At 40.3% G+C, this 72,089-nt stretch overlaps 1 protein-coding gene and 1 pseudogene across 1 annotated transcript; both read left to right on the top strand.

Moving 5' to 3' along the window:
- Positions 1 to 38,353: 38,353 nt before the first annotated feature.
- Positions 38,354 to 41,490, top strand: LOC107762076 (UDP-galactose/UDP-glucose transporter 4-like; annotated as a pseudogene).
- A 1,549-nt stretch (positions 41,491 to 43,039) lies between these two features.
- On the top strand, positions 43,040 to 49,938 carry LOC107762078 (uncharacterized). Its single transcript, XM_016580397.2, has 3 exons — positions 43,040 to 43,292; positions 48,536 to 48,747; positions 49,238 to 49,938. Exons 1-3 carry the CDS (start codon positions 43,094 to 43,096, stop codon positions 49,598 to 49,600), a joined length of 774 nt encoding a protein of 257 aa, XP_016435883.1. The 5' UTR covers positions 43,040 to 43,093; the 3' UTR covers positions 49,601 to 49,938.
- The last annotated feature ends 22,151 nt before the right edge of the window (positions 49,939 to 72,089 follow it).

Raw genomic sequence — 72,089 nt, 5'->3', positions numbered from 1 at the left:
ACCGACACATTATAATAAATATTCTCTGTCACAATTAGTTTTTGGTCATGAACCAAATATTTCCCATCTACGAATTTTCGGATATGTTGTATATGTGTCAATAACACCACCACAACATAGTAAGATGTGACCATAAAGAAGGATAGGAATATATGTTGGGTTTGATTCACCCTCTATTATTCTATCTTGAACCATTGACAGGAGATTTATTTACTGCTCGATTTGCAGATTGTCGGTTTGATGAAACAAATTTTTCACAATTAGGGGGAGAGAAAAAGGAAATCAAAAGAGAAATTGTGTGGAAAATTTCATCATTATCTCACTTTGATCCCCGTACCCATATATGTAATCAGGAGGTCCAGAAGATCATCCATTTACAGAATATAGCAAATCAAATACCAGACACATTTATTGATTTGAAAAGGATAACTAAGTCACATATCCCAACAGAGAATGTGCCTATCCGAATTGATGTCCCAATATGACCATCTACTAGCATGAGAGATAGTGAACCTAAAGCACACCTGAAGCGTGGTAGGCCTTTGGGTTCTAAGGATCGAAATCCTCGAAAAAGAAAATCGACAAATGATCAAAACGATACTATGAAGGGATCTCCTGAAGAGACCCAAAATCTGATTACTTCTGAGATTCCTGAAGAAATCAATGAACCCGAAGCTTATGTAGTGAGGAACTTTTAATAAGTTCGATCGGTGATGGGATTAATTTAAATCGATCTAAAATAGTGGTGGATAATATTTTTTGCATATAATGTTGCACTTAATATTATGCAAGATAGTGAGGATCTTGAACCTCGATCTGTCGAAGAATGTCGACAAAGATCTGATTGGCCAAAATGGCAAGAGGCAATTCAATCAGAATTGAAGTCACTTGCTAAAAGAGAGGTCTTTGGACCAGTAGTCCAAACACCTGCTGGTATAAAACCAGTTGGTCATAAATGGGGTTTTGTGCGAAAAAGGAATGATAAAAATGAAGTTGAAAGATACAAAGCTCGCCTTGTTGCACAAGAATTCTTACAAACGACCTGGAGTCGATTTTGATGAAACATATTCACCTGTTATGGATGCCCATAACATTTCGATATCTCATCAGTTTAGCACTACATGAAAAGCTTGAAATACATCTAATGGATGTAGTTACAGCTTATCTGTATGGTACACTTGATTATGAAATTTATATGAAAATCCCTGAAGGATTTAAAATGCCTGAAGTAAAATCTCAGGAAATGTATTCAATCAAATTACAAAGATCTTTGTACGGTTTAAAGCAATCTGGGCGTATGTGGTATAATCGCCTTAGTGAATATTTGCTGAAAGAAGGTTACATAAATGATGTTATTTGTCCATGTATTTTTATAAAGAAAATGGCATCAGAATTTGTTATACTTGCTGTTTATGTTGATGACATAAATCTTGTTGGAACTCCAGAAGAGCTCCAAAAGGCAATTGAATATCTTAAGAAAGAATTTGAGATGAAAGATCTTGGAAAGACAAAACTTTATCTTGGTCTGCAAATTGAACATTTAGCAGACGAGATCTTTATCCATCAATCTGCCTATACAGAAAGGGTCTTAAAACGCTTTTACATGGACAAAGCGCACCCATTGAGTACACCAATGGTTGTTCGATCACTTGAAGTGAATAAGGATTTGTTCCAACCTTCAGAAGAGAACGAGGAACTCCTTGGTCCCGAAGTACCCTATCTCAGTGCAATTGGTGCACTAATGTATCTTGCTAATGCTACAAGGCATGACATAGCATTTTCTGTTAATTTACTAGCAATATATAGTTCTTCTCCTACACGGAGACATTGGAACGGGATAAAGCATATATTGCGATATTTAAAGAGAACTCTTGATATGAGTTTGTTTTATGCTAACAAAGATATTGCAGACCTTGTTGGTTATGCAGATGCAGGTTATTTATCTGATCCCCAAAAAGCTCGATTTCAAACCGGCTACGTATTTACATATGGAGGTACTATCATATCATGGTGCTCCACAAAGCAATCTATTGTTGCTACTTCTTCAAATCACGCTGAGATAATAGCTATTCATGAAGCAAGTAAGGAATGCGTATGGTTGAGATCAATAATTCATTTTATTCGAGAAAAATGTGGTTTGAAATGTGAGAAAAAACCCACAATTTTATACGAAGACAATGCTGCATGCATAGCCCAATTAAAGGGAGAATTTATAAAAGGAGATAGAACGAAGCACATTTCACCAAAATTATTCTACACACACGATCTTCAGAAAAGTGGTGACATTGATGTGCAACAAATCCGTTCAAGTGATAATCCAGCAGATTTATTCACTAAATCTTTGCCAAATTCAACTTTTGAGAAGATGGTATATAAGATCGGAATACGGAGACTCAAATATTTGAAACAAGGTTTTCATCAGGGGGAGTAAAATACGCGATGCACTCTTTTTCCCTTAAAGGTTTTTTCCCATGAGGTTTTCCTTATAAGGTTTTTAATGAGGCACCTAGCAATGCGTCTTACTAAATATGTGTGCTCTTTTTCCTTCACTGGAATTTTTTTCCCACGTGGTTTTTTCCTAGTAAGGTTTTAATGAGGCACATTATCTTTTAATGAACATCCAAGGGGGAGTGTTATAAATATATTATATTATGGATGTTCATTTAGTACTCTGTTGTAAATAAGCTTCCTGAAAAAGCTTTTCCATATGAGACTCCACCGTAAATATGTTTATCTATTTAATACTCTATTGGAAATAAGTTTCCTGAAGAAACTTATCACTTCGGTACCCGGTTATGGATAAATATTACCCCCGGTAGAAGATTATCTATACCGGGTATAATAAGCTTATCCTTTCAGTACCCAGTTATGAATAAACATTACCCCCGGTAGAAGATTATCCATATCGGGTATAATAAGCTTATCCTTTCAGTACTCCGTTATAGATAAACATTGCTCTCAGTAGAAGATTATCCATATCTGATACAGTAGCAGCTTACACAACAGCTTCCTTTCTTCTATAAATAGAAGAGATTTCAGTTCATTATGTACATCAATTTGAATTCGAATAGTATAATAGTTTCTCTCTATACTTGTCTTTACTTTACGGTCTTTATTTTATAACAAAAGATTATATAATTGACCCCAGTTTTTTATTGGGATAAAGCTTAATTATCGTTATTGTAAGGAAAACTCAACTGAAGCACAATAATTGAGGCGGCTAAGGTTCAAGTTGTGGCATCTGATCTAAGCATCAAATTGGAATTAAAGTTCAAGTCCGCAAACTTATTTGTCATTTTTTACGGTAGCAAATTAAGTCTCAAATTTCTAAATCCAGGTGGTTAGAATTAACATAAATAACTAAATAAGTATTAGTAGAATATAATCATCTTTGCATTCTGAAATATTTTGAATTATTAAAGTTGATAGTCTAATTAATGCCAACAACTTCCTCTCCATTTACAAATTGAAAATCATAGTGCTGGTATTCATCTCGTATTTAAGCTCGTTGTGCAATTCTTCTCAAGAAGAAAAAAAAAAAGTTCGTCACACTAAGAGCAAGGAACTTGTATGGGTCCAAATTTGACCGATCACGACCAACGACGAGTACGGCAAATGACTGGGTATCTTCGAGTCGACGTCCCAAGGGAGACGACCTTAGGGCAAAAGAAGAGATTGTACGACCCTTGTAATAGTGTAAGCCCATTAGGGGACATTAAGAATATCCCCTCGAATATTCCTTGTATTTTTCTTCTTACAATTTAGAGGTTTTTCTCTCTTAGTATAAAAGAGGGATAGGAACCTTGTAACAGGACATTCGGACCTGGGGGAGATTACAGTTCTTGAACGAAAAGAAATTTAACAACAATCTTCTCTTTATCTGTTATCCTCTCTAGATATTATTATACTCAGCTAAGATTTACCCCATCTTAGATTGATTTGTCCAAAAAGGTCTTCGTATCTTTTGAGTCAAACAATTTGGCGCCGTCTGTGAGGATTTCTACAGCTGAAATCGTAGTTTTCATCTAGATTCTTGAAAGTGATAATCACTTTTCTTCAAACTTCGTAAAAACCAACGATGGCGGGAAAGGGGGAAGCGAGGCTAAAGGCAGTAGCGGATGTCTCGAATAATCTCCTGAATTCCCTCAACGAAGCCAGTGGAGAAGACAATGAGAATGCAACACCAAGTGCTACACCGGAGGGGGAGATCTCACCTCTTCTACACGGGGATCTAACGATCTTGCGCGAAAGGGGAGCCTCAACATCCGCGATAGGAGGAGCGCCACCAACAGTCAAAAGTCTACTGGAAGAATGGTTAACGAGTGCCTTGAGTAACATGCTCGAGAAACCCACTCAAGGAGGCGTCGAAGACGCGCCACCTACAAAAATCGCAGCTGCCACCGATGAGCCAAGCGCTACACAAACAGGTAACACCCACACCGCTACTAATGCATGTGACGGTGCACTTACGACCATCTTAAAGAAAATGGAAGAGATGAAAAATGAGAACAAAACACTCCGCGACCACATGAAGGAACATCAGGAGAGGGTTGACAAAATACTAGGCGCTCCGAAGTTATTACCAAAATGCGATGTGGGCTGATTCGTCGAACAACCATACAGTGAAGGAGCAGCTCCCCATTCTATTCCAAATACCTTCAAAATGCCGCCATACTTGAAAATATACGACGGAACCACGGACCCGGAGGATTACTTAATCCATTATGTTACCGCAGTAAAGGGCAATGATCTATCAAAATAACAGGTACCGTCTGTGCTGCTAAAAAAGTTCGGTTAGACTTTGACCGGGGGGGGGAGGGAATTACTCCCAACTACCAGCACGATCGTATCGACGTTCAAAGAGATGGCAGATAAATTCGCCACCGCTCACGCGGAAGCGAAGAAGGCCGAGGCTAGGGTTAATGATATCTTCGCCGTAAGGCAAATGACAGGCGAGAGACTTCGGGATTTCCTAGCCCGATTCAACAAAGTAAGGATGAGTCTACCGAACGTGTCAGAAGGGATGGCAGTAGCAGCCTTTCAAAATGGGCTAAACAGGAACGGTTCAAAAGCAACCAAAAAAACTACTCAGCAGACTCATGAAGTACCCCCTACCATATGGGAAGAGATCCACAACGCCTATTGCGCAGAGGTAAGAGCAGACGAGGATGACCTCAACGGCTCGCTTCAACGATTAACATCAGTCCAGACCGAGGCAAGAAGAGATCGACGTAACGACGGGTGAAGGGATCAACTACCACGTTTCATTCGAGAAAGGCATCAGCCCTATGTCCGAACATCCAACCCACCCCCTCCGCGACATGTGAATATCGTGACCCGGCACACTGCAACCCTCCGAAATGAAAGAGGTATGCCTCCATTACTATCTGCTCATAACTTTTATGTTTCCCTTTCAGAGATAGTGTACACACTAGAAAAACTGGGCACGAAGGTGCAGTGGCCACAAAGTATGAGATCGGATCCAAGCACCAGGAGGTCGAACGTCCTATGTGAATTCCACCAAGAAAGAGGACACAAGACCGAAGATTGCATAGGCCTGCGATAAGAAGCAGTGAGGATGTTAAACTAGGGGTACCTGAAAGAACTGCTAAGCGATAAAGGACGGGCCAATTTCGCTCGAGGGCACGACCCATCTCAAGGACCTCCAAAGACACCATCACCAACTCGTACCATACAAATGATCATTGGTGGCGACACGGTAATCAACCATGTAAAGTTCACCACCACGCATAAACTTAAACGGACAGTCGCCCACGAACAGTATGACGACCCCGAAGATAGTATCATCTTCGATAAGTCAGATACCGACGGTTTGTCTTTCCCTCACTATGTTGATTTGGTTATAACTTTGCGCATCGCAGATACCGATGTAAAAAGAATAATGGTGGATGACGGAAGCGGCACGTGTATTGTTCACCCACGAGTTCTCATGCAAATAAGGCTCTAGGATAAAATAATACCGCGTTGCATAACACTAACGGGTTTTAATAATACAGTGCAGCGGACATTTGGAGAAATAGTAATACCTGTCTTGGCAGGAGGGGTTATTCTAGAGACGACATTCTATGTCATGAACCAGGAAACGACCTACAATGCCATCATAGGGCGGCCATGGATACACGCCATGCGAGCCGTCCCTTCAAGCTTCTATCAAGTAATCAAATTTCCCACCCCATGGGGGATATTCAGCATTCGAGGCGAGCTACGTACCGCCCAAGAATGTTACCGGATCGCCCAAGATTGCACACACACCAAGCAACTAAAAGGGGAAAGTGCAAAAGCATATCAATCAGCCATGCCGGGAACCAAACCCGACGCACAAGTAGAGGCCATCAAAGACCCAGACATCGTAGAAGCTTGCAAGGAAACAATAGAAGATCTCGACCCCGTCCAATTGGATAACACCGATAGCACCAAAAAGGCTTATGTTGGACACAACCACTCGAAGCCAGGTGAGTATCGTGAGTTTTTAACTAACAATGCCGATTTGTTTGCTTTTTCCCACTCAGATATGCCAGGAATCCCAAGGGATGTCACCACACACAAGCTGAATGTCGATCTACTTTATCTGCCGGTACGGCAAATGAGGAGAAAGTTCGATGCCGCAATCAATGAAGCAGTCAGCAAAGAGGTTGATAAATTACTCGCCAACGGTTCCACCAAAGAATCGAAATACCCCCAATGGGTCGCCAATGTGGTCATGGTAAAAAAAAAAGAACGTGAAATGGCGAATGTGTGTTGACTTCACCGATTTAAACAAAGCGTGTCCGAAAGATTCTTTTCCATTACCCCACACCGACCAGCTTATCGATGCAACAACAGGGCATGAACTACTGAGCTTCTTGGACGCCTACTCCGGTTATAACCAAATTCTAATGGCTAAAGAAGATCAAGAAAAGACCACTTTCATCACTCATCAAGGAACTTACTGCTATAAGGTGATGCCTTTCAGGCTTAAGAATGTAAGGGCCACGTATCAAAGGTTAGTCACAAAAATGTTTAAGGAACAACTCGGTAAGATAATGGAGGTTTACATCGACTACATGCTAGTGAAGTCGACAAAAAAAGAAGATCACATTGATCATCTGAAGGAAGCCTTCAATATATTAAGGTAGTACGGGATGAAACTGAATCCCGAAAAGTGCACCTTCGGCATAACTTCTGGAAAGTTCCTTGGTTTCCTAGTGTCACAAAGAGGAATCGAAGTCAACCCAGATCAAATCAGGGCCATCGATGCAATACCAGAGATACTGACCAGCAAAAAGCAGGTGCAAAAACTAACAGGGCGAATAGCTGCCCTATCAAGGTTCATTTCATGATCCTCGGATAGATGCCACAAATTCTTCAATATGCTAAGGAAATACCACGAGCTGCAATGGAACGACGAATGCGTCGACGCTATGAGAAAGCTGAAAACATATCTATCCTCGCCACCACTACTCGTCAAAACGGACCAGGGTAAATGTCTACTTGTGTATCTGGCAGTTTCCGAAGTTGCGGTAAGCGCCGTCTTGGTCCGTGAAAACAAAGGTACGCAATTTCCGGTTTACTATATCAGCAAAAATTTAATCAATGCCGAAACAAGGTACCCTCACCTTGAAAAACTGGCTCTGGCATTGGTCGTAGCTTCACAGAAGCTTAGACCGTACTTTCAATGTCACCCATAAAGGTGGTGACAACCTTCCCCCTAAGGGGTATCCTACACAAACCCGAACTATTGGGTAGATTAGCCAAGTGGGCCATATAACTAAGCGAGCACGACAAAATGTACCAGCCGCGAACTGCCATTAAGTCGTAGGTGCTCGCCGACTTCGTCGCTAATTTCAGCACGAAAATATTGCCCAAAGTAGAACAGGAAGCACTTCGCACTTCCACACATACTGACCTCTGGGTGCTCTACACCGACAGTGCCTCTAATGCCTCGGGATCGAGACTGGGACTCGTCCTCGAGGTCCCTACAGGCGAAGTAATTTGCCAGTCTATACGATGCCCCGATATGACTAACAACGAGTCCGAGTATGAAGTTGTGATTGTAGGTTTGAAGTTAGCCCTCAAATATGGCGCTCGACGACTCGTCCTCCATTGCGGCTCTCAACTCATGGTAAACCAAGTCACCGGGACTTTACAAATCAAAGAGTAGAGACTACAAAGGTACCAGTTGGAAATCCACAAACTATTGCCGGAATTCGACGAATGCCGCCTCGACCAAATACCTAGGGCGCAGAATATCAAAGCAGATGGCCTCGCCAAACTAGCTGCGGCCACCAAGAATATCAACAAGGAAAACGTGGTCACCCTCCTTCATTCCGTAATAGACCACGTCGACGTACATTCTATAAACTTGACTTGGGACTGGCATAACCGCTTCGCAGCCTATTTGCAGGATGGAACGCTCCCGCAAGATAAAAAAGAAGCCAAAAACTCCGGGTACAAGCAGCCCGATACAACCTAGTAAATGGTGATCTCTACAAAAGAACGTTTGGCGGCTCCCTAGACAAATGTCTTGGGCCACATCAAACAATTCGAGTACTAGAAGAAGTACACGAAGGGCACTGCGGCGCCTACACGGGAAACCGTGCCCTCGTCTGATGCCTCATCCGCGCCGGGTACTACTGGCCTACCAAGAAAAAAGAAGCCGCGGACTATGTCCGGAGATGCGAACAATGACAAAAGTACGCCCCTATGATACATCAAGCAGGGGAACTCCTTCATTCTGTCACTTTGCTATGGCCATTCATAAAGTGGGGAATAGACATAGTCGGCCCCCTTCCAGCAGGACGAGGTAAGGTATGCTTCCTTTTGGTTTTAACTGACTATTTTTCTAAATGGGTGGAAGCAGGTGCATATACTCAGATATGTGAGCAGGAGGTCATCGCATTCATATGGAAAAACATTATATGCCATTTTGGCATCCCCAAAGAGATCAGCTGCAACAATGGACCTCAGTTCGTCGAAAAAAGAACGACTGAGTTTTTTGAAAATGGCACATCAAACGAATACTCTCCATGCCATATCACCCCGTTGCCAATGGTCAAGACGAATCCTCCAATAAAGTAATACTAAGTATATTGAAAAAGAAGTTTGAGGATGCTAAAGGGCTATAGCTCGAACTACTACCGTAAGTATTATGGGCATACCGTACCATGCCAAAAACCAGTACAGGAGAAACGCCATATTCACTAGTCTACGGGACTGAGCAGTTATACCCGTCGAAGTCGGAGAACCCAGCTTGAGATACTCCAATGCGAGCGGAATAAGCAACGACTGTCACACCTCCTTTTTGCGCTCCCGCCCCCGAAGGGTTAAATGCGCGAGGGGAGTTTTTCCAATTTAAGTGACAATATTCGAAATGGGATTATTTATTTAATTCAGAGTCGCCACTTGGGAAAGGTTTGGCTTTTGGTGTCCCAAGTCACCGGTTTATCTTGAATCCCAAATCGAGGAAATTTTCGACTTTTCCAAATGAAGTCTGCGAACCAGAAATTCTAAGTAAGGAATTCTGTTGACCCGAGGGAAGGTGTTAGGCACCCTCGAATCCCGTGGTTCTAGCACGGTCGCTTAAATTGTTATAATGGCTAAATATCCGATTTAAATACATGTTATGACTTACGTGCTTTTATTAAGTTTAAACCGCTTTTATCATTATCACTTATTTTTATAGAATTGCAACGTCGTGAAAATGCATCTCGAACCACGTCACAATCAATGCGCCCGTGATCGTCAACACATTTTGACTTCGTTGAGATTTGGATTTGGGTCACATCAATGTGCACCCGAATTTAAGAATATGATTTAATTAAGCCGCGCCTAAAGAGTCTAACGCGTTATTATTTTTTGAGAAGGCCATGAGATTCACTAAACGGCCTAGCCTGAATTCTAAATATTATGATTAGTTGTTGAGGGCCCCGCAATTTGCATTTTTATTTGGCGAGGCTCGTCTCATTATTTTTAAAGAGGATATCCTAAAGTGACTACATTTCTATTATTTTTGTTTCCAGAAATAGAAGAAAGAAAGATGTATGCTAATTGAAGTATATGCTTTGGCCTAAACCGGATTCCTATCAATTTCTAATTACTTATAAAGTGAAAAGACGCCATACCTTACGAAAATGCTTTGGTTGAACAAAGAAATTACATGTGAGATTGATGAAATGCAATACTTAATCCGACAATATCCTTAAGTCGAATCTAAATCAAATTGCTTAAACAGGATTAACAGAGTTCTTTATTAAAAGATGTTACTGATAATGTTCAAAACTAGTCCTATAAACTGCCTAAAGAAATCGAAACTGGATGATTCAAGACTGTATTATATTTGGCTAGATTTAACAGCCATTTGCCCCTACCTATTCAAACATAACTGGAAGAAGAGTTTGAATTAACAATTCTACCAAATGATAGCTCATTCCATAAATTATATGACTACATCACGTGTACTGCCAACAACCATATCGCAGTTTTAGACTAGAATATTTTCAATTAAGTACAAACTTACTAATGTGTTTTCTATTGGACTACAAATAACAGAATTTATACAACTTTAACAATATTCGCAAAGCTGTAAAGTAAGGCAACAGATGATTAAAAATTCTTCAGATCTTTCAATTCATGCCTCTCATGGTTACATCAGTATGAAATGTGTACCTGGATGTTGAATACGACAGAAGAAAAGGAAGAAGATAGAGAAAATCAGCAGCAGCAGGAACAAAGTAACAGCAGCAAACAAAACAACACAGCAGAACAGGCTCGAGTGCAAGAATACAACTATAGCCGATAGAAAGAGTGGCCAAATGACAGCAGCACACAGTGGAGTAGAATCAGAACTCCAGGCAGACCAAAACCAATAGTAAACCAATGAAAACACTCGACTAGTAGACTCAATTGGAACTTCAAAGAATCAGAATTGATTGAACAGATTGAACAAATGAAACCCAAACAACAATAGGATGAAACAGTTTCTGATTGTTGACTGTATGCTTTCTATCTCTTAACCTCTCTCTATCTGTTCTGAAAATCCCAACCCCAGTCCAGTCTGAGTTCCCTATGTGTGTTCCCTAATATCAGATGTATTCCTCCTCTATCTCTATCTCCTATATGTTCTATATGTATGTATTTCAGCTCCCTCCTCTCCCTCTTATGTCTGTCTGTGTCTATTAATATCTCCCCCTCCAGCTCTCTATGTGCCTCCCTTTTATAAGCCTTAACATCAACCCTTTTACAGCCTGTTAGATTAATCAGATACCCCTCCCATGTGCTCCCCTTTTCAGTTCCACTTAGCTATTTAAGTATTAGAAACCCATCATATTCCCTGGCAGACTTGCCCTTTTGAAAGAGGTTTAATACTTCTTAACTAAAGCAGGGTAATGGGCAGCAGAATATTTCTGACAGCATGTGTTGTCGATTATTTTATTCAAAAGCCCTTATGCAGGGCACAGGCTGTGCACAAATGCACCTGTGGTGCACAAATGCACATGTTGTGCAGAAGGTGCACATGCCCTCCAATTCAGAAGTTAAACAAACATTCCTTTTTACATTTCTGATTCAAATTAACAACTATAAGTAAACAAACTCAGTTCCTAATCGATTCAAACAAATGTGTCCAGAAGCAAATCGATTTGTTATTGTTCAGGCAACTGAAACTAATTGACGACACATGTCGACTCGACTATATTAATCATAACATGCACAATCGTAGCCAAAAATAAGACATTTAACAGTATCGACACATGATTTGAATTATACTGACTAAACAAAGTGGTATTCGAGGAATCAATTAGTCAGTTCAAATTTGAAAATCAGCTAATTGCACAACACTTACATACACATTATCAGAACAAATAAAAAGACTCAATCAAACAACAGAGGTTCAGGCAAAGTGGACAGGGCACAATTGATGAAATTCAGGGACACAAACAAAACATGAACAGACCTTTACAACAATCAGATGAACCAAAACAAATAAATAAAAGAAATAACTCACCTTAAACCCCGAAAAAATCAAAATCTTACTTGGATTCGAACAGACCTTTCTTAAGGCTGAACGTACTTTAATCGAAGTGTTTCTCAGATGAGAAACACTTCGATTAAGGTCCATTAGACCTTAATCTCTTCAGCTTGAACGGATATGGACCAGTGATGAGGAACCACAAGGTTCCAAAAATCAGATCTGGGATTCATGCTTTCCTGATCAGATTCGGACCAAACCAAGCATGGTTTGGTCACGAGGGGGTCTGGGGAGTGTCTGGTGTGAAACTGGGGTTACACGGTGTAAGTCAAGTTCCGACTCGAATCTTCAAACGAAGATTCGAGAAAGTGGGAAGGGATTCGAGTTACGTGGTTAACAGATCCGTGTTCCGGATGGCAAGGGGGTTCTATGGTGTTAAGGGTGGGGTCACCGGCGTCCGTGCCGCCGGTTTTCATAGTGAAGGATACAGGGGCGGCTAGGGTTTTTGGAGGGGGAATGGGATGAGGACGAAGATGACCTAAAGCCGGGGTTCGGATAGGGGGGGCAGGGTAAGGTTATGAGTTTATATAGTTGGTGGGTAGGTGGATCCTAGCCGTTGGATGAGATGTGATGAAGGGCCAGGATCCTTCGACTAACAGGGAACGGCGTCGTTTCAAGGGTAAAGGGTTGGGGTCGGTCCGGGTGAGACGGGTCGGGTCTGTTAGTGGGTTTGGGGTGAGAGATCTTGGCCGTTGATCAATCTGAGATCAACGGCCCAGATCAGACTGGATCAAAACGGCGTCGTTTGGAACGCCTCCTGAGGTCAGCTGATCTGGACCGGGTTTACATGGGGTTTGGGCTGAATTTGTTTGGGCTTTGAATTTAAAATGAAAATCAGCCCAAACTGATTTTCAAACCCAATTTTGCACTCTCTCTTTTATTATTATATATTATTTTTTTATTTTATAACAAAACCTAAGTAAATCAAATTAAAATTAAATAAACACTTAATACAATTATTTGCACACATATATCAAAATATTTAAAACAGGTAAAATCAAACAAAACAAAAATCACGAACAAAGATGCCTATTTATGATTTTCTATTTTAACAACCGGATTACGGTTCAAATTACGCATGACACATACATTTTTTATACTTTGTTTTAATAAAATGGGCAAAAATCGTAAATAATTAACAAAGTGCCATGTAAAAATCCAAAAATTGTACAACAGGACCAATTGTTATTATTTTTTATTTCTTTTGGAGCGATTGTCGCGCGAAACAAAAATCACGTGCTCACAGCTGCCCCTCTTTGTTCGGAAACACGAAGAGTTTTCGTGCAAAGATAAAGTGAGCGTGTATGAGCGATTTTTGCCTATGGACTACTCCGTGTGAAGCATGTTTTTGAAAGATCTGACCGAATCTTGCTTCAAAGATTTCCTACATATCCTGGGCTAAACAGGAATCAGGTCAATGTAGTTCGGGAAGTTTTGGTAGCTGGGACTACCATGGGATTGCAATGCTTGCTGTTACTGCTGTTGCTGTTGTCACTGCTGCGTCACTGACCGCCTTATTACAACCAAAGGAAAATTGGAACTGAACTAACTACTTATATGCATGTCAACTGCGAGTTACAAGATTCCTATATATGATTCTTCTGCGACTTGATCTTGGGTCTTAGCTGATTGTGCTTGGAGACTTTGATCCGAATCTTGATGCTTGCGAGTTGCGGCGACTTGTTCAATCTTTGGGATACTGAGTGAAACGCGACTGGCAGAGTTCAGGACCTTAGTCAAATGTTGGAGCCGATCCGCCTTCCATTTACTCTGATATTCTCGGGATATCTTCTTTTTTGTCTTTTTTTTTCTTCTTTGATTCTGAGTTGAGACTCATCTCGTGGGTCATTTCGAATCGCGTGGCTCGAGGTTAGACCTGCGGGAGAAAACAAACAAACGAACGAAATTTTCTGCCCCAGTTTCACTAGGAAAATTTCGTGAATTATTCGCCAGGAAGTTCATAAAATTGATGAAGGAAGATAAAAATGTTCAGTTCAGGGTTGGAGCCCTAATACCGACTAGCTGGGGAGAAGTTCAGTTTTAGAGTTGAAACTCTAATACTGACCAACTGGGGAAAAGTTCAGCTTAGGGTTTAAAACCCTAATGCTGACTGAAGGAAAAGTTCAGTTTAGGGTTTAAAACCCTAATGCTAATTACAGGAAACAATTCAGTTTAGGGTTTAAAACCCTAATGCTGGCTGAAGGAAAAATTCAGTTTAGGGTTTAAAACCCTAATGCTGACTAAAGGGAAAAACTCAGTTTAGGGTTTAAAACCCTAATGCTGACTGCATGGAAAAGCTCAGTTTAGGGTTTAAAACCCTAACGCTGACTAAAGGAAAAATTCAGTTTAGGGCTTAAAACCCTAATGCTAACTGAATGGAAAAAGTTCAGTTTAGGGTTTAAAACCCTAATGCTGACTAAAGGAAAAATTCAGTTTAGGGTTTAAAACCCTAATGCTGACTGCATGGAAAACTCAGTTTAGGGTTTAAAACCCTAATGCTGGCTGAATGGAAAAATTCAGTTTAGGGTTTAAAACCCTAATGCTGATTGCATGGAAAAGCTCAGTTTAGGGTTTAAAACCCTAATGCTGGCTGAATGGAAAAATTCAGTTCAGGGTTTAAAACCCTAATGCTGATTGCATGGAAAAGCTCAGTTTAGGGTTTAAAACCCTAATGCTGGCTGAATGGAAAAAAGTTCAGTTTAGGGTTTAAAACCCTAATGCTGATTGCATGGAAAAGCTCAGTTTATGGTTTAAAACCCTAATGCTGGCTGAATGGAAAAAAGTTCAGTTTAGGGTTTAAAACCCTAATGCTGACTAAAGGAAAAATTCAGTTTAGGGTTTAAAACCCTAATGCTGACTGCATGGAAAAGCTCAGATTAGGGTTTAAAACCCTAATGCTGGCTGAATGAAAAAAAGTTCAGTTTAGGGTTTAAAACCCTAATGCTGACTAAAGGGAAAATTCAGTTTAGGGTTTAAAACCCTAATGCTGGCTGCATGGAAAAGCTCAGTTTAGGGTTTAAAACCCTAATACTGGCTGAATGGAAAAAAGTTCAGTTTAGGATTTAAAACCCTAATGCTGACTAAAGGAAAAATTCAGTTTAGGGTTTAAAACCCTAATGTTGATTGCATGAAAAAGCTTAGTTTAGGGTTTAAAACCCTAATGCTGGCTGAAGGGAAAAAATTCAGTTCAGGGTTTAAAACCCTTATGCTGACTAAAGGGAAAATTCAGTTCAGGGTTTAAAACCCTAATGCTGACTGCATGGAAAAGCTCAGTTTAGGGTTTAAAACCCTAATACTGGCTGAATGGAAAAAAGTTCATTTTAGGGTTTAAAACCCTAATGCTGACTAAAAGAAAAATTCAATTTAGGGTTTAAAACCCTAATGCTGATTGCATGGAAAAGCTCAGTTTAGGGTTTAAAACCCTAATGCTGGCTGAATGGAAAAAAGTTCAGTTTAGGGTTTAAAACCCTAATGCTGACTAAAGAAAAAATTCAGTTTAGGGTTTAAAACCCTAATGCTAATTGCATGGAAAAGCTCAGTTTAGGGTTTAAAACCCTAATGCTGGTTGAATGGAAAAAAGTTCAGTTTAGGGTTTAAAACCCTAATGCTGACTAAAGGAAAAATTTAGTTTAGGGTTTAAAACCCTAATGCTGATTGCATGGAAAAACTCATTTTAGGGTTTAAAACCCTAATGCTGGCTGAAGGGAAAAAAGTTCAGTTTAGGGTTTAAAACCCTAATGCTGACTAAAGGAAAAATTCAGTTTAGGGTTTAAAACCCTAATGCTGATTAAAGGAAAAATTCAGTTTAGGGTTTAAAACCCTAATGCTGATTGCATGGAAAAACTCAGTTTAGGGTTTAAAACCCTAATGCTGGCTGAAGGGAAAAAAGTTCAGTTTAGGGTTTAAAACCCTAATGCTGACTAGCTGGGGGCAAAATTCGAGAACAAACATCTTTTTTTTTTGTTTTGAATTTTCTTGTTTTAGTAAAAACAAAAGGGAGTTTCGCGGAAACTTACCTTTCGAGTGAGTTCCTTATTGCCAAGATATTTCTTGTACCCATGTACCTTCTTTTTTGGGCGACACCTGCTTCTTGCACGGTTGTCTTGGATTAAACCTGTTTCAACTTTTCAAACAAAGAACAATTGTTAGTTCGGAAATGACGGTCGGTTTGGTGACCTTGATCGTTCCCGGTTGCTTTGTTGCGTCTTCATTTCTGTTGCGAAGTCCCGCCATTGATTTGATTCATATGTCGAAACCCTTTAGACCGCTCAAGCTTGCATTTCCAAGTTCTGTGATGATTTGCCTCGTAAGGCCCTTTTTTTTTGTGTGTCCCGTTTTGCTTGGAGGTTCCCAACGGGGATTTTATTGGGGGTATTCTGTGGGGATTTGTACAAAAAGAAGTCCTATGGGGGAATATTTACAAAGTGTATTCTTTGTGTGGATCTGTGTACAATGGGGCATGCTGGGTAATTGTTTCGCAGTGGGCTTTCTAGGCTTGGTTGGGATAAGATCTTCGGGGAATTTTTACAAAGGGACTCGTTGGGGATGTGCTGGGGAAATTCCAACGGGGATTTTTTTTTATTCATATTGGGGAGACTCTGTGGGAGATTGTACAAGGAGAGACTCTGTGGGGATTTGTACAGAGGGAGACTCTATAGGGATTCGTCCGAAGGCGGACTTGCTGGGGAAGATTTCTCTCTTTCCTCTTTACTTTAAACACCATCAAACATCATGATTCATCAGGCTTGGGCAATCGTAACAATGAAATGAGGCGTTTTCCTTCATGAAACGGGATTCCGTGCAAACAAACCTGCCACCTGCCCTTTCCGGTGTATCCTGAACTTGGGGTTAAAACATAAAAGAGATTCGAAAAGAAACAAAGAAAGGAGAAAACAAATTTCAGGAAGGGAGTGTCCCTTTTGGGACGAGAAAGACTTATCTGAGGAAGATAACGCTGGCTTTAAATGACATGACATGCTCTTTGGACTGGACGCCTGACCTTCCATGAACTTGCGTTTCCCTGAACCAGAACGGATCTGTGATTCCAAACCGGTAGAACTTTGCCGAGACCTCCTTGGGGTGGAGTCATTCTTTTCGGCCAACAGCGCCCTTTGCGGGTTTTCGCCGGCTGACCTCTCTCATTTCTCTTCCTGTCATCGCTTGATAGTACTCTTTGTGAGTTTTTACTAAACAAGCTCTCTCATTTTGGTTTCTCTACTCTCGTCGCCTCGTGGTGCCCGAAGGTTTTCACCGACGAGACTCTCTCATTTTATCTCTCTCAATTCAGAGTGTGCCGGTTTCCATTTGTGACGCTTATTGGTTTCCCACTATCTTTGGTAATTGATCTGAAGGCTTGTGCTTGGTAAAGAGAGGTAGATGATACTAACTTCTCAACTGCTCGACGTGCCCCGGTTTCAATTTCAGGGCGAATGGGATTTTATTGTTGGTGTGACTGAACCTCAGGGAGAGGCTACCTACGTATCCTTTCGGAATCAAGTCAAACGTAGTTCAGGCCTCAATCAATGTTTTTTTTTTTTTGTAAGCGGCTCAAAGGTTTGTAGAGAGAATTGGGTAGTGTTTGGGAGTAGTGGGGAATAAGACCTTCGTCATTTTCAAATGTGTCAGGACCACTGGAGTATAATTCAGACGTAGTATCTCTTGACTGCATCCGCATTTACTGCTGTGTCGGGGTCATTTCCTTCGATATCACCTAAATACAATGCTCCTCTCGGCAATATCTTCCTTATGATGTATGGGCCTTTCCAATTTGGGGCAAACTTCCCTTTTGCTTCCTCATGATGCGGTAGAATACGCCTCAGTACCAGCTGACCTACTTCAAAATTCCTGGGTCGGACTTTCTTGTTGTAAGCACGGGCCATCCTTCGTTGGTATAACTGTCCGTGACAAACTGCAGCCATTCGCTTTTCATCAATCAAAGTCAATTGCTCTAACCGAGTCTTGACCCACTCGCTGTCTTCGATTTCCTCTTCGACAATGGTTCGAAGCGAAGGAATTTCTACCTCTGCTGGTATTACAGCCTCGGTCCCATAAACCAAAAGATAAGGAGTCGCTCCTACTGATGTGCGTACCGTAGTGCGATACCCCAACAATGCAAATGGTAACTGATCATGCCACTGTCGGGAACTTTGGATCGTTTTCCTCAAAATCTTCTTGATGTTTTTGTTCGCCGCTTCCACAGCACCATTGGCTTTCGGCCGATAAGGAGTAGAATTCCTATGCGTTATCTTGAATTGCTCGCATACATCTCCCATTAAGTGACTGTTCAAGTTTGCTGCGTTATCTGTAATGATAGTCGCAGGAATACCGAAACGACAGATAAGATTTGAGTGTACAAAATCCACTACAGCTTTTTTAGTGACCGACTTGAGAGTGACAGCTTCTACCCATTTTGTGAAGTAATCGATGGCAACCAGTATAAACCTGTGTCCATTCGAAGCCTTTGGTTCGATTGGTCCAATGACGTCCATGCCCCAGGCGACAAACGGCCAAGGTGCAGACATGGGATGCAGCTCCGTGGGAGGTGCATGAATCAAGTCACCGTGCACCTGACACTGATGACACTTCCGAACGAAGCTAAAGCAATCCTTTTCCATGGTCATCCAGTAATAACCTGCTCGAAGGACTTTCTTCGCTAAAACATACCCGTTCATGTGAGGTCCGCACACACCTGCGTGTACTTCGTGCATGATCTTTCTTGCTTCCTCGATATCGACACATCTTAGGAGATTGAGGTCCGGGGTCCTTTTATATAACAATTCACCGCTCAGAAAGAAACCACTTGCATGTCGCCTAATGGTCCTCTTTTGATCTCCAGTAGCGTGCTCGGGGTATTCTTGTGTCTTCAGGAACCTCTTGATGTCATGGTACCAAGGCTGCGTATTTGATCCCGCCTCGATTACATTGCAGTAACCGTGTCTTTACTTGATTTGGATTTCCAAAGGATCGACGTGGGCGTTGCCCGGGTAGGGCAGCATTGAAGCCAAAGTAGCAAGTGCATCTGCCAGTTCATTGTGACACCTCGGGATATACCTGAACTCTATTGATGTAAAGCGCTTGCTGAGGTCCTCTACATGCTGTAGGTACGGGATAAGTTTGACATCCCGAGTTTCCCATTCGCCTTGGGCTTGCCGGATAATCAGGTCAGAATCTCCCATAATCAGTAAGTCTTCGACATCCTGATCGATTTCCATATGCATGCCCATGATGCAGGCTTCATACTCAGCTGTATTATTTGTGCAAAAGAAACGAAGTCTAGCTGTGGCGGGATAATGCTGACCAGAAGGCGAGATCAAAATTGCCCCAATCCCTACACCCTTGGCATTCACGGCTCCATCAAAGAACATCTTCCAAATATGAGCTTCCTCCGAGACCACTTCTACGGTGTTTACTTCTTCATCTGGGAAGTAGGTATCCAATGGCTGGTATTCCTCATCGACCGGATTTTCGGCCAAATGATCTGCTAACGCCTGGGCTTTCATTGCCGTGCGAGTGACATAGACTATGTCGAATTCCGTAAGCAAGATTTGCCATTTAGCCAGTCTCCCAGTAGGCATTGGTTTTTGAAATATATACTTCAAAGGATCCAACCTGCTTATGAGGAACGTAGTGTGGGCTTGGAGATAATGTCTCAACTTTTGAGCAACCCATGTGAGAGCGCAGCATGTCCTTTCCAGCAGAGTGTATTTGGCCTCGTAGCCGGTGAATTTCTTGCTCAAGTAGTAGATTGCTTGCTCCTTCTTTCCGGTTACGTCGTGTTGCCCGAGGACGCAACCGAAAGAGTTCTCCAAGACTGTTAGATACAAGAAAAGTGGCCTTCCCGATTCTGGAGGGACCAAGACCGGGGGATTCGAAAGGTATTCTTTGACTTTATCAAAAGCTTCTTGACATTCAGTGGTCCATTTAATCGCTGCATCTTTCCTTAACAGCTTGAATATGGGCTCACACATGCTTGTTAGCTGGGCAATAAACCGACTGATGTAATTCAACCTACCCAACAGACTCATCACGTCTTTCTTTGTTCTCGGGGGAGGTAGATCTCTGATGGATTTTATCTTAGTTGGATCTAGCTCGATTCCTCTCCTGCTTACGATGAAGCCCAAAAGTTTGCCCGACGGAACTCCGAAAGCGCATTTGGCTGGGTTTAGCTTCAAGTCATACTTCCTTAATCTCTCGAAGAATTTCCTCAAGTCTTGGATGTGATTATCCTGCGTTCTGGACTTGAATATCACATCGTCCACGTACACCTCTATTTCCTGATGCATCATGTCATGGAAAATGGCAGTCATGGCCCTCATGTAAGTAGCCCCCGCATTCTTCAAAACCAAACGGCATGACCCGGTAACAGTAGGTGCCCCAAGGCGTGGTGAAGGCAGTTTTCTCGGCGTCCTCTTCATCCATCAATACCTGATGATACCCAGCGTAACAATCTACAAAAGACTGTATCTCGTGTTTGGCACAATTATCAACGAGGATGTGGATGTTGGGCAGCGGGAAATTATCTTTAGGACTTGCTCTGTTCAGATCTCGGTAATCTACACATACCCGAGTTTTCCCGTCCTTTTTTGGTACTGGAACCACATTCGCCAACCATGTTGTATATTGGACTACCCGAATCACTCCCGTTTTCAGTTGTTTGGTGATCTCCTCTTTAATCTTGTCACTGACCTCAGTTTTGAACTTTCGTTGCTTTTGTTGAACTGGAGGACAATCAGGATGAATCGGCAATTTATGAACCACTAGATCAACACCTAGTCCCGGCATGTCATCATATGACCAAGCAAACACGTCTTTAAATTCAAAAAGAAGTTGAATTATCGCCTCTTGCATTTTCTTGTCCGTGTGAATGCTCATCTTGATCTCCCGGATTTCTTCCGGGGTTCCTAAATTTACCGGTTCAGTGTCATTCAGATTTGGCTTAGGTTTATTCTCGAAATATTCCAACTCTCGGTTTATCTCCCTAAAAGCCTCTTTCGCATCATATTCTGGTTTTGGGTTCATTAATTCGCAGTTAAATAACTCATTGTGATCCGGGCGTGAAGTCCGCAAGCATGTCATATTTAAAGCCGCATTATTATAACTGAAAAGAAAGGCAAAAGGAAAAATAACAAAAATCAGAACAAAAGAAAGAATGGGAAAGCAACGATGATTTTTTTTTCATTTTCTTTGGAAAGTTGGAAGACAACAACGTTTACAACTTAGGAATTCAAAACAACAATTGAAAGGAAGAAAACGTTCAAGTTATGTCCTGGAGACAACTTGTGACGCAGGAAAGGTGGCAGAACAGGTCTACCCGGACTTCCGTCTAGTTGGGAATGGCGTGGCCTCCCAGTTTTGAAGTTTGGCATTCGGCCCCACGTACAGCATCTCAGCAGTGCTTATGCCTTCACCTGGTTGAACCATGTGGTCCTCGTAGAGCATCTCTCTCATCGCCCCACATATCTCCTCGATTTCCTCAGCTGTGAAGACCTCATCATCTTCTTCTTCGGCGTACCTTGGCCTGATGAAAGTTGCATATAAATCCGGCAGTGGTCGAGGTAACTTCCAACCCTCATTTTTCCTTTTCTTTGCCCACTCTTCGTCTGCTGGAGTAGGTTTGAAACCTAGTCCAAAAGGTTTCTTGGTGACTGGCAAGGTAATAGGTTCTGTTATTCCCTGAAGGGTTCGTCCAAGCCCCTTCCCTGGCCTAAATCCGTGCCGGATCATCTCTTTGGCCACCATAATCGAGGCGTTAGACAAGAAAGGCTGGGGGCAGGGTATTCCCTCTTCATGCTGCTCTGCCAGTACAATCTCAAAAGCTTGATAGACCGTATGTTCGCTCCCTTCTCTCGGTTCCAGATATGGGGTGGATGGGTCCCGATAAATAGCATGCTCATCTTCCCCATGGACCACGATCTCTCTGTCTTCGTACTCGAACTTCACCATCTGGTGAAGAGTGGAAGGGACGGCTCCTGCCGCATGGATCCAAGGTCTGCCAAGGAGAAAATTGTAGGATGTATCCATGTCGAGCACCTGGAAGGTTACTTGAAATTCGACTGGTCCTATGACCAACAACAGGTCTATTTCTCCCATGGTATCTCTCTTGATGTCGTCGAAAGCCCTTACGCAGACATTGTTGGGTCGTTGGCTTTTGTGGCACGCGTCCGATAACCACTGGCTCATTCAGCCGAGGTGGTTGAATCATCCCCCGGACCACATAGGCCCCTTTCGGCACGTACATAGGTTTTGTCTTTTTGATTGCGAAGTTCTGCATCTTCTCAGCTCGACCTCGTGGTATGTAAAGAACTCCATCCCCTACCGGTACCACTTTCTTATCCACCTTCTTTTCAAGTTCTTTCTTTATAGCCTTGGCCTCCTCCCCCTTTCCTGGTTTCTGGTCTGTTTCGGGCCTCTTCCCTGTGTCGACAATGGCAATTATGGCTTTCAGAGCAGGGTCAAATTCTTTGTCTTCGCAAATCATTCCGATCAGCGGCCCATTATTATGAGCAGGCAATGGATTGTTAGTCACATTTGGGATCTCTTCGTCCCTTAGCACTATTTTCCCTTGCTCTATCAAATTCTCGACCACTCTTTTCAACGACCAACAATCATTTGTATCATGTCCCTCGGCCCCTGAATGATAGGCACATCTGACTCCAGCTTTGTAAGAAGGTGACGTCGGGTTTTGCCTTGTTTGAGGGATTGGTTGCAAGAAACCCAATTGGACTAGCTTAGGGAACAAAGTAGAGTATTGCTCACCGATGGGCGTGAAAGTCCGTCGTCGAGGTGGCTCCTGAGGGCGAAAGTTATTCTGCGGGGGTTGTGGGTTATAGTGGTTGCGGTAAGGAGGCTGATTTCTGGGAGGTGGAGCTGGGCCTCGGTTGGCTTGTTGTGGTGGATGGGCATAAGGTTGGGCATTCATGACCATATAAGGTTGATGAGCATATGCCAAATTGGAGTGGGGGAAATAATGTTGTGGGGTTCTTTCCGGGAAACGGGGCCTGGGATGACGATACTCCCTTGCTTCCGAGGCTGCCATAGTTGTTTCTTCTTTCTTCTTCCCTCTGGTCATTCCTCCGGACCCGCTTTGGACGGCTTGGGAGGTTGCCCTTATGGCTGTTTGACTCAGAATCCTACCTGTTTTCAGACCATTTTCTACCATCTCTCCAATCTTGATCGCTTCCGCGAATGGCTTACCCATGGCTGACATCATGTTTTGGAAATAGTCAGATTCTTGAGCCTGGAGAAAAGTAGTGACCATTTCTACTTCATCCATGGGAGGCTTCACTCTTGACGCCTGTTCATGCCACTTAATAGCATATTCCCTGAAGCTTTCTGAAGGTTTCTTCTTCAAATTCGACAGCGAATTTCGGTCTGGCGCAATGTCAATGTTATACTGGAATTGTTTCACAAAATCTCTGGCGAGATCATCCCATATATGCCATCGGGACATTTCCTGGTCCATATACCATTCCGAGGCTATCCCTACTAGACTTTTCCCAAAATATGCCATTAGCAGTTCTTCTTTTCCGCCGGCTCCCCGCAATTGGTTGCAGTATTTCTTAAGATGTGCAATGGGGTCACCGTGCCTATCGTATTTCTCGAACTTCGGGGTCTTGAAACCCGCTGGTAGGTGCACGTGAGGGAACATGCACAGGTCGGCGTAAGAGACGCTCTTCTGTCCGCTCAATCCTTGCATATTCTTCAAACTTTGTTCAAGGCTTTTCATTCTCTTGGCAATCTCATTTTGTTCTGCAATTCTGGGGTTCTGATCCTGCCCGGCTGCAAGTTCGCACTGAGGCGGTAGAGGATTAGTGCTAGTAGCGAACCTAGTTGGTTCCATTGAGAACGATGGTGCTTGGAATGTAAAAGAGGATGAGTCAAAGCTTGGCTTGTACGTGGTAGGCTGTGCCGTAATCGGGCAAGGCGATGCAGTAAAGATGTTCATGCTTGCATCAGTGGATGACATTCGGGGATGAGGCTCAGAAGGCGATCCAGCAGAGAAGGCTGAGGTGGCTGGGTACCCGAATGGGGTAGCAGGATAATTTATGGGGACATTAGAAGTCCCACCTGACCTGGAGAATAATTCAGGGAATCCGGGGACGACACTTGGCGGCTCTTTCCCATTATTCCAATCGTCCAGCATTTCCAACATGCGGAGCCGTAGGATTCTATTTTCCTCCGCAGTTGCGGATTCAGGTGTGAGGACGGCTGAGATCGAGCTTTCCTCGGAAACAGGGATTGTTTGCAATGGAATTTCTGAAGACATTTCCACACTTCCTTTTGACCTGGTGAAGTAAGTGTGAGTACTGCTTCTGGTCCTAACAACAGGTAGTTGAACACTTCTCCTTGACCTCGTGAAGTATGAGTGCGAGGCCAGACTTTCACCAAACCAACCGTCTTTTCAAAAACCCTGGAATACTCATCGACAAACGCACGGTTAATTTGCAGCAAATAACAGATAGTTAATCTCACGTTGGGAATGATGCACCTATACAGTTAAGTGGATTACTATATGTTTGCTACGAGAGCATGCGTCATTCCGGCATTTTTCCTTTTATTAGTTTTTCCCCTTCTTTTCTTTTTTTTTTCTTTTTTTTTTGTTTTTCTTTTATGTTTTTTTTTTGCAGTAAAAGAAATGCGACCGGATCCGATGAGGATTGCCTACGTATCACGATGCCTACGTGAATCAGATCATTACGTAGTTCGAAACACAAATGAAAGAAACACACCTTTTATTATTGAAATGGTCTATTACAAACTACATTTTGCAAAAGAAAGAGCAAATTTTGAAAATAAACCCAGACTAAAAATCACCCTGATGGGAAAACAGGCAGAAGACAGACTTGACTTATGAGTGCATTATGGTTTTGAAAATTGGTGTCCGCGGGACATCGTTCGGCCTCGCCGCGGTCCTAGGTGTGAGATCCCTCTCAAGTTGCTCCAGCTCATGCATGGTCTGTTTGACATAACTCATCACTGCCGAGAGGACGGTAACGCTGGTCATGTTCTCACATCGTAGACACCGTCTGGTGATGGCATGGGCAATGGCCCTGATCTTATCTCTGGTTTGCTTTTTCTCTATGAGTAGGCGTTTTATCTGATCACTACACGTCTTGAATACCTGAGCATCCTGTGTATGTTGATTCTTCAGTTGCCGTACTTCTAACTTCATCTGGGCCAATAAGTCGTACCAGTATCTGCTCTCAATTTGGAAATCCTTAGCCTGATTAACTGCTTTGGTCTCAAGTATAGCCATCTCTCTCTTCATTTTGGCAACAGTTTTCTCGTGGTCGCGTTTCGATTGGTTCAAATACCGGCAATGCTTCTCTGTTCTTATCCCCCACTGTGCCTTGAGCTTTGCCATAATCTCTCCCGATTCTTCTAAACCATCTCGCCACTCCGCGATTTCTCTTTTTAAACCCTTAATCAACTGCTGGTCTGATCGACTTCTGGGCTGTTCATCAAGAGACAATCTCAATTTTTGGATTTGGGCCTTGAGTTCTTCATTCTTTTGGACCAAGTTATTCTTTTCACTTTGATCTGCCGCGATTTGTATACTGTTATTGAACTTCAGACTGTCAATTTGTAGCTTCAAATCACCGATCTCTGCCCGATACTCTTTTTCTTTTGCTAACCAATTCCATTGCTCTTGGGATGATTCTACAAAGTCTTTGAGATGCGGTCTCTTAGCTGGTCTTTTGCAAGACAGGTCGCCTCTGAACCAAGCGTGATACCCTGGGGCAACTTCCCCTTTTGTTATATCCATCACACAAGTTCTTGCCGTCAGATGTTGGCACTCACTCCAGATTTGGCGAACTTCTTCTTCGGGGAAACGACCATCTGGACTGATCTCAATCACTTGGGTACTCAGATCTTCATCTTTCGTCACCACTTGGTACCTCCCCAGTTGCCTCAGAACCCGATATGGGGCGTAGGGTTGGATGCTTTTAAGTCCCATCAACAGAAAGTGGGGCCTGGTTGCGGGCATGTATATAATTTCCTCAACAGGCGACCATCCGAACGTCCATTGGATTTGGCTAGCAGTGAGAGTTCGGAAAAATGAGGTCCATGATGTGACGCCCTCAGGTAGATTGAAACCTTTGACTCTAGTGCAGAATTCTTCAATGCAAGTCTTCTCAGGCGAACCGTAACCCAAGAGCGGAGAGCGGCGGCATAAGTGATCGGTCATCCATATTTGCAACAGTAGGTTACATCCTTCGAAAAAGTCGCCCCTGGCTCGACAAGCAGTGAGAGCCCGGAAAATGTCAGCCATAATCATAGGCGCTAGAGTACTCTTATCTTGGGTGAGCAAAGTACTGACAACCCCAGTTATTTTTAGATCGATGTTGCCGTCCTTCCTCGGGAACACTATAAGACCTAAGAAGGCCGTCATGAAAGCCAACTGCCTGTGTTCGTCCCACTTTTGTCGGTTGCCTTTACTACATAGTTTGAAATCCGGCTTATTGAACCCGCCTTCATGACCGTATCTAGCATACATGAGATGGAGACTGCAGAAACCTTTGGCAAGATCTGGATGGTGAAATGTTCGGGGTATTTTCAGAAAATCCAAAAATCGGTGTACCGTGACGGCCCTAGGTGCAATCAAGTACTTGAACCTTAACGGAGCTTCATCACCCCCAATGTATCTCGCTATTTCCTCCAACGTCGGGGTGAGTTCGAAGTCTGAAAAATGGAATACATTGTGCGCCGAATCCCAGTAAGTGACCAATGATCTGATAATATCACCCCGAGGCTGAATGTCTAGTAAATCCGGAAGATTTTTCAGATATTTCCTCACTTTGCCTTGCCCCTCTTTGCCTAAGTCGTTCCACCATAATCACAACTCAAAAGGGATCTTGGTCATTATTGAAAACGATTCATTTTGTATTGTGCTCATCCTGCACATTTATTTAGGGTGATAAACTTTATTAGACTCAAAAATTAAAATTATCTAGATTTTTTTTTAATTTTTTTTTTTTGCAAAACGGGAGGTTGGACCCGCCGAGGGTTGCCTACGTATCTCACCCCGTGCGAGAATCAAACCGGCGTAGTTCAGTCAGATCAAAATAAGGGAAACAAAAATAAAAATCCTTTAAAGAAAAGAAGAATAACCTTTTTTTTGAAATTTTGTTATATGTTTTGTTTTTCATTTTATTATTTATTTTTGAAAAGAGACCAATGAAATATTTACACATTTTAAACTTCCCTTTTTTTTTAATGAAATTTTGAAAATCTTTTAAAGCGGTGTTACAAATGAAACAATAAAATTTTTGATTTTTTATTTATTTATATATTTTTGGATTTTGAAAGTGATTAAAAGGAATAGTCAAACCGAAAGGCGAGCTTTTTTTTATATCTTAGAAAATTCCGGTTAGGTTTGACATCACTCGGACGTGTTTTTTTTTCAAAAGAATAAGTAATTATCTCCCTATCCTGCTATTCTTTTTTTTGAAAATTTTTCGGAAACCGGTCAACATGCAGATCTGAAACAAATAGATGCGCACAACAAACGAGATGCAGCAGGATGGTCTTTTCATTCCAGGTTGCCTGTCCTAGACGGACCCAACCCCTGTGTTGAGTCCCCTATGTCAAGTGCAACATGATGCAGATAAGCGTTCCTACTAGGGATCCGTCATGAGGTTTCGTTATACTAGGTTTATAACCTGGGTAGATGTTCTAGACTGTGTACCCGAGCGGACAACTCGAGTCGAGGAGGGGCAACTTACCGGGAACCAAAAGGCCGTCCGACTTCGTAACTTATCTGTCCTCTTTCTTATTTCAGGTATCGACACTAACAGAATAGGGAGCCTCGACCAGTGAGCTTCTCCCCGGTGGTGAAGAGAGAAAGGTTCGACATAGTTTATATACAGTTCAGATAATATCAAAGCAGTAAAAAGCAAACATTGCAGCACGTTATGTCAAAACATGTAATAAATATCAGATAATAAAGCCAAATATAACAATTATTCTAAGCTCGAATTCTTGAACCCTGAACCAGAGGTTCTGGGTTCGTTCCCCAGCAGAGTCGCCAGAGCTGTCACACCTCCTTTTTGCGCGCCCGCCCCCGAAGGGTTAAATGCGCGAGGGGAGTTTTTCCAATTTAAGTGACAATATTCGAAATGGGATTATTTATTTAATTCAGAGTCGCCACTTGGGAAAGGTTTGGCTTTTGGTGTCCCAAGTCACCGGTTTATCTTGAATCCCAAATCGAGGAAATTTTCGACTTTTCCAAATGAAGTCTGCGAACCAGAAATTCTAAGTAAGGAATTCTGTTGACCCGAGGGAAGGTGTTAGGCACCCTCGAATCCCGTGGTTCTAGCACGGTCGCTTAAATTGTTATAATGGCTAAATATCCGATTTAAATACATGTTATGACTTACATGCTTTTATTAAGTTTAAACCGCTTTTATCATTATCACTTATTTTTATAGAATTGCAACGTCGTGAAAATGCATCTCGAACCACGTCACAATCAATGCGCCCGTAATCGTCAACACATTTTGACTTCGTTGAGATTTGGATTTGGGTCACATCAATGTGCACCCGAATTTAAGAATATGATTTAATTAAGTCACGCCTAAAGAGTCTAACGCGTTATTATTTTTTGAGAAGGCCATGAGATTCACTAAACGGCCTAGCCTGAATTCTAAATATTATGATTAGTTGTTGAGGGCCCCGCAATTTGCATTTTTATTTGGCGAGGCTCGTCTCATTATTTTTAAAGAGGATATCCTAAAGTGACTACATTTCTATTATTTTTGTTTCCAGAAATAGAAGAAAGAAAGATGTATGCTAATTGAAGTATATGCTTTGGCCTAAACCGGATTCCTATCAATTTCTAATTACTTATAAAGTGAAAAGACGCCATACCTTACGAAAATGCTTTGGTTGAACAAAGAAATTACATGTGAGATTGATGAAATGCAATACTTAATCCGACAACATCCTTAAGTCGAATCTAAATCAAATTGCTTAAACAGGATTAACAGAGTTCTTTATTAAAAGATGTTACTGATAATGTTCAAAACTAGTCCTATAAACTGCCTAAAGAAATTGAAACTGGATGATTCAAGACTGTATTATATTTGACTAGATTTAACAGCCATTTGCCCCTACCTATTCAAACATAACTGGAAGAAGAGTTTGAATTAACAATTCTACCAAATGATAGCTCATTCCATAAATTATATGACTACATCACGTGTACTGCCAACAACCATATCGCAGTTTTAGACTAGAATATTTTCAATTAAGTACAAACTTACTAATGTGTTTTCTATTGGACTACAAATAACAGAACTTATACAACTTTAACAATATTCGCAAAGCTGTAAAGTAAGGCAACAGATGATTAAAAATTCATGCCTCTCATGGTTACATCAGTATGAAATGTGTACCTGGATGTTGAATATGACAGAAGAAAAGGAAGAAGATAGAGAAAATCAGCAGCAGCAGGAACAAAGTAACAGCATCAAACAAAACAACACAGCAGAACAGGCTCGAGTGCAAGAATACAACTATAGCCGATAGAAAGAGTGGCCAAATGACAGCAGCACACAGTGGAGTAGAATCAGAACTCCAAGCAGACCAAAACCAATAGTAAACCAATGAAAACACTCGACTAGTAGACTCAATTGGAACTTCAAAGAATCAGAATTGATTGAACAGATTGAACAAATGAAACCCAAACAACAATAGGATGAAACAGTTTCTGATTGTTGACTGTATGCTTTCTATCTCTTAACCTCTCTCTATCTGTTATGAAAATCCCAACCCCAGTCCAGTCTGAGTTCCCTATGTGTGTTCCCTAATATCAGATGTATTCCTCCTCTATCTCTATCTCCTATATGTTCTATATGTATGTATTTCAGCTCCCTCCTCTCCCTCTTATGTCTGTCTGTGTCTATTAATATCTCCCCCTCCAGCTCTCTATGTGCCTCCCTTTTATAAGCCTTAACATCAACCCTTTTACAGCCTGTTAGATTAATCAGATACCCCTCCCATGTGCTCCCCTTTTCAGTTCCACTTAGCTATTTAAGTATTAGAAACCCATCATATTCCCTGGCAGACTTGCCCTTTTGAAAGAGGTTTAATACTTCTTAACTAAAGCAGGGTAATGGGCAGCAGAATATTTCTGACAGCATGTGCTGTCGATTATTTTATTCAAAAGCCCTTATGCAGGGCACAGGCTGTGCACAAATGCACCTGTGGTGCAAAAATGCACATGTTGTGCAGAAGGTGCACATGCCCTCCAATTCAGAAGTTAAACAAACATTCCTTTTTACATTTCTGATTCAAATTAACAACTATAAGTAAACAAACTCAGTTCCTAATCGATTCAAACAAATGTGTCCAGAAGCAAATCGATTTGTTATTGTTCAGGCAACTGAAACTAATTGACGACACATGTCGACTCGACTATATTAATCATAACATGCACAATCGTAGCCAAAAATCAGACATTTAACAGTATCGACACATGATTTGAATTATACTGACTAAACAAAGTGGTATTCGAGGAATCAATTAGTCAGTTCAAATTTGAAAATCAGCTAATTGCACAACACTTACATACACATTATCAGAACAAATAGAAAGACTCAATCAAACAATAGAGGTTCAGGCAAAGTGGACAGGGCACAGTTGATGAAATTCAGGGACACAAACAAAACATGAACAGACCTTTACAACAATCAGATGAACCAAAACAAATAAATAAAAGAAAGAACTCACCTTAAACCCCGAAAAAATCAAAATCTTACTTGGATTCGAACAGACCTTTCTTAAGGCTGAACGGACTTTAATCGAAGTGTTTCTCAGATGAGAAACACTTCGATTAAGGTCCATTAGACCTTAATCTCTTCGGCTTGAACGGATATGGACCAGTGAAGAGGAACCACAAGGTTCCAAAAATCAGATCTGGGATTCATGCTTCCCTGATCAGATTCGGACCAAACCAAGCATGGTTTGGTCACGAGGGGGGTCTGGGGAGTGTCTGGTGTGAAACTGGGGTTACACGGTGTAAGTCAAGTTCCGACTCGAATCTTCAAACGAAGATTCGAGAAGGTGGGAAGGGATTCGAGTTACGTGGTTAACAGATCCGTGTTCCGGATGGCAAGGGGGTTCTATGGTGTTAAGGGTGGGGTCACCGGCGTCCGTGCCGCCGGTTTTCATGGTGAAGGATACAGGGGCGGCTAGGGTTTTTGGAGGGGGAATGGGATGAGGACGAAGATGACCTAAAGCCGGGGTTCGGATAGGGGGGGCAGGGTAAGGTTATGAGTTTATATAGTTGGTGGGTAGGTGGATCCTAGCCGTTGGATGAGATGTGATGAAGGGCCAGGATCCTTCGACTAACAGGGAACGGCGTCGTTTCAAGGGTAAAGGGTTGGGGTCGGTCCGGGTGAGACGGGTCGGGTCTGTTAGTGGGTTTGGGGTGAGAGATCTTGGCCGTTGATCAATCTGAGATCAACGGCCCAGATCAGACTGGATCAAAACGGCGTCGTTTGGAACGCCTCCTGAGGTCAGCTGATCTGGACCGGGTTTACATGGGGTTTGGGCTGAATTTGTTTGGGCTTTGAATTTAAAATGAAAATCAGCCCAAACTGATTTTCAAACCCAATTTTGCACTCTCTCTTTTATTATTATTGTTTTTATTTTATTTTATAACAAAACCTAAGTAAATCAAATTAAAATTAAATAAACACTTAATACAATTATTTGCACACATATATCAAAATATTTAAAACAGGTAAAATCAAACAAAACAAAAATCACGAACAAAGATGCCTATTTATGATTTTCTATTTTAACAACCAGATTACGGTTCAAATTACGCATGACACATACATTTTTTATATTTTGTTTTAATAAAATGGGCAAAAATCGTAAATAATTAACAAAGTGCCATGTAAAAATCCAAAAATTGTACAGCAGGACCAATTGTTATTACTTTTTATTTCTTTTGGAGCGATTGTCGCGCGAAACAAAAATCACGTGCTCACAACGACGAAAATAGGCTACAAGATCTGGACGAAGTCGAAGAACGGAGAGACATGGACTACATAAGAATGGTAGCCCAGAAGCAGCAAGTAGAAAGATACTACAACAAGAGAGCCAAGGTGCGACCACTTAAAGTCGGAGACTACGTCCTCAAAGCCAAAACACAAGCATCAAAAGACCCTAATGAGGGAAAATTGGGAACGAACTGGGACAGACCATACAAAATCATAGCTGCAGCAAACAAAGGAGCGTTTCGGTTAGAAACAATGGAGGGAAAACTACTCTAAAACAATTGGAATGTCGCCCACCTCAAGTACTTCAACTTCTAAAAGAAGGCGTCACCTAAGTCGTACTCTTTTTCCCTCAACCGGGTTTTGTTCCAATCGAGTTTTCCTGAGAAGGTTTTTAACGAGGTGGAAAGGGAGACGCCCCAAGGGTCGAAGTGTTGTTCATTACCTCGATCCGTCGACATGATCTCCGGAGCGAAGTAACGAAGGGACTGGATATAGATAAATGAATCTCCATTGTATGTGCAGAGTCGACATGTGATTATAACAAGAATTTAATCAAATACCCATTGTATGTGCAGAGTCGAAGTAGGATCCCACTTCGACGATAGTTCGAAGCAACATCACAACAGCCGAGGCCGTCAACAATAACATGGGTTCAATAAACACAAGAAAAGTAAACATAAACAAAGACTACACATCACCCCTGTGAGGAGGGGGGGTAAGCATCTTTGTACCAAGAATCAAAGGCAAGGCAGTTCACATCATCAAAATCGATGTCGTCCCCGTTAGGTGTGAGTGGGTCGTACCCGCATGCCTCGCAAGCTGCACGAGCTTTGGTATGCACGGCCTGGAGCTCCACCTCAGTAGCCCTTCCCTCAGCATGAAAAAGCCTCGCACTGCCGGATCGGCTGAGGCACGAGACGTAGATGGCTGAGAATAACGACTTACATCCTCCGCCCTCAGCATGGCCATTTGTCCATTCAGCGTAGCCTCCAACTCTTTGACACGCCCTTCGAGCCTGGAAACCTTATGACCAGAGGCTTCCTTCTCTTCGGTCAGTTCCGACTGACAAACGCGGAGGACATTCTCCAAAGATGCAGTTCCAAAAATAGCTGCCGCCAATTTATCAGTACTGATGCTCAGCTCGCCCTTAAGCCCCTCCACCTCTGTTGCTTTCGCATTCAGGTCAGCGGTCAAATCGGCCACCTTTGCCCGCAAGTCACCATTTTCGGCCATCACCACCCGTACTCAACTCTAGCTCGTCGTCCTTCATTTTGAGGGAAGCCTCGAGTTCATTGTTACGAGCGACAGTTTTCATAAGCTCCTCGTCCCGCTCCCTCAACTCTTCAATCTTACGCTCTAATTGGTCCTCCCGCTATTTGAGCCTCTCGTGAAACAATTAGAACTCGGGGTCCTGATAATAAATGTCTGCCATCGCCCGATGCTTAGCATGATACTGCTGATATTTGGACGACATCTTCTCATAAAGGCCTGTCCTTCTCCTCTCTCTACGCTCTTTTTCAACCTCCATGACGAGGGTCTGGCAAGAAAAAAAGAGAAGGGGATAAGTTAGAAACAAGATACAGAACGATGATCACCGCACAAACCCAACGATGAAAAGGGAAGAAAAGGCACCTACCTGTAGGGCCATACCGGCAACCTTCTGAGACAACTCTACGTCGCTCATCACCCTAAGCACCTCGCTTTCAGGAGTGGCACATAGAGGAGCTAGGGCAGACGCCACCTGCTCGCTGTTCAGCAGCAAGTTGTAGTCCCCCGGGACGACCATATAATGGTCAGATCCGTCCATCCTAACCTCCACATGGGTATGGCGACCCACGAACTCATTAACATCCTCTGGGTCGACATTCAAACCTGAGCCGTCACCCTTGACACGACGGCCTCCAACATTGGATGACGTACCACCCTCAATAAAGCGCATTGAACCGGCTCCTAGGTAAACTCCTTCTACTTGGGGAGATCTCCCCGATAAAATGGCATCGGCCATGAATACGGGCACAGGGGCTGTTAGTGACACCCCACTTCTATCAACATCCATTGCCACACTCTTCCCAAGTTCCAACCTCCTTCTTTTTCTCGACAGTGGCTCGTCTCCGTTAGAGGATTCGTCCAAAGGGAGTGAGGCCGGCACCGAAGAAGCCTCTTCCCTCACGACCACGACTCGAGGTGGACCTTCTAATTGAATAGGTTGAGGACGACCCTCTCGAATATACTCACTCAGAACAAACTGTGTATCTGCAGTAGCAACGGCTTGTCAGAGGGCAGGGACTGGCATTCGCCGCCTAGAAGATCCTCAACCTGTCATCACAAAGGGTCGTACCATTAAATAAGGTCGCACGACCAACAAGGTAGTAAGTAAGAAATTTACTAGAAGGGACTTTAGGGCCGTAACACTTTATGAAAGCGGACCAATCTCGTGTTTCTGCTGCATGAGGCAACAGACGAGCTACCCAACCCCTGATATCCGCAATAGGGCGAGGCGGACGTCCCATAACTGTAAAAGGGAAGCGAATAAACTTTACAGTAAACACGGAAGAAAGGAGAGTAAAACGAGTGACGACACTTATGAGCTTCATTCCACCGCTCCGGGAACCTGGCAGAGTCAGAAACGACGTGTTCGGTTTTGACAAAGAAATACTTGTGCCAAAACTTGCGACTTGCCCGGTCATCAGTCCCGACCACCAGCCCCTTCGTGTTGCGGAGCCTCAAGTGCACCATGGTGCCTCTGTGAAAACTGGGCGTGAACAAGTGCAAAAGGTGGTGGATAGAAACACTACACTCTGCCAATTCTGCATACTTGGTCAGTAGCAGAAGTATCTTGAACGTATATGGCGAAAGTTGCGCTGGACAAACTTGGTAGAACCTACAGAATTCTTCTGCTAAGGGGAAGAGAGGAAGCGTATAGACGATCATAAAAGGGTACTCGTAGAAAGCGCAGTACCCAGGTCTGTGGACATCCACGTAATCTCCCTCCGCCGGAGCCATTTCTATATGGGCAGGAATGCCATACTTTACACGAAGAGCATCGATATGAACTTGCTCCGTCTAAAAAATTACGGGGTTCAAGGTAGGAGGGGGATCTTTGAGGAAGTCACTCCAGGATGAGGGGTGTCTCGGTAGTAACTCCTCTATTGTAGGAGGGCTGTCACCCTCTTCTACCATCGCATCTTCGCCGCCAGAAGGTGACGCCGTAGATAACGGGGTAGCTTTAGGAACCTCTTCACGAGAATGGAGACACCTCAGCATAATATCAATCAGAAGAATTTCAACACGAAAAGAAGAAAGAAGAAGAAGCTTCGAATGAAGAACGTGAGAAGAAATAGAAGGATATGAGAGCAAATGCGGAAGAGTGAAAGAAGTTATCAAGAGTGAAGTGGCTAAAATCTTTCGAAAGAAAAACCGTTCACCTATTTATAGGGTTTGGTGGCGCCAGAATCGAGGCGGCATGTCACAAAGCAGCGAAGGAATCGAAGCACCAAGCCGTCAGTTCTGCCTCGAAAATCTGCGTGATAATGACGCACGTGAAGCTGACATCATTTTCCGGTAAAGTACACCACTCGGTGTCTTGCTGAACATGTTGACCGTTCCTCATTGGCCATGACGTAACGTTTCAGCGGATTAAATTTCTCCATAATGAATGCATAAAGGCCGCTCATCGGGGATGCACCCGGTCGTAACCCCGATAAGCGGAGGGACTAACTGTATGGTCCAAATTTGACCGATCACGACCAACGACAAGTACGACAAATGACCGGGTATCTTCGAGTCGACGTCCCAAGGGAGACGACCTTAGGGCAAAAGAAGAGATTGTACGACCCTTGTAATAGTGTAAGCCCATTAAGGGACATTAGGAATATCCCCTCGAATATTCCTTGTATTTTGCTTCTTACAATTTAGAGGTTTTTCTCTCTTAGTATAAAAGGGGATAGGAACCTTGTAATAGGACATTCAGACCTGGGGGAGATTACTATTCTTGAACGAAAAGAAATTTAACAACAATCTTCTCTTTATCTGTTATCCTCTCTAGAGATTATTATACTCAGCTAAGATTTACCCCTTCATCTTAGATTGATTTGTCCAAAAAGATCTTCTTATTTTTTGAGTCAAACAGAACTAAGATTTTCAAACTAATTAAGCAGGATCAAGTAGTTTAGAGGAATTTGGAACCCAAAAAAACATCTAATTAAATGATTTATGAAAATAAAACAGAAACTTAGAAATGGTGACTACGTGACATTAGAGTAAAGTTTCATTGGGTCCGTCCAAAGCAAATGCACAAAACGTACAGCTTTGTCTTGATCTTGGGGTTCAAGTAAAAGGTGGACAATAGAAACCATTGAGTACGTCAATACAAAATAATGTCTTTTAACACTCTATTATCATTAATTTAACTACTACCGTTACAACAACAATAATCCAATAAAATTCTACAAGTAGGGTACGAGAAAGGTAGTGTGCACACAAATTTTACCCATACTCCGGAGAAATAGAGAATTTATTTTCGATAGATCCTCGACTCACGACGATAGAAAGAGATAGTGAAACAGTAACAATAGGCAGAAACACTGGCATCCTAACAATAACTAGTAAGAATAGCACAGTACTACAGACAGAACGGAAGTAATAAGAACACAACAAGAGCCACTAGCATCCTAAGACAAAACACTATCACACTAGCCTCCTACAATCTAACTTGCAACCTTAATAAAATAGTGTGGACATCAACATGAGCTACTAATTTAACTAATTTCTTAAATAAGGTTAAACAGAAAATGTATAAAAGATAAACTTAATTACTAGAAATTAGGAGCGATTATAGTACTAGATTTTATGAATAAGATTGTATGATATGCATGATTCACAAAATTAATATTAAGGGGTCATAAATTATAAGTACAATAAGATAAAAGTATCGTGCTTTGCTTTGTTCATGGGGTACGGGATAAAACTATAATTTTGTTTTTTTAGCTTTCAAAGAATAATTCACTAAAGATCATTTTTATACTTTGCTTGGTTCATGAGGCATGAGATAGAACTACAATTTGATTTCTTTTTCCAGGAATAGCTTATTAAGGAGTTAATTTATTTATGCTAATAAGATTAAAAACCATTTTACGTCCACTGTTAAAGTTTCTGTGTGTTTAGATAGTTTGACATTGAAGTAAAAAGAAAACTGTTAATCTTTATTTAGTTAAGAGAAATTGTACTGTTGGTCCTTCAATAATGGATTGGTATCTATTTTAGTCCTCGCATATTTTACTAAGCACATCAAACTTTCAAGCAACAAAAATATGTAATTTTGGTATCATGAAGTAAGAAAAAAAATGTTACATTCAAACTATTTTATGATCTTTTTACTGCTCAAGTATGAGGGAAACTTTACCACAAACACATGAGTAGTCACATGATTTATCATCTAATCTATAATCTATTTAAATTTGCTAGAATCCGAAATGTACAGATCAAAAGTGCACATTTAAGATATTAAAGGTTAAGTATGCTTAATCTATAATTACGAAAATTAAATCATAATTTCTCATAATCGAGGTACCAAAAATGCAGTTTCTCTATTAATGACCACTAATCAATAAAGAGAGGAAACTAATGTCTATCGTCCACGCTTTAATGTGTTATAACCAAAATTTTATATTATCATGAATCTCTTAATGATCAACAAGTTATAAGTTAAAATTGAGCAATACTAATTTTGCACGCCGTAATAAAATCTAGCTGCTGTTATTTCCTTATTATTTATTATGTGCTAAAAATAAACTTCGCTTAAAAAAATACAATTAAAAATAAATAAATAAAATTACTACCTCACTTAATTTCTCCTTTAAATTTCGGATGAAAAAACTTTAAATTTCTAGCTGCTGTTATTTCCTTAATTAATTACTATGTGCTAAAAATAAACTCCCCACCTAAAAGCGAAAACTCCAACCTCATTTAATTTCTCCTTTTTCTGATGGATTTTCCTTATAATTTCTATAATAATTGGAAGGACCATTTAGTTACACAATTTAAGAAAGAGGGTCTAAATAATCGCAATTGAAGATTATCATAATCTTCTTCTTCTTCTTCTTCTTCTCTCTTCTTTTACTGGGGTGTCACATTAAAATCGTGTAGACTCTCAAGTCTCCGCCCCTTCTCTCTCTCTATTTAGAGTTGTTCTCCAAAGCGCTGCTTCTCATTTTATTTTCTTGATTCTTTCAGTCCACATGCGTATCTATGATTACTTTTGTTTTATATTTATTTTTGTTAACGTAATGGAACAGATACGTTTTCCTTAAATTCTTAAATTATTGTCTGTTTTTCTGTATCCAAAGTCAACATGCAAGCTTTGAATCAGCCAACTTGATTTATTAACCAAGTCCAATAACACCTTTTTTAGAGCCCCTTCAAATAAAGGAAACAAATTGTGTGCAGAAAAAAGTGAAATTAAAAAGATGAAGAATGAAGAACAAGCTCTGTTTCTATTTGGTATTTCTCTTTCAACCCGACCCAGATGGCAACAGTTCCTCTTGTGCTCTTCTGGGTTCTTTTTTGGGTATCTCGTCAATGGTGTCTGTGAGGTAAGTCTTATGAAATCTTTCTTCGTTTTGCTCATTGTTATTTGGTCACTAAGATATGTAATAAAGGAAGGAATCTGAAGTTTTTTGGGGGTATGGATTTCTTAAGTTTCATAAATATTTCTTCTTGTTTGGTCAACAAGAAATTTCACCCAAAAAAAAGTAGTTGCAGTTTTGGTTTTGATTTCTTTTCCTTTTTCGCATGTTTAATGCTATGACTTGGGTGTATTTTATTGGCTTTAAATGGGTTTGATTTCATGTTATAAGTGCTTATGTATTTTCAATTTAAAATTAATGAGGACAATTCTAAGTTTTGTCAGTAGTATTATTATATGCTTAATAAGGAATTTGTCTCTAACTAGGTAGACTTGAGTGGACCAAGTTTGTAATTTAATACTGATGCAGATTGCCCGAATCATTAACATTAATAATAACTCCATTAATTCTTTAATTGTTGTTTTCTTATGTTTCTACTATTGTTAAAAAAATTTCTTGGGACCCCTTTGTGGTCCATTTTGCAGAAGTAATCTCTTACTGTTAGAAAAATAAAATTGATGGTTGCCAACTTTTGCCTTAATTTCCACTACAAGGGCCCTTGCCTTTTGCCTTGTTACGCAAGTGTAGCTATCTGTTTATTACATCTTTTCTGACTTCATATTATTCCTGGAATCAATTGACATCATCTTGGACTTTACTAGTGCACTTGAGTTTTTTCCTTTGTAAAGGTGAAGCTGATTTTAGCTTAATTTATATGTTCAAAATTACAGGAATATGTCTATAATAGGCTTCAATTCAGGTAAGCTTGACATGCCCCTTTTAAGGATCATTATTAAATATTTTTGGCTTGGTCTATATTAAGAGATTAATTTGCTCAAGTGGTGAGTATTTGACTTATTGCAGCTATGGGTGGTACTTTACCTTTGTTCAAGGATGGGTTTATGTTGCTCTTATTTACTTCAATGGTTTTACTCCCAAGCAAATGGTGAACTCATGGAGGACTTACTTTAAGCTCTCTGCGGTTCTTATGGGCTCACAGGGATTAACCAAAGGGGCTTTGGCTTTCATCAATTATCCAGCACAAATCATGTTCAAATCCGCCAAGGTGAATAACTAAGTCAATTCCTCTGTTCCTCACGGAGAGATGATGATGCTTGTCTCTAATATATTAAATAGACGAAAGCGAGCCTAGATGAAATTAGTAGAATTAATCATACCAACCAGCAATCCTCGTTTTTGGTAAATGTGGTAGACCAGTTTTATGACAGATCACGAAGGACTTTCTAGATGTCTCTTCAGTATAACTTATCAATAAGAACAATAAGGACAAAAAACAAATATGATTACTTCGGTTTACTAAATGCCTTGGGGCGCACCTTGACAACAGTCTTTTCTCTAACGTAAGATTTTCTTGCAATTAGTGTAATTACTTTGCATTCTTGATAGTTCATGACAGAATATGGTTAAAGATAATCTTGGTAACCAATTTTAATGTGGATTAAAGATAATCTTGGTAACCAATGTTAGTGTGGATTACAAGCTTGTGTTTCTCATTGATTAGCAGGATAGAAGTTTATTCGTCTGCTGCCTAACAAGCTTGATGTTCCAATTTATGAATATTCCAGGTTTTGCCTGTCATGGTGATGGGGGCTTTTATACCCGGTCTGCGACGAAAATATCCACCCCATGAATATATATCGGCAATACTCTTGGTAGTAGGCCTAATTCTTTTCACCTTGGCTGATGCGCAAACCTCGCCAAATTTCAGCATTATCGGTGTGCTAATGATATCTGGTGCTTTGATTATGGATTCCTTTGTGGGGAATTATCAAGAGGCCATCTTCAAGATGAATCCTAACACAACACAGGTTTATTTCATGTGCTTTTGCATTCAATATGATGCTTGATCATGAGAATAATCGTTCATGATAAACTTGTGACTAACTCACACCTTTTGGATTTTTTAACCTTTAACTTTAACAGATGGAGATGCTCTACTGCTCAACAATTGTCGGCTTTCCTATCTTGATCGTGGCTATGATTGTAACTGGAGAACTAAGGAAAGCATGGCCTTCATGTGCTCAGGTAATCATCACTTGAACACATGCATCTTGTTTCAACCTTCTTTCCTGCTTACCTTGTTTCCTTTTTTCCTGCAGCATCCCTATGTTTACGGAGTCTTGGTGTTTGAAGCCTGTGCTACTTTGTGGGGCAAGTGTCTGTCCTTTCCCTCATAGCAATATTTGGTGCTGCCACTACTACAATGGTTTGTTTCTATCTAGACCAATTATCCTTTAGTGAAATTGTTTGATTATCTCATTATGACCGCGCGTATACATCTCCAACTATAACACGCAATTTGCTTGAATTTGTACGACTATTAACTGTGTTGAAATTATCAGATTACGACTGCAAGGAAGGCTGTAACGTTGTTGCTTTCTTACTTGATATTCACGAAGCCTTTGACCGAACAACATGGTACCGGATTGCTATTGATGGCTATGTGTATCATAATGAAGATGTTGCCTGAAAACAAGCCCCTACCTAGGCCTCAGCAAACTCTTCCTCTTCATCAAACCGAAAAACCATCTCAGACTGAAGATAACAGATTTCAAATAGGCAATGAAGAGGAGGAAGAGAAGAGACCTTTGGTCTAAATCAAAATAGCACTTGTTTGCTCTAGCTTTAGTCTTATTATTTCATTTGATTAGGTTATAGTTGTAATATGGCAACAAAATGTTAGGCTCTTTTTCACATTGTTGCAATTCATCTAAGATGGTAACATTTGTGAAGTAATTTGTTTCCTCTGAGGGCATTTAGTCCAACTTTAGATGATGAATATATGGGTGCAGTAATGCCAAGTTCTTTAGGTTGAGGATCTCCTGGGTGGCATAGTAACCAATAAATCGTTACTAATGATCCTTCTATATGAAAACTATACTGTTAAAAGTAACAAGTTCAAGGTCACTGTGTTTCTTTCTTTCTTTTCAATTTTCATTTTGGTCAAAAGTTAGGAATGTTTATTTACAGGATCAAGTGCCTCTCTCTCACACTAGTAGAACACATTTTTTGGCTTGGCAAAAATCCCTACGTTTACTGGATTTATACACAAGACCAAACACTAGTTTAAGATCTGTCAAGGCTTAAAGATCTCATTAGCAAAAAAAAAAAAAAAAAAAAAAAAGGGGGTAGTGTTTCCCATTTCAGAAAGTTAGTTCGTTTAACAGAATTTATTAGAAGAAGAAGTCACTAATTTCGCAGTTCGTCCATAAAAAAATAATCCACCATTATAAATTGACATCATATGAATTTTAGTATCTCAGGAGAAGTTAATTTCATGGTTGTACTAAGAATTTTAATGGGAAAAAAAATCAGTAATAGCCAGATTTAGAACTGGTAATTGAAAAATAGTCATAGTTTCAAAAGTAATCGAAATTTAGCATATGCTGGAGTTCGAGTTTTTACATATGATATATTATGCTGGAATTCATGATGTGCTGGAGTTTCAACATAATATATTGGATTTTATACGCAGGAGCTCCATAATCCATCATATTATGTTGGAACTTTCCGTATGTTGGAGTTTCAACATAATATGCTGGAAGTTTATACGCAGGAGCTCCATAATCCAGCATATTATATTGGAACTATCCGTGTTTCAATAAAATAATAGCTATTTTTCAATGATTTTACAAACACAAACTACTTTTCAATTATCAATCAGAAAATTGGCTACGCCGTACTATTTTCACAATTTTCATTGACTTATTGACCATCGAGAAGACAGGCCAACAAGCGTTAGCCCAATAATGTTAAATGGGCTGAAGTTGATTAAAGGAACCCAACATAAACGTGAAAATAGCACCGGCTAGCCAGTTTTCGGACTGGTAATTGAAATATAGCCAGCGTTTGTAAAGTCATTGAAAAGTAGTCATTATTTTGCTGCAGCACATAAAGTTCCAGCATAATATACTGGAGATTGGTGTACCAGTGTATGAACTTCCAGCATATTATGTTGAAACTCTAACATTCAGAAAGTTACAGCATAATATACCGGAGATTGAAGCATCTGTATATGAACTTCCAGCATATTTTGTTGGACCGGTATATTATACTGGAATATTTTTCGAATTTTAAACAATGTTTTCGTTCAAATTTATCTTCATATGAAAAGTGGCTAAATTTCGATTACTTTTGAAATTGTGGCTATTTTCCGATTACCACTTGTAAATCCGGTTATTTTTTAATTTCAGCCAATGTAAACGGTAGTGCATGTGCCCGCCACACGCCGTTTATGAGATGCTTAAAAGACCAGAAAAAGTGCAATGGACACGTGAAGGATGAAGAAAGAGCCGTGGGTGACAAATTTTCAGCGTTAAATAACAGCTAAACACGTGTCCATGCCCAATGCAAACTTCACAGTTAACAAAAATACTAGAGTATGGAAAAGAAGAATTGAATAGTTGAGAGAAATGGCGGAAAACAACAGGAACGGTGAAACACCATTGTTGAGATCAGTGGACGGAGAATTGGAGAAAGGAAGGAAGAAGGGGAGGCCCAAAGAGCCATGGAAAGGGGAAGTAGTGAAGAGCATTGTATATGCAGGGCTTGATGCCATTGTCACTTCTTTCTCCCTCATTTCTTCCATCTCCGCTGGCCGTCTTTCCTCTGGTACTTACTCTCTACCCCATTTCTCCATTTTGGTAAAGGTTACATTTGGTTTCAAGGTCGTAGATTTGATTCACATTGGTGTTCTCCAGCTAATAACGTTACTATATGTTCCTACTTTCCTTGATTTTAAACTCACTTATATGTACTAACTACTCATTTTTAAGCTTTTTCTATTGGTGGAAATTCTTAAGCTGAGAGTCCAGAAACAACCTTTCTATCTTCCCAGGATAGGGGTACTACCATGGTAAATTATTCCCAGACCCCACTTGTGGGAGTCCACTGATTTGTTGTTGTTGTTTCAAGTGGTGGAAATTGAAGTTTTTTCCATTAAAAATAATTTTGCGGCTTCTTAGAAGCAAGAAGCAGTATCAATTTTGACAGTATTGGACTATACTAGTATCGATCTCTTCCATTTTAGAAGTATCAACCAATTTTTAGTCTTTGACATAGCAACGTTGTTTTGTTTAGCCAAAACAGAGACTTCTTCATATTGTGATATTTGATGAAGGATATTTATGTAGAGAAAGGTTAGGTTTGGATATCAAGGGCTGCAGACACTAGCATTTTGGACAGAATTGATTTTCAAAAACTTCTGTTCGTTTGGAACCTGTGTGATTGACTCGGCCATAACGAGATTAGTTGAGTATTTAGGTTATTGGTTAAAGCTTCGAATCCAACATGATCACGCCTTCAAAATATCAATTCACCTGACTAATAGAGTGTATATATTAACCAATTTTACCCGATCCTTTCCTAGTTTCTCACCTCGCATGAAGGAGAAAATCACAGGATGTATTTTCTTTCGTGGACTCGGATAGCATTGTTGGGATAATAATATCCCGCCCAGGAATAATATCCACGATAAATAACAATAACACAAGAGAGTAACAAAGACACTAAATCTTTTAACGGGGTAAAATACAATACCCGAGCGGAGCAATATTACCACTATAATATTACAACTTAGTAGTGTCAAGAGACTACTACAACTTCGAAAGAAATAACACTCTTTATTTTAAATACCTCACAACAATATTACTCACACCCACTATTTATCTCACAGACTACAATTTATGGATTACTCTCTAATTTCTGTTATTTCTCTCTGCTTTTTGGTGTGTTTGAAGAAGTGAGAGAGCTCTCCTTTTATAGGAGCAAAATACATAGCTTCCAAGAATGCTACAGGAGATGTATTAATCTCCTCCACTTATTTCAAAACGCTGGCTCCACGAAAGAGTTTCTAGCCAAGTTTTATTTCATAGAAACATGCCTATTTTGATGGGATGGACCCCACAATCTCTTCCTTAATTTTGATTTTTCTTTTTCATTCCAAGTCTTGATCTCAATCTCTGAAAATCATCAAACTTGAGAGGCTTTATAAAGATATCCGCAACTTGATCATGAGACTTAACATATTTGAGCTCGACTTCTGTCTTGGCAATGCATTCTCTGATAAAGTGATACATTGTATCTATATGCTTGCTTCGATCATGATACACTAGATTCTTCGCAAGTGCTTGTGCGGATTTGTTGTCAATACAAATCTCTGTAGCTTCAATCTGTTGTAAATTGAGCTCCTCCAATAATCTTCTCAGCCAAATAGCATGACATGTACATGATGTTGCTGCTACATATTCAGCTTCACAAGTCGAGAGAGTAACAATTGATTGTTTCTTTGAACTCCAAGAAATAACAGAATCACCTAAGAAAAATACAAAACCATTTGTGCTTTTTCTATCATCAATATCTCCTGCATAATCACTATCACAAAATCCCATAAGGTTGAAGCCACTACAAAAAGTGTAACAACAACAACAACCCAATAAAATCTCACTAGTGGGGTTTGGGGAGCGTAGTGTGTACGCAGACCTTACCCCTACCCCGAAAGAGTAGAGAGGCTATTTCCGAAAGACCCTCGACTCAAGAAAATAGAAAGACAAAAGGGAGACAATATTAGTATCACCACATAAATCATAGAAAAAATAACGACACCATTAAATTCGGAAGAAAGATGCAAAGCAAAAGTGATAGGTAGTAAATAGGTCATGCACTGAAAAGCGTAATAGTAAGACACAATATTTGCCAATAGCTATCTTAGACAAAAATCATACCAGACTAGTCTCATAGAGGTACGAAGTAAGGCAAGACTCAACTACTTCCTAACCTACAACCATAATACTCGACCTCCACATTTTCCTACCAAGTGTCATGTCCTCTGAGAAGAAGGAGATGCAACATTCGTTGGAGAAGGAGGTGGAGTTGTATCCTGCACAGGTTCCACGGTCTCTAGTTCTTCTTCATCATCAAAATATGGAATAAAATCATATGAAGTTTCTTCCTGAGCTTCCCAATTCCATGCCAAATTCTTTATCAAATTCAACATCGCGACTTACCACCACTTTGCCGCTGCTTGGGTCGTATAACTTGTAGCCTTTTGAACTCGTATCATAGCCAACAAACACATGCTTGACACTTCGATCGTCAAGCTTCGCTCTCCCTTGTTGTGGTACATAAGCATAAGCTATGCTCCCAAAGATTCTCAGGTGCTTAACACTTGGCTTTCTTCCCCTCCATGCTTCTTGAGGGGTTTGATCTCTAACATTTCTTGTTGGAGACCTGTTGTTCAAATAAATTGCACAAGAAACAGCTTCGGCCCAAAATTCTTTGGGCATGCTTTTGGCTTTCAACATGCCATATTAGGAATCATTCGATTCTTTCTCGCTGCAACTCCATTTTGTTGGGGTGAATAAGGTACCGTTAGAGGGCGACGAATTCCACGAGACTGAGAAAAGTCATTAAATTCTTTTCAAGTGAATTCACCTCCTCTATCGGACCTTAAAGCTTTTATTTCATAGCAACTTTCTTTTTCCACAAGTACTTTGAAATTTTTAAAAGCAGCAAAAGTTTCAGATTTTTGGTTCAAGAAATAAACCCAATTTTTTCTACTAAAGTCATCAATGAAGAGAAGAAAGTATTTACTTTTACCAAAGGAAGGTGGATTGATTGGACCACACACATAAGTGAGAACAAGCTGGAGCGGTTTGGTTGGTCTTGACATGGGCTCCTTTAGAAAACTCCTCCCTGCATGTTTTTAAGAAGACAAGCTTCACACAATTGATTGGGATGGTTGATTGATGGTATCTCATGTACCATGTTCTTTTTTTCCCATTGATTTAAGCGCTTTAAAATTCAAGTGCCCAAATCGCATGTGCCAACACCATGATTCATCTTGCACATTAGCATTCAAACACTTTGCGTCAATTGTCGTAAGATTTAGAGAAAATAATATGTTCTTTTCCATATGCACTTTAACAATTAGAATTCCACTTGAATCTCTAAGCCAAAGATGCATATTTTTCATGTGGATGTCATATTCCTTTTTAAAAAGTTGGCCCAAACTCAAAATATTACTTTTTAATTTTGGAACATAATAAACATCTTGAATTAACTTGTGGTCACCATTTTTACAGGATATCAGAATCGTACCTATCCCTTAGATTTGAATCTTTGAGGTATCTCCAAAGGACATATTACCTCTCACAGTTTTATTGATCTCCACAAACTGCTCTTTGCATCCACACATATGATTGCTTGCTCCATTATCCAAATACCAGGAGCTACAATCATCCCTGTCTTCTTCCTTGAGTGTCAGAAACAACGTTGACTCATCTTTTTCTTTCTTGTTGTTAACAAGGTTACCTTTTTCTTTAACATTGCTACGATATTCCAAGAGTAATGGCCAAAATTTATGACAATTATAACACTCAATTTTTGATTTGTCATACCTTTGTACATTATTTTCTTGATTGTAGCCACGTCCTCCTCCTCCTCTTTGTCCACAACCACGACCTCTGAATGTTTGGTGGATTTTAACTTCATTGTTGAAGTTGTTACCATTACTTCTTCCTCTTCCATGACCGCCACGACCTCGTCTCCGTCCATTCCCTAGATAGCTCTTTTCACCTCCATAATCCTTGAGTTTTAAGAAGTTGCTCCAATGACACTTCTTGTCTCCTTTTAATCTTTTCTTCGTGGGCCTGTAAAGAACCCTCCAATTGCTCCACCATCATAGAGTCTAAATCTTTAGACTCCTCAATAGCACACACCACAAATTCAAATTTAGGTGTTAAAGTGCGAAGGATCTTTTCTACCACACGGACATTTTCTATGTCCTCCCAGTATCTTCTTAATTGATTCACAATAGCCTTCACTTTTGAATAATAATCCGAAATGCATTCGGATTCTTTCATTTTCAAAACTTCAAAATCAGCTCTTAGAGTTTGATGTTTTACCTTCCTCACGTTGTCAACTCCTTGGAGAGAATTTTGTAAAATCTCCCAAGCTTCCTTTGAGGTGGTAGCATCTGCTACCTTCTCAAACATGACATCATCCAAACATTGGTGGATGAGCGTAAGAGCTTATTGATCATTTTTCCTTGTCTTTGCCAAGAAATCTTTTTCATTTTGAGGCATAGCTTCCTCATTATCGGTTTTTTCACTCTCTGTTTATGATTTCCCACACATCTCTGGAGCCAAGAATGACTTATATGCGTAGACACCATTTCTCATAATTACCTTTAATGAAACAGGAATACTGAAAAGACAACGGATCATTATTTATCATGGATCTGATACCACGTTGTTGGGATAATAATATACCGCCCAGGAATAATACCCACGATAAATAATAATAAAACAAGAGAGTAACAAAGACACCACATATTTTAACGGGGTAAAATACTATACCCGAGCGGAGCAATATTACCACTATAATATTACAACTTACTAGTATCAAGAGATCACTACAACTTCGAAAGAAATAACACTCTTTATTTTAAATACCTCACAACAATATTACTCACACTCACTATTTATCTTACAGACTACAATATGTGGATTACTCTCTAATTTCTGTTACTTCTCTCTGCTTTTTGGTGTGTTTGAAGAAGTGAGAGAGCTCTCTTTTTATAGGAGCAAAATACGTAGCTTCCAAGAATGCTACAGGAGATATATTAATCTCCTCCACTTATTTCCAAACTTTGGCTCCAAGAAAGCGTTGCCAGCAATGTTTTATTTCATAGGCACATGCCTATTTTGATGGGATGGACCCCACAAGAATAGCTGTATATATTATGTTTTATCATTTTTTGTGTTTAGGGGTTACCCAAATGCGCATATGCATGTCTCAGTTCATGGAGAATATTGCAGCTAGCTTACTGTATAAATGTTTGTTTTTCCTTGCAGTTGATGTTTTGGTGTTGGGTTTTGCTAATCTAGTGGCTGATGGAATATCTATGGAGTTTGGAGACTATGTATCAAGCAGCACGGAGAAGGATGTCGCTGCCAAGGAGAGGACAGTCACTGAGTGGGATGTCATTAACCAACACAGGCCTCAGAAGCAGGAATTACTTCGACATTATCAGGAACTTGGAATGAATGATACAGATGCTAATACAGTATGTCCTGTACAGTTGATGTTCATCTCATTTTGTATGAAGTTATAGTCGCATCCTTTGATCAGTACACAATAGCTTATCACCTTTAGCGATGTCTCTTTCTAGTTTCTTTTTCGTCTACCCTTTTCTTGAGGTAGAGTTACTTTAACCTTTACCTGTGGTGGAAATAACAAAGCTTGGTCCAATGAAGGAAAAGAAGTTAGGATCTAGGTGTTGGACATGAAAATGACATACTGCTTTAACATTACCTTGTGATGGAAATTAGAAAGCTTGTAACGGTATTCAGTTTGCAACTTTAAGATAGACAAGCCCTTGTTAGTTGAAATCTTCAATACTCACTTAAATTTTGCTACAGTTGACATTCTGTTTTGTGAATGTAAAATGAGCTTTAAGCTGAAAAAAGGATAAGTGTTCTAATGCTGCTATGATATAGTTGCCCGCAATTAACAATATCTACTCTTGGTGCAATGTGGTGAACATATTTTCCAAGTACAGGGACATAATGGTGGACGAGAAGATGGCAACTGATAAAGGATTATTGCCACCAGATCAAGCTGAAAAACCATGGAAGAATGGACTAATCACATTTGCTGCCTTCATTGTGTTCGGTTGTGCTCCACTTCTGGCATTCATCGTGCTCATCCCGTTCACAAACAATGATACACACAAGTTCATAGGCGCCATTGTATTTTCTGCAGTTGCCCTTGCACTGCTGGGGATAGCCAAGGTCAAGATTGCTGGTCAGAATTATGTTCTTTCTGCATCCATTACCCTTTTCAATGGACTCATTACTAGTGCTGCTGCATATGGAATTGGTTGGACTCTTAGGAATGTTGCTGGCTTGGAAGAGTGATCACTCACTATTATGTTGCAAAACTGATTTTGCTGTTAAAGCAAGCCTAAGGGTCACAAAAGAAGAGAGCACGTGGTGATTTCCTAGTTTTTAACCATTCTTGTGACAACAAAATCGTGTTCTTGATGTTCTTGAAATATTACTGTCCTAACTTATATATTGTCATTGACTCTTCTCATGTGATTAGTCTACTTTTTACGTTAAAGGGTCGAGATGGGATAAAATAACCAAAATTACTACTGCCTCTTAAGCAGTTTGAAATCCTGCTTATTGCGATCTCTGTTATATAGATCCTTCATTTGTCTTTAAGTTTGCTTCCTACAAAAGTTAGTACTAAGAAGAGCAGCAATATATGTAGACTTATTATATGCATTTGCAGGGTAAACGTTTTGTACACTAGTATAGTGTTGTTTGATCAAAAAGTGTGACTTTCGGTTAAAATTATTGTATTTATGTAGTGATGGTTAAACATAGTTAATAATAATATCTCTAAATGTAAGTTTCGAGAATGTAGCTAATCGTTGAATAGAACTGATGGGAGATTGATAATAACAGATATTAAATATTCTAAAAGGTATCGACAATAATGGAGGAGTAACTAACAATAAATAACAATAAATGATGTTTAAGTAAATAGGAGGTGTGATTCACCCAGTAAAGAATGAACTACATGATTGTTCCTCCTGATAATGATGAGTGACAGATAAATCCTACAATGTTCGAACTGTTCTCGGATCTGATGGAAAAATATGGAATAATATAAACAAGACTCTTAATGAAAAAGTAATGTTTGTATTTTTGCTAGAGAGAGAATCTTTCTCAGAAATATGTTCTTATTAAGTGGATATTACATGCCCCTTTTCCTTATCTTTTGTCCTCTTTATATGAGACATATCCATAGTAAACCCTAATAGTACATGTACAAGGAACATTCTTTTCCCTCTATTATCCTATTCTAAAAACTAGCCGTTACAACTCTTTCCGCGGATCTCGTACTCGACCATTGTAATTTGTAAGTATCCCGACCGATCGACCTTGGCTGGTTCGTCCCTCAATACTTTCTTGCCCTAAATGTTCCCTGGTAGATTTCGACCTATACAGTTAGTCCCTCCGCTTATTGAGGCCTTCTTCAGACGGCCCCGATGAACGAACTTTGTTGGCTATGGTCGAGGAGAGTGGACAAGTGGGCCAGGCAGTTAAGTTTGGGACGATCTGGCAACATGGCATTTCGTGAGCCGCAACTTTTGGAGTTGCATCTTTTCTGCACTAGAATGAAGTTATGACATCATGCGTCATTATGGCGCATTCTTCCGATGTTTTTGCGTCGTTTCCCGTGTGACTGTCAGTTGGGGATGCCATTTCGATTCCAGTGCTGGGTAGTAATGGAATAATCTCTTAGTTTTGATGCCCGAATTCTTATAAATAGAGATGTGATGATATTCATTTGTTTTTTTAAGTGTTTTTCTTATCATAACATTGTGTCTTCTTCTCCTTCCTCCACTGCTGTGTGTCTTCTTTCCTGGTCTTAGTGATTCCTATTGCTTCTAATCCTTCTTTGTCTGGATATCCTTTATCTCATAAAAAATATGGCTAATGTATCCTCTGGTTCCGGTGTGGGAATTGACCTCATCCCTTTGGCGGTACTTATGCCTCCTCACTCTAATGGCGTCTCTGTCTCCATTGAAGATGAGAACTTTCCTATGATAGAGGAAAAAATTCCTCTTAGCGAGAAAGTTAGGTCTGACTTTTCGAAGGATCCTGAAGACGAGCCCGAGGCCTCTGAGTCGGCGATGAAATAGGCCGATCTAGCTTATCGATTTAGTCCCAGCAGGGCGTGATGTGGTACAAATCCTCCGCTTAGGGTATTGTAGGGGTGAGCATCGGTCGGTTCGGTTCGGTTATGAATATTATTGGTTTAGCATATCGGTTATCGGTTTTCAAATATGATAAACCGATAACAAAACTGATAAGATATTAGTTCGGTTATCAGTTTACCCTCTACGATAATTCAATCTAGAGTTAAGCAAAAAAGAGAAGACAATTCACTCGAGTTAAACAAAAAAGAGAAGAATTCACATATAGTATACTACCCTATTCTGCGTTCTAGCCACAACTAATATTTGAAGAATGTTTCATTTTGACAAGTTCATAACCTGCGCAATCTCAAAAATTGATACTACAACTCCACAAGCATTCCATCTCCATTTTACTGGAAATATTAGTTAACAGGAACATAAATTACAATTTTTTGGGTTCCTACCAAACTATAATCAAGAGATCAATCATTTTCCAGAATCCAATGATAGCAAGAGCAATAAGAGTACTAGTAATTCAAAAGTTGTCCCAACACAACTGAAATAGTGTTAATTCTTCAACAATCCAAATACATTAATCACAATACAAAGTAGTAGCAATTTCACCTTAAAATTAAAAAGTACAAATATAGTACTAAAACATGAGCACAAAATAAAGAATTGAAAACAATCAAAAATCCTATATTTTTATTATCGAACTTTACTATAAAACTCAAAAGAAAGGAACGAAATTTGTTCTTAATAAAGAAGTAATTTGGGAATACAAATTTACGCTAAGATTCTAAGAATGTGGTTGTACATTGAAATTTGAAGAAGAACTGTTCAAAAATTGAATCAGAGTCTGAAGAGTGAACATTGAAACTTCAATCTTGAATACGGCTGGGAAAATTAGGAGAAAAAAAAGAGAATGAAGCCCTAGAAATTGGGTAAAATCCTAATTTTATTAAATCTTATTGTGTCATTGGTTAACCCATTAAGAAATTGGGTAACCCGTGGCCCAAACCGATAACCCAATAGTGAAAAAATACAAAACTGTTATCAAACCAATAACCCGATTACCCGATATCGATACCCCAATAAGCTTTTATCGGTTCGGGCTATCGATTATACCTGATATATGCCAGCCCTAGGGTACTGTGCATTCTATGCATATCCCTTCCAGGTAGGCTACTCTCTTCCTCTTCTCCCATTGGCGGAGAAATTCTGTTGCTACTATGGCATGTGCCCGGCTCAACGTGCCCCATATATCGACAAGCTCATCAAGATGCTTACTAAATTTGCAGAGTTGGCGGGGTCGGGATCATTCTTCGGCATCTGATGCATCTCTTCGCCCCTAGTTTCTATAGGGGGAAAATAATGAACCTTCGTCATCGAGGTGTCAAATGCCTGGTGGTGAATATGGATGACAAGGCAAATCGTTAGTTCTTGCACAACTTCTTCTTTGTCAGAACCGAAGACATGGTGGCCAAAGCGGACGGCTTCCCCGAGACTTGGAATTACACTCGTAAGTGTCTATTCTTCTTTTGTTAAAAACATTTGATCTGTTTGTTTTATTCGTAGGCTCCAAAATTTTGTCCCTTCTTCGTGCAGCCAAGACTACGCCCCCTCCTTTGGTCGGGGAAATTTCTGACTGGGTTGGCCGGATTCTACCTCACATCGTGGGAATTTGTGAGTGGCCGAGCTTTTTCAAGAAGTTTGGGCATGCTCCTTCCTTGGCCGACGAGTTTATCTATATATTTTTGTTGTCTTGACGTCATGGTCGCCTACTTATTGTAGTTTGCTCTTGGTAGTAGTGATAACCTTACTTTGACTTTTCTTTTTCAGCCCGAGGATCTTCGAGAAGGAAGGTTGTCTTTGCTTCGGCTTCTATTCCCACTGTGACCGTGGCTAGGTATGCTCGATCGTCTGCTTTTGTTTCTTCCTCAAGCGCTGCTAGGTCTGCTCGACTGTCAGCCCCATCTACTGCTGCCTTAGTATCCTTTTCTTCTCTGCCTACAGATATTTCGACAGCGGAGCTTCCAACTTCCCCTTTGCACCGTCTAGTGGACGACGAGGAGGAGTCATTGCCGAGCGGCGAGAATTTTGTTCCCCGTAAGAGAAGATCGGTGGACGTTGGTGATAGGGTTGCCTGGGCTGTAGATTTGGTAAGGGATGATTTTGTCATCTGTGAGACGGTGGCCATAATACTTGAGGACAACGTCGAGCTGGTGTCTGATATTCCGACATCAACGGAGGCCATTGAGGGCATGCCTCTTCCCTTTGCAGCGGTAGGGGTCGAAGGGCCGGCCGTTGTGGCTTCTGATAATTTGCGGTAGGAGGGGTCACCGACTTTGCAGCCAGCTAACGATGCTTATTCGCCAGCCGATGGGAGAGGCAAAGGCATTACCGATTAAGGCCACGAGACTGGTTCTGATCTCGATGCTGACGAGATGCATATGATGGATGAGGGATTTGCCCAGCTGGAGGTGAGACTGGAGGGGTCCACGTGGACTATTGCGATCCCCATAGAATGGGACCTATTAAAAGATACGGAGAACGTGGTTCCTGCCCTCGGTCCCCTTTGCTCCGACGTGGATGGTCAAACTCTCCAAGAGTTGAATCATGCTACTTTATCGATAAGCATAGCGGACCTCGCTCTCAAGGTAAGATTTTCGACGCTTCTCATTTCTGTTCGTTATGCTCAATGTTTAGGCTTCGTTCTTGCTCTGCTTGCTTTCTTTTTCTCTCTTTTTCAGATTGTGATCTTGGAAATTGAAAGCACCCAAAGAGAGGAGTGGCGTAAGGCTATTTTTATGCAGTTGCACAGAAAATACCACGAGTGCTGTGGCAAGCACCGGGAAATTTGTAGGAGGGTTCGGTAAGAGCAACAATTTTCAGGCTCTTCAAGATGAACTAAAGGAGAAGGATGACGAGCTGGCGAGGGTCATCAAAAAGTGCAGCATCCTTGAGGGGACGTTAAGAAATAAATAGGAAGAGCTCGAGGCTAGTATGGGGGTCAAAGCCCAGTGCGGCGACCTCCAAGCCCACGTGGTTTCTCTGAGCGCCCAACTTGAGGAATGGCAATTCAAAGCGGATGCTCTAGGCGTCAAGGTCACCGAGAAGGCAGAGGACCTTGAGAAAGCAGAGTTTGCTCGGTCGGGGGCTCTGAGGAAGGCGGGAGATTTGGAGGTAGTGATCCGTATTCTTCGCTCTGAGCGAGAAAGTAACTTGGAGATGACCAAGCTTAAAGAAAAGCATCTTGATGAGAGGATTAGGGAGTTGGAGAAAGACAACTCCCTCCATCAGGATCAGGTGACCACCTTAGAGGCCGAGAAGGCTCATATGCTTACGAAACTGTCATCTTCTCATACTTCAAATTTCCCAAACGTTCCCCGAGGCCTGTACGAGGAATAGATTCACGCTGAGGCCCAGTTGGAAGTATTTCGAGATGTGCATGGGCGGGTTCTGTTCCTAGGGATGCCCTTGAAGATGCTCGATTTAAGGCCCGTAAAGCTCGAATCACTTGCGGGTATGATCATGTTATACCGTAGGCCGGTAACGATGAGAGGGACGTGAATGTGGATCAGATTGAAGAGGACTCCTATTACAAGGACACATACCCTGAGGGCGGTGGTGATGGTGATGGGGCAGATGGAGACGACCCAAAGTCAAGCCGATGGCACTGATGGTCCTGGTGGCGACCAATAGTTTTTCTTTTTCCTTCACTTATTTTGCTGCAAACTTGTGTGTTTTTTGTAGGCATCTTTACAAGCCTTTGTAAAAATATTTTAAGTATGAAATGTCGACTTTGTTATTTGTACCTGATTTTTTTTTTTGGTTCGTGCTTGTATGCTTTTTGATTTTCTCGCTTTGTTGCCTTGATTTTCTTAGCCGTAATCACTTAGCTCGAATAAGGTTGAACATATCCTAAGTTTAATTACGGACGAGGGTCAGCAGGTGTTAGTTTGAATAAGGTCAAACCGAAACCTAAGTTTGATTATGGCCGAGGGCCAGTAGATGTTAGTTCGAACGAGGTCGAACATATCCTATATTTAATTATGGCTGAGGGCCAGTAGATGTCAGTTCAAATGAGGTCGAACATATCCTATGTTTAATTATGGCTGAGGTCTAGTTAGGTGTTAATTCAAACAAGGTCAAACATAACCTATGTTTAGTTTGAGGGCTAGTTAGGTGTTAATTCGAACGAGGTCGAATATAACCTATGTTTGGTTATGGCCGAGGGACAATTAGGTGTTAATTCGAACGAGGTCGAATATAACATATGTTTGGTTGTGGCCGAGGGCTAGTTAGGCGTTAATTTGGATGAGATCAAATATGCCTCTAGGTACGACAGTTGTCGACGTTGTGATCTTTAAGGCATTCAGAGAAATAGAAATAAACTTCATGCATTGGTGCTTTGTTCATACACTTGGAGAAATTTACATCTTTTTTCGGGCATTGGCTGGTGTTCCAGTTCCAGTCCTAGTCTATCTAGTCCCTTCATTGGTCGAGCTGGAGAAGTCTTGATAGGTTGAGCAATGAAATAGTTGCCATGTGCCTGCGTCTATGCGCACTTCGACCCCCTTCGTCGCCTCGTTAAAAACCTTCTTGAGAAAACCCAATTGGTACAAAACTCAAATGAGGGGAAAACGAGTATGACTTGGGGGACGCTTTATCTCTTAAAATTTGAAGTACTTGAGGCGGGTAATATTCCGGTTGTTTAGTAGTAGCTTTCCTTCCATTGTTTCTAGTTGGAATGACACTTTGTTAGTTGTTGCCGTGATTTGTACGGGCCATCCCAATTTGTTCCCAGTTTACCTTCCCGTGGGTCTTTGCTTGGTTATGTTTTAGCTTTAAGCACGTAGTCCTCGTCTTTGAGTGGCTTGACTTTTGCCTTTTTGTTATAATAGCATTCTACTTGTTATTTTTGGGCGATCATCCTTACGTAGGCCATATCTCTTTGTTCTTCGACTTCGTCGAGCTCTTACCTTCTACATTCATTGTTCCTTGGTCCGCTCTCATGGGAGTATTTTAGGCTGGGCTCCTCGACTTTGACAAGTATTACTACATGTCCCATAGACTAATGAGTAAGGCATCTCTCCTATGCTCGTCTTCGGCATTGTTCAGTAGGCCCAGAGTACTTCTGGTAATATTTCCGGCTATAACCCTTTGGCGTCTTCAAGTTTTTTCTTCATGATGTTCAATATCGACTTGTCGGAGGATTCCACTTCTCTGTTGCCTGCGGAATGATATGGCGTTGAGAGTATTCCTTTGATATACCATTTTTCAAAAAATTCAGCGACCTTATTTCTTGTAAATTGGGGCATATTATCGCAACTGATCTCTTTGGGGAGGCCGAATCGGCAACGATGTTTTTCCATATGAAGGCGATCACTTCCTATTCACATATTTGGACAAATTCTCCTGTTTCTACTCATTTAGAGAAATAGTCAATCAAAACCAAAAGGAATCGCACATTACCTCGTCCTGCCGGGAGGGGGCCTATGATGTCCATTCCCTATTTAATGAACGACCAAGGAGAAGTGACTGAGTGGAGGTGTTCGCCTGCTTGGTAAATCATTAGGGCATACTTTTGGCATTGCTCACATTTTTCACGAAGTCCACGACCTCTTTTTTCATGGTGGGCCAGTAATACCCTACCCGTATATGACATCTGACAAAAGCTTGATTGCCAGAATGATCTCTGCAATGGCCTTCGTAGGCCTCTTCTGAACGTGTCGCGTCTGATTTGGGCCCAAGCATTTTGCTAGAGCGCCATCGTATGTTCTCTTATGCAGGTCATTGTGGATGATGCTTTACCTAGCCGTTTGCATTCTCAGCTTTTTGGCCTCTTTTTATCACCTGGGAGTACATTGTTCTGCAAATATGTGACAAAACAGTTGCGCCAGTCCCATGTCAGGTTTACGGTTCTTACCTCGATTAGGTCTATTGATGAGTTAAGAAGGTGGACCACACTTCTATCTTCGGTTGCAATATTTTTTGGGGCTGTGGCTAATTTGGCGAGGTCGCCCGCCTCGGTATTCTATGCTCGGGGGATTTGGTCGAGTTGGCATTCGTCAAACTCGGGCAGCAGCTTGCAGATTTTGGTCTGGTACTTTTGCAACCTTTGTTCCTTGATTTAGAAAGTCCCTGTGACTTGGTTGACAATGAGTTGAGAATCACAGCGCAGTCTTAATTGTTTTGCCCCGTATTTGAGTGCTAGTCTTAACCCTGCAATTGTGGCCTCATACTCGGCCTGATTGTTAGTCATGTCTAGGCACCTTATAGACTAGCGAATCACTTTTTCGGTTGGGACTTCGAGTACGAGTCCCAGTTCACACTCTGACGCTTTGGACGTGCCGTCAGTGTATAGGATTCATAGGTCTTGTGTTTGCGGAGAAGCGTGGACGGCTTCTTTTTCGACTTTGGGCATTATTTTTGCGCTGAGTCAGCGACGAATTCTGCAAGGACTTGTAACTTTATCACTGTTCGTGGCTGATATGTGATATCGTGCTCGCTCAGTTCGATGGCATATTTGGCCAACCTTCCCAATAGCTCGGGTTTATGCAAAATGCTTCTTAGGGGGAAAGTCGTGACAACCGAGGTAGGGTGGCATTGGAAATATGTCTAAGCTTTCGCAAAGCTACGACTAAGGCCGGAGCCAATTTTTTGAGGTGAGGGTATCTCGTCTCGGTGTCGACTAGTGTTCTGCTAATGTAATAGATGTGAGACTGCATACCTTTATTTTCTCGGACCAAGACTGGGCTCACCGTTACTTCGGATACTGGGAGTTAGACGAGGAGACGTCCCCCCTGCTTTGGTTTTGAAAGTAATGGTAGCGATGACAAATATGCTTTTAATTCCTTTAGGGCTTGGACACGCTTAGAAGTCCATTGGAGGCCGTTATCCTTCTTGAGTACCCCGAAGAATCTGTGACACCTATCCGATGATCGCAAAATGAATCTTGGAAGGGTGGCGATATGCTCGGTTAACCTCTGTACCTATTTTTTGGTTGTTAGGTGTTCTGGTATCCCTTCAATGGCTCTGATTTGATCAGGGTTGACCTCGATTCACTCGTTCTGACACCAGAAAACCTAGAAATTTTTCTGAGGCCACGCCGAATGCACACTTTTCAGGATTCAGTTTCATTCTGTACCGTCTAAATATGTTGAATGTTTCTTTTAAGTGGTCGATGTGATCTTCTTTCCTTTTGGACTTGACCAACATGTCATCTATATAGACTTCCATTGTTTTGCCGAGTTGGTCTTTGAACATCCTCGTCACTAACCTTTGGTAAGTTGCCCCTGCATTTTTCAACCCGAAGGGGATGACCCTATAGCAGTACGCCCCCTGGTGGGTGATGAAAGTGGTTTTCTCCTGATCCTCTTCTTCCACGAGGATCTGATTATAGCCCGAGCAGGCGTCCAATAAGCTTAGTAGTTCATGCATGGCCATTGAGTCGATGAGTTGGTCAATATGAGGTAATAGAAATGAATACTTTGGGCATGCTTTGTTCAAATTTGTGAAATCTACGCATATCTGTCATGTCCTATTCTTCTTTTTCACCATGACCACGTTGGCGACCCATTGGGGGTATTTCGACTCCTCGACTAAGCCATTTTCTAGTAGTTTTTCCACCTTTTTGTGTACTGCATCATTAATTGCGGAGTTAAACTTACGTCTAACCTACCTCATCGGGGGTTGGAATGGATCGATGTTCCGTTTGTGCATGGAGATTTCCTTTGGGATACCTGGCATATTTGCATGGCTAAAAGCACACAAGTCCGCGTTAGTAGTTAAGAATTGACGAAACTTACCCGGTTCCTGAAGTTTGCAGCCTATGCAAGCTTTCTTTTTATGGTCGTTGCTATCTAGTTGAACGGGGTCGCAATCTTCTACAGTCGATCCCGTAGCTTTGACCATATCGGGGTCTCTGATGAAATCCTCTCTATCATCACATATCGACCTCGACCCTATTGATTGCTTTTCCTCTTTTTCTTTGTCCTTCGTTTATTGAGTGACCGTGTCTAGGGAGATGCGGTAGCATTCCCGCAATGTGTGTTGTTCCCCTCGTATATTAAATATTCCCCATAGAGTTGGGAATTTGATGACTTGGTACAATCTGGAAAGGATGGCTCTCACATTGTGTATCCATGGTCATCCTATTATAGTGTTATACGATGTATCTTAGTCCATGATATGGAACGTGGTTTCCAGAGTTATGCCGGCCAGGACGGGGAGTGTGATTTCGCCAGATATTCGCTCAACTGCATTGTTATAACATGTTAGTGTGATGAAATGCGACACTATCTTATCTTTGAGTTTCATTTGTGCAAGTACTCGAGGGTGTATAATGCACGCGCCGCTCCCATCGTCTACCATAATGCGTCTCACATCGGTATCTAAAATTTGTAAAGTGATAACAAGGGCATCATAGTGAGGGAAAGCCAAACCGTTAGTATCTGAATTATCGAAGATGATACTTTCTTCGAGTTCATCATACCGTTCGTGGGTGATTAACCGTTTGAGCTTGTGGGTTGTGGTGAACTTCACACTGTTGATGGAAGCATCGTCGCCGCCGCCACTAATCATATGGACAGTGCGGGTAGACAAGGGCGGTTTCGATGGTCCTTGATGTTGTTCACGTTCTCTGGAAATGTTGGTCCATCCCTGGTTGCTCAGCAACTCTTTGAGGTGTCCCTGTCGTAGCATGTTTACGACCTCCTATCTTAGGGCGATGCATTCCTCGGTTTTGTGTCCTCGCTCTTGGTGGAACTCGCAAAAGGCGTCTGATTTTCTAGTACTCGGGTCTGACCTCATCTTTTATGGCCACTTCACCCTTGGTCCGAGCTTCTCCAAGGTGTAGACTATTTCTGTAGGTGACCCACAAAAATTGTGAATGGATAATAAATGGGGCATACCTCTTTTGTACCGGTGAGTCCTTGTCCTTGATCTGGGTGGGCCCTCTTCGTGGCGGGAGGAGGACATAATGGCGGTTCTGACATTTGGTAGATGTTGTTCCTATCACACCTCCTTTTTCCTACACCCCGAAAGGGTAGAAGGGAGTTTTTCCAATTTAAGTTACAATCGAAACGAGATTATTTATTTAATATCGGAGTCGCCACTTGGGATAATTTATGGTGTCCAAAGTCACCGGTTTAAATCCCGAATCGATGAAAGGATTGACTCTGTATTACAGTCTGCGATCACAGAAATCCGGGTAAGGAATTCTATTAATCCGGAAGAAGGTGTTAGGCATTCCCGAGTTCCGTGGTTCTAGCACGGTCGCTCAACTGTTATAATTGGCCTATTGTCTGATTTAATACATATTTTAACCTATGGTTCAATGTTAACTTTATAACCGCTTTTAATTATTTGATTATTCGTAATTAAAGAATTGAGCTACGCGTACATATACTCTTTTCCTTTGACGCGTCAAAAATCATGTCACGCGAACGTATCCACAATTAATAATGCTTTGTTTATTTTATTAAGAAAAGTTTGACCGAAGTTGCGCGAACGCATACATCGATTTATTTTTAGAAATCGCAATCATATTACGCGAACGTGTCCACAACTGCGATGATATATTAAATGGGCCTAAAGCAAACTACGAACATTTGTTATTTATGGAAACTTGGTCAACTTTAGTTATAGAAAGTTTTTTCTTTTTTGATTTGGAAATTTGGTCCATTTATTAGATGAACATTCCGACGAAAAATTATTCTCAAGCCCATTTCTCAATCACTCATCTTGACCAAACAGAACCCTATGAGTCAAAAGTCTTTTAATTACTACTAAGAAGCAAACAACGACCCACAACATCAATTAAAAAACCTAAATTTTCATTTAATATACAACAAGATCATATGGCTCAAATCCAGTGCAACTACTATGTTTGGTTTCTTTTTAGTGTTTCTTATTTTTTAACTTTCACATCAAATTAGTTGCCATGCTCTTCTATTATGCACAAGATGGAAAATTAAGATGAAATTAATTCAAATAGCTCATCACCGATTAAAACATTAAATGTAATATATCAAACCCTTCCCAAAAATTAAATTATAAAAAAAATAAAACAGTGAACTCTTCTGAAATCCTTAAAAGAGCAAAACTAGACAGTAGATAACTTAAACCTTTGGAGAACAATTGTATAATATATGAAGTTTTGGAGACTAGTTTTCAGAACTTAGCTAAATTCTAAGATGCACAGTGCCAAGCGCGGGAATCAACATTAAAACAAGGCTGCTGCAACTTCCCGAATATAACTCAATAACATGCTAAATACATAACCATCAAATCCATAATACAATAAATCAAGCACGAGAAGGATAAAGCTAAGAGAAACAGATATGAAAATCACAGAGCAAATAAAGTTTAAAAATTGGGCATTTCATCGACTTCAAAATTGCAACTTATAATACGAACCGGAAATGACCGCAATGGAACAGGAACTCGACGACCTCGAAGCTCGCCGGAAATTGATGAACCTCGGTCGAACCCCGACTTTTCAGTGATAACTGAAACGAATGATTGTTATCATCGGAATTTCTCACTCTGTTTCTACCCGTTCACCCCTGTATTAGGCTAGCTCTTTTCTCTTGTGTCTATCTAATTTCCTAGCTTTTTTCCTGTGTGTTTGGCATTTGGCTGGGTTTTTTAAAGGGGGGGGGGGTCTATGGCTGTTGAAGGTGTAAGAAAAGAAGAACCAGATTTTTTGATTTCTTCCCCCTCCTCTCTCTCTATCTCCAACCTTATATCCTTTTCTGATCTCTAATGTGTGTACCATGTGGGGTCCAATGCATAAAGTAAAAATGTGAAACAAAATTGGCATGCCATTTTCAAACGTGAGTGTGCACTGCATTGTGGAAGAATGATGGTGAGGGCATTAATTTGAGTGGGAGACAACCTAACATTTGTTACACAAGAAGACAAAATTTAAAAAGTTATTTGTAAAAAAAATCTAAAATAAATAAATTCCCTAAAGAGTTCCTACGTTGTCTTAGAGGACTATTTCAATTCTTTCCAATACTTGTCACGTTCAATAAATGAAACTAGCTACACAAAATACTAGTAATATTAGGAAGAGAACTAAAATAATTATATTAGAGAAATTCAAATACTACTTAATACTTACAACTTAAAAATCACACTAAACTAAGTAATACCTATTTTTTAGAAACTTCTCTTTCTTTGTAAATGGGGAATAAAACTAATATTCTAAAATATGTAACTCATTTTTTTTATAATTTTTATTTTTATGTAATAAAATAAAGTAAAAGAGTAAAAATTAATTGAAATAGCTATATTAGGCCTAAATTAAATATTTGTATGCTAAAATATAAAAAATCTTGGGGATGGTCAAAAATCACATGTCTACAGCTGCCCCTCTTTGACTGAAAATACTAAGTATTTTTAGATAAAGAACGACTATACAAGTTTTTTGACCCGACCCTTTTTTTTAGGAGACAAAAAAGTTAAGAGGAAGGAGAATGTGATTGAACCCTGATATCTGAGCTGCCTACATATCCTTGACTATAAAGGAATCAGGTCACGTGTAGTTCAGAGGTGAATGAGGTGATGGAGTACCGAGGTGGAGAGCCGATTGAGGTGCCGTCAAGGTTCCGGTCCGCGGTCCCTGTTATTACATCAAAAATTAAATGAAAAAGACTAACTAAGCCTTTCAACTACGAGTTACAAGATTCCTATTTATAAGTCTTCTTAAGCTTGATCTTGAGTCTTCAATGGTTCTTCATGCAGACTTTAGATTTGAACCTTAGTGCTTGTTAGCTAGAGATGCTAGCTCGTTCTTCTTTAGCTTTTTGGATCAAGACCGGACATGTAGTACCTATGACTTCCACCATGTCTTAAACAGTTCACATCTTCCATCAACTTTTGTATTTGGATTAACTTCTTGCCCTTCTCCTTTTTTCTTTATTGTGACTAACTTCTGTTGATCACTTCAGACTGTTGACTCGCATTTTTGCCGCGAGCTCCTTTTGTTGCTGACTTGAATTGTAATCTGAGATGCTTTCCCTTTCTCCAGGTGAATGCCTGATTGCTGAACTCGAATTGTACTTTGAGATGCTTTCCCTTTCTCTAGGTGGACGCATGACTGCTGAAGTTGAACTGTATTCCCCTGCTCTCCAAGTGGGCTCCTGACTGCTGAACTTGAATGTATTCCCTTGCTCTCCAGGTGGGCGCCTGATTACATGAATTTGAATTTTATTTCCTTACTTTCCAGGTGGGCGTCTGAATGTTGAACTTGAATGTATTTCCTTGCTCTCCAGGTGGACGCCTGATTGCATGAACTTGAATTGTATTCCCTTGCTCTCCAGGTGGACGCCTGATTGCTGAACTTGAATGTATTCCCTTGATCTCTAGGTGGGTAACTGATTGCAACAAAATAGACAAAAACAAAGAAACATTTCTGCCCTAGTTTGGTAGCTGGGCACATATGTGAGTGTAAACTGAATCATGTTACCAAATATCAATAAGAACTTGAAAGCTGAAACTTGAACTGTATTCCCTTGCTCTCCAGGTGGGCGGCTGATTGCTGAACTTGAATTGTATTCCCTTGCTCTCCAGGTGGGCGCTTGATTGCTGAACTTGAACCTGTCTTGGGCATATATGTGAGTGTTAACTGAATCATATTACTAAGAATTTAAAAGCTAGGTCCCATTATCCAGGGGGTCCTAACAACTCTTAACTAAACGACAATTTTAAATCTAAGCTATATCTTTTAAAGGTATGGTTTCCGCTAAATCTTGTTATCTAAGAGGGTCTTAAACTACTCCCCATTATCCAGGAGGGTTCTGACAACTCTTAACTAAAAAATAATTTTAAATCTAAGTTATATCTTCTAAAGGTTTTACTTCCGCTAAATCTTGTTATGCAAGCCAGTTTTAAACTACGTCCCATTATCCAGGAGGGTCCTGACAATCAAAAATCAAGTCTTATCTTAAGAGTGACAATTTTACGCTAAATTATATTACCCTACAACAGAACTTATGCTAAACCTTGTTATCTAATGGAAATCTTAAAGCTAGGTCCCATTATTCAGGAGGGTCCTGAAAACTCCTAATTGAATTCTATCTCAAATATGCAAACTTTGAAACCAACTTATTTTCCTTGGGGTACATTTATGCTAGATTTTGCTACTTATGATTGTTTCGATTTTTAAACTAGGTCCCATTTTCCAGGAGGGTCCTGAAAACTTCAAATTAAATCCTATACTAAGAATGAAAGCTTTAAAGCCAACTTATAACCTTTTGGGGTACATTTATACTAGATCTTTCTACTCATGATTGTTTTGAATTTTAAACTAGGTCCCATTTTCCAGGAAGGTCCTAAAAATTTTAAAATAAATCTCACCTTAAGAGTGACAACTTCAAAGCTAAATCCTATTTCCTAAAGGTAAAACTTACGCTAAATCTTATTTTCTATGAAGGAATTAGAACTAAATCCCATTGTCCAGGAGGGTCCTGAACACTTAAAACTAAATTCCATTATCCAGGAGGGTCCTGAAGATCCGAGAATGAACTTACCTGAGCTATGCTTTCTTTCTGGAGGATCTCTGTAGAACGAACAAAATTCCTTGCCTCTAAACCATGCTTTTACTCATGGAGGGTTCCTACAGATCGAACAAATTTTCCTTTCCCCTTCTCAAACCGCCTTTGTGCTGACAAAATTTTGGCATGACACTTGAAAAAAAATTCAAACTTCCAAGCTTTGATTTGGACACAATTTTCGTCCCTGTTTCAAACAAAGAAAACTTGTGAATTTATAAATATGGTAGTTGGTTTGTGGAATTGACTTTGAGGGCGATTGCTCCTTCACTTCCCATGATAACTTTGGTTTCAACTTGAAAGACCTTGCCTGTTTATTGACTGACCACTTTCTCGGTCACCCTTATCACAGAAAATACCTCTGATCTGTTCAGACCCAATACCTTCTATCTGTTGCATTGCTCATGAACCGACATCTACCAAACCTTTGTGTTTCACATGATCCCCACGGTGTGTTGATTATTACCAACTTGAATGCACACATTGTTCTTTCCTGATTTAAATCACTGGCCTTGGTCTTGAGGTCTATTGCTCCATCGCTTACCATGATAGCTTTGATTTCTACATGGAAGATCTTGCTTGTCACTTGTTTACCACCTTTTTTTTGTATTTCACATGGATCCCAACGCATGTTGATTGTTACCAACTTAGTGTATATGTTGTTCTTGATTGACTTAAACCACTGGCCCTGGCCTTGAGGTCTACTGCTCCTTCGCTTGCCATGATAACTTTGATTTCTGCTTGAAAGACCTCGCTTGCCACTGGTTAACCACTTTTGTCAATCTTACCACAAAAGATACCTTTGATTCGTTCATCTAACACCCTCCATTTGTTGCATTGTCCAGGGACTAATATGTACTAAAGCTTTGTATTTCACAAGGATCCCAAATCATGTTGATTGTTACCAGCTTAGTGCGCTTGTTGTTCTTTCCTGACTTATGACGCTTTGATGTGCTATCCAGATCTCATTTTGTGCACTTGGAAAGCTGGTGGAAAATTTTGAAGTCATTTCTCACTTGTTTTGACCAAACGGACTCAGAAAAAGGAAGTAAACACGACAAAAGAAACAGAGTAAAGGACAAGGGAAAGAGATGATTCCTAACAAGAAAATTACAAAGGAGAAACCTATCAGATTGGATACCAACTTTAATGACCATGACATGCACCTGTGGCCTATTCTGTCAAGCAAGTCTGATGTTCAACTATTGTTGTACCCTCTAAGCCGTGAAACTGGGCTTCAATGCTCTGATTATCCAATCTGATTTACAATCCTTATTCGACTTGTAGTGCCCAAAGGGTTTTCACCATCAAGCCTCTCTCATTTGATTCTTTCTCTCAACTTTCAGTCGCCTTAAGGTGCCTATGAAGGTTTTCACCAATAAGACTCTCATTTTCATTTCTCTCAACTCCTGTCGCCTTAAGGTGCCTGTGAGAGTTTTCACCGATAAGACTCTCTCATTTTCATTATTTTTCCTGCTTGGACCAGAGTGTTGCCCCTGATATGAATCACCTCTATTTTCTCGACTTGTCATCTCTCGAAGACTGATCGGAAGGTCTTTCTTTGGACCGTAATGCAAGCTTTTGGATGGGGTTAGAAAGAAGAGGTATCAAAGGCTCAAAACAGTTTGACATGGGTTTAAAATTACAACTTTTGGAATCAGATTTCTTACAGCAAACACAACTTCTGCCCCAGTTTCTTTGCTTGGGGACTTTTGAATTTTTATTTTGATGGGACCGAACCGTGAGGCTGCCTACGTGTCCTTAAAAGGAATCAGGTCGAACGTAGTTCATGTCATAGAAATTACTTTGTTGTGTGATTTTTCTTTCTTTTTTCTTCCTCTTTCTCTTCTTTCTTTTTTTCTCTTTTTGTTATTTTGTTTTTTTTCTTCCTTTTTTTTCTTTTCTTCTTCTTTTTCCTTTACTTATTTTTCACGCATGCATTTCTGATCTTTACTACTAATTCTAAAAGAGGGGTATGAAAGAAAAATAAATAAGGCTCAAAGGGGTAACGAAGGATAAAATGTTTAGATAGCAGAACAAAATGCCTTCGTCATTTCTATCTCCAAAACATGCTAAGTACAAACAACACAATTAAACAAACCAAGGAAAGCATTCGTAACATCTTTTGATTGCACCAGACTTGATAACCATATCCACACATTCGCCTTATATATTTGTTACATACAAAGCACCATTGGGGCAAACTTGTCGTTATCTTCACCCTGATGAGGCATGTTGCGTTTCAATAGAGTTTCTCTATATTCTATCTGCCCCAGTTTCACACAATTCGGGCTTGAAGTGATCTCACAATGCCTTTACTTATTTCCTTCAAATGTCACTATCATCTTCAAAATTGTTTCATTGCTTCCTGATTAAACTGACTTTTAAAGATTAGGCTGAGAATTATGCGTGCATGTCATGTCACTAGGACCAGCATGAAAAGAACTATAAAAGGAGAAGAGAACTAAACAAAAATGATTAGAAATAGTAAAAAACAGAGAATTGTATTACACAGACGGTGAAAGGGTTTGAACAACAAAACAAGCAAAATATACTGGGGTACAACCCTAGAACAAACCTAGATAACACTTAATGAGAAACTACAACTAAAGGAACTAGACAAAATAAAAGGATAGAAGGGTTTGAATCACAAGACAATATCCTGATTACAATCCTGAAGTAACATGGACAATAGAAATGACAACAAAATAAACTACCAAGACTCCTCCCTGGTTAGCCAAGAGATGGAGCATATTTCCAATCACCAAACTCAATATCTTAGCCACTGACTTCTGCATCAACAATACTAGGACCTTCACAAGTTTCCATCACATTGTTCTTAACAAACTGCTTTTGGGTTCATTTTGCCTGCTCGTTCTTAGGATCAACCTCTGATAGCGTTGAAAGTTTCACAGCACGTGGACCTCCGAGGACCTCAGAAGAATTCTCATAATCCTTTTCAAGACAAATCATACCCACCATATGTGTCTCATTATACACAGGTGATGGACTTTGGCTAGTGTCTACTACATCTAGACTTTGCACGACAATGTCACCGGTCACACGTCCTTTTTACCTACGCCCGCAGGGGCGTAAGGGGTAAGTGGAGTTTTTCCAATTAAAGGACAATGGAAACGGGATTTATTATTTAAGAATCAGAGTCGCCACTTGGGAGATTTATGGTATCCCAAGTCACCGGTTTTAATCCCGAATCGAGGAAAAGAATGACTCTGTATTACAGTCCGCGAACTAGAAAACCGGATAAAGAATTCTGTTAACCCGGGAGAAGGTGTTAGGCATTCCTGAGTTCCGTGGTCCTAGCACGGTTGCTCAACTGTCATATTTAGCTTAATTATCTGATTTTAACAATTATGAACTTATGTGCCAATTTTAACTTTGAACCGCTTTTATTATTAGTTTTTTTAAAAAAATACTTACAACGTCGTGAAAACGGGTCTCGAACCACGTCACATCAATGCACCCGTAGTTATTGACACGTTTCGACGACGTTGAGATTTGGATTTGGGTCACATAAATGTGCACCCGAATTTAGGGAGATAACATTATTAAAATACGCGCCTAAAGAGACTAACACATTGTTATTTTTGGGAAAAAGCCGTGAAATTCACTAAGTGGCCGATCCCGAAGTCTATACAATTATTAACCAATTATTGAGGGCCCCGCAGCTCGTGCGTTTTATTTGGTGAGGCTCATCTCGTTTATTTTAAAAGGATAATCCTAAAGTGACTACATTTTTTCTATTTAAGTTCGCCTCTAAAAAAAAGAAAAATCCTAGTTAATTACATGCTTGCAAAGACCGCTACTTATTTATCGGATTAAGACAAATGCAAACTGAAAATTGTAACCGAGACAAAGGGAGATTGTTTCATGCCTTATTCTATAATTGAATATTACTAAAATTGAAATTATAAATAGAATACAAAATTTACAAATAATATTACCAAAATAAACTAATTATCCTCTAACTAATTTAAACCCACATTGTTAGATGAATTGAACCGTTGGAATTAATTGTTTACAACTATTTGAAACTAGAATTAACCTTAATCACTAATGCTTATTCGAAAGTTTGTTAAACTTAATCGTTAACTCGTCTTGTTTGAACTCAACTCATGCCTATTAGATTAATGATCTTAGCAATTACTACTACGATCCTAACTTAAAATATAGTGGGCCTACTGATTCTACGAAATTAATGGCCATTTTTGATTCTGCCTAATATTTACATATCTCCATTACTAACATGATTAAAAATTCACAAGCTTTGACTCATTTCTATTCCAGTTTGCATGAATTCAGAATTATACTTCACTAATTAAACTAAATCAAAATAATTTCCAGTAATGACTATCTATCAATTCATGTACCCATAGGCATATAGAGAACAGTTCAAACTACTTAGAATAGTTCTAGGTACAGTCCAATTTTCAGTATAGTTGTACAATGTAAATATATATCTAAGATGAGCGTAAACATATACAATATTTCCTAATGTGCATTCTAATACATTAATTGAACACACTTTAATAGGCAATCTGTTAAGCCTTTTAATTCAACATTTTTGCAGTTTGAAGTCACATCAGAACTAATCTCAGAAATGTGTACCTGGAAAGGGACCACAAGGAAAAGGAAGAAAAGGATCAGCAGGAGCAGTAGCAACAACACATCAACAACAACAGTAACGAACAGTGTTTAATAAAACCAGCAGAATTCCAGCAACACCCCAATGAAACAATAACAAATAACCAACCAAACTCAAGGAACAAACCAAATGAAAGCCCAAAAACACCAACAACAATCAACGGGCAGAAGCAAAGTGAACCAGAAATGCAATACGACAATCGATTTCTGACTCTCTGTCTTTCAGACTCTTAAGGAAAGAAACTCCGAACTTCAATTCAACAAAAAAAATCAACACTAATTCTGATTTTCAGTAGTCAAAGCAAGACCTCACTCTTTCAGTTTTTAGTTCTTACATTACTAACTTTTTTTAGATTGAAAAACCAGTTAATGTTTAACCCTTAAATTCTGACTCCCCCCTTCAATTCTATCTCTGTGCCCTTTTTATGGCCGAATGTCTAAGCCCTTTTTTTTTATTCTCTAAGTCTTTCAATCTCCTTATCTTTGCCGGATCTTTAAGCCATGATGGATAGTCAAAACTTAAAAAGTGGTCTTCCACTATTAGTGGTCTATTAACTATTCAATCCCACTTGAAATTGTCCCCTCTCTTTTTTTAAATCCACTAACCTTTTTCTCAATTAAGCCCTTAGCAGCCTGTCTATTGATTATAGAGGGTCCCACATTCCCAAATTACTCCTTAAATTACGCCTGAAACTATTACCCATCAGCTGTACCAACTCACCTAAGGAGGAAATAATTCCCAGATGATCACCTAAATTACTACAACTAACCAATTCCAGCTAATAATTTAAGACAGAAAAATACATCAAATACAAGAGTTTCAGTGATTCAGAACAATGCTTATAATCAAACAGAATCTTAATTAATCAGACAACTAACAATTGAAAAACTATAAACAACAGAATGCCAAATGATTCAAACTATACGAATGACCTAATCAACGAAGCTTAATTAATCGATTACATATTACAATTGACACTAAACAATCAGAAACAGAGAATCAGGCAATTCACGGGTAATTTCAGTGGTATTGACAGAAACATGGACTAACAGGAAACTACTTAATCGATGCAACTTATTAATCAATTATACATACACAATTGGTAACAACAAACAGAATCAAACATACAAACAGGGTGATTCATGGCTTTGGACAAAACAGGGGACTTATGAAACTAATTATTCGATGACATTAATCAAATCGAATGTGTAGTTTATAACAGGTACAATTAATCAACAAATAGAAAAATCGACCAAATAAAAAGTTCACTGGGGATGAGAAGATGAATTGATAAAGAATGGAAAAATCAACAAAACTAAACTAAACAGATACACATATAAAAAAAAACATAAACGCAGAATAAGGGAAAAAGAAAAATACCTCAGAACATTAGAACTATACGGACCCAGGCTCAAACTCGGACTCAGACACTTTGAGGTCGAACAGACCTTAGTCGAAGTGTTCTCAACTGAGAACACTTCGATTAAGGTCGATTAGACCCCAAATCCTCACTTAATTTGGACAGATTCCATGATTTGGAATTTCTAGGATTCTTGGTTTTCGATTTAGGGTTCGAACGTTTCTAGGCAGATTTGAACGGAACCAAAGTCATTTATGGTATGAGGGAGGTCTGGGGGTTGCCTGGTATGAATTTGGAGTGGATTGGGTTAGGTTCATGTTTGGCTTGAATCTTCAAATGAAGATTCGAGGAGTTTCAAGAAGATTCGAGCCAGATGGTTAACATATTTGGAGCGAGGGTGGTCTGATGGTCTTATGGTGTTGATTTGGTGACCGGCGGCATTGTTGCCGCCGGGTTTTAGGTGGTGGGGTGTCGTGGCGGCTAGGGTTTTGGTGAGGGGTGTTTGGTTCAGTCTCTGAGTTGAGACGATGAATAGGAAGACGAGGGGGTGTTTGGTTAGGGGGGCTGGGGTAGGAGATTGAGTTTATATAGGGGCAGGTTGTTTGATCCTGGCCATTCGATCAAGCACGATCGACGGCCTGGATCGTTTCATTTAATGGCACGATGCCGTTTGGTCTCTATACGAAATTGGGCCGACCTTGGGTGAAAATGGGTCGGGTATAGAGGAGGCCTTGAGGCCGTTGGATCAAGATAGATGAACGGCTCAGATCTGATCCCCTAAAACGGCGTCGTTTCAATTATGCAAGGGCTGAACTGAACCGTTTGATTGAAATAAATCAATGGCCCAAATTTGAGACTCAGAAATGACGTCGTTCGAGTCTTCTGAGGGACTTGCTGAAATGGACCGGGTCTTTTGAATGTTTGGGCCTGATTTTTGGTCTAAAATTTTGGCCCAAATCCGATTTGCCTTATATTTTCAACTCTTTTCATTTTCTTCTTTTAATTAATAATTAACAAAAATTCTAAAAATAAATTGCAAAACCAAAATTAAACTACAAAATATTAATTAACTCTTAAAAACAATTAGCACACAAGTTAAAACATT

This window comes from Nicotiana tabacum, chromosome 7, assembly GCF_000715075.1.
Source record: "Nicotiana tabacum cultivar K326 chromosome 7, ASM71507v2, whole genome shotgun sequence".
NCBI classification, from domain to species: domain Eukaryota; kingdom Viridiplantae; phylum Streptophyta; class Magnoliopsida; order Solanales; family Solanaceae; genus Nicotiana; species Nicotiana tabacum.
Note: the sequence above shows the minus strand (reverse complement) of the source record. Positions and strands in the feature narration are given on the sequence as shown.

What these genes read in the sequence shown, in the direction of transcription:
- LOC107762078 (XM_016580397.2), top strand. Translation starts at nt 43,094, where the DNA reads ATGGCGGAAAACAACAGGAACGGTGAAACACCATTGTTGAGATCAGTG. An exon ending in CGCTGGCCGTCTTTCCTCTG is followed by an intron (nt 43,293 to 48,535) that starts GTACTTACTCTC and finishes TTTTCCTTGCAG; the next exon opens with TTGATGTTTTGGTGTTGGGT. An exon ending in ATGATACAGATGCTAATACA is followed by an intron (nt 48,748 to 49,237) that starts GTATGTCCTGTA and finishes ATATTTTCCAAG; the next exon opens with TACAGGGACATAATGGTGGA.